Source organism: Cinclus cinclus, chromosome 13 (assembly GCF_963662255.1).
Source record: "Cinclus cinclus chromosome 13, bCinCin1.1, whole genome shotgun sequence".
Classification (NCBI taxonomy): domain Eukaryota; kingdom Metazoa; phylum Chordata; class Aves; order Passeriformes; family Cinclidae; genus Cinclus; species Cinclus cinclus.
In genome coordinates this window covers 386845-458933 of record NC_085058.1, presented here as the reverse complement: position 1 = coordinate 458933, position 72089 = coordinate 386845, and positions in this window count along the sequence as shown.

Sequence of the window (72089 nt, the reverse complement as noted above, 5' to 3'; positions counted from 1 at the left end):
CAAGTAAAACCTGGTACAATTATGCCACCACGGAGGCCAAGAATCAAATGATTCATTCTGACATCAAGTGGCCTAAAAGGGCATGGGATGCATTGTGACACCACAGTGGTTAAGAGAAGCAAGGAACCATTGTGACCCAATGCAGGCTAACAATCTAATGATCCTTTGTGGAACCAGGGGTTATAAAAAGGGCCAGGGATGGATTGTTACAGCACGGGGACCAATAGAAGCAAGGATCTATTATGCCACCATGGAGGCCAAGAATCAAATGATTCATTGTGACATCAAGTGGCCTAAAAGGGCATGGGATGCATTGTGACAGCACAGGGGTTAAGAGAAGCAAGGATCCATTGTGACCCAATGGAGGCTAATAATCCCAGGATCCCATTTGACACCAGGGGGCGTAAAAAGGCCAGGGATGAATTGTGAAAGCATGGGGCCCAAGTAAAACCTGGTACAATTATGCCACCATGGAGGCCAAGAATCAAATGATTCATTGTGACATCAAGTGGCCTAAAAGGGCATGGGATGCATTGTGACACCACAGAGGTTAAGAGAAGCAAGGAACCATTGTGACCCAATGCAGGCTAACAATCTAATGATCCCTGGTGGCACCAGGGGTTATAAAAAGGGCCAGGGATGGATTGTTACAGCACGGGGACCAATATAAGCAAGGATCTATTATGCCACCGTGGAGGCCAAGAATCAAATGATTCATTGTGACATCAAGTGGCCTAAAAGGGCATGGGATGCCTTGTGACAGCACAGAGGTTAAGAGAAGCAAGGAACCATTGTGACCCAATGGAGGCTAATAATCCCAGGATCCCATTTGACACCAGGGGGCGTAAAAGGGCCAGGGATGTATTGTGACAGCATGGGGCCCAATAGAAACAAGGATCCATAATGACACCATGGAGGCCAAGAATCAAATGATTCATTGTGACACCAAGTGGCCTAAAAGGGCATGGGATGCATTGTGACACCACAGAGGTTAAGAGAAGCAAGGAACCATTGTGACCCAATGCAGGCTAACAATCTAATGATCCCTTGTGACAGCAATGGGCCTAAAAGGGGCAGGGATGAATTGTGAAACCATGGGGCCCAAGTAAAACCTGGTACAATTATGCCACCATGGAGGCCAAGAATCAAATGATTCATTGTGACATCAAGTGGCCTAAAAGGGCATGGGATGCATTGTGACACCACAGAGGTTAAGAGAAGCAAGGAACCATTGTGATCCAATGCAGGCTAACAATCTAATGATCCCTTTTGACACCAGGGGGCGCAAAAGGACCACGGATGAACTCTGACAGCATGGGGACCTATAGAAGAGAGGAACCATTATGACACCATGGAGGCCAAGAATCAAATGATTCATTGCGACATCAAGTGGCCTAAAAGGTCATGGGATGCATTGTGACACCACAGGGGTTAAGAGAAGCAAGGAACCATTGTGACCCAATGCAGGCTAACAATCTAATGATCCCTTGTGGCACCAGGGGGTATAAAAAGTGCCAGGGATGGATTGTTACAGCACGGGGACCAATAGAAGCAAGGATCTATTATGCCACCGTGGAGGCCAGAATCAAATGATTCATTGTGACATCAAGTGGCCTAAAAGGGCATGGGATGCATTGTGACAGCACAGGGGTTAAGAGAAGCAAGGATCCATTGTGACCCAATGGAGGATAATAATCCCAGGATCCCATTTGACACCAGGGGGCGTAAAAGGGCCAGGGATGAATTGTGACAGCATGGGGCCCAATAGAAACAAGGAACCATTATGACACCATGGAGGCCAAGAATCAAATGATTCATTGTGACATCAAGTGGCCTAAAAGGGCATGGGATGCATTGTGACACCACAGAGGTTAAGAGAAGCAAGGAACCATTGTGACCCAATGCAGGCTAACAATCCAATGATCCCTTTTGACACCAATGGGCCTATAAGGGGCAGGGATGAATTGTGAAAGCATGGGGCCCAAGTAAAACCTGGTACAATTATGCCACCATGGAGGCCAAGAATCAAATGATTCATTGTGACATCAAGTTGCCTAAAAGGGCATGGAATGCATTGTGACACCACAGAGGTTAAGAGAAGCAAGGAACCATTGTGATCCAATGCCGGCTAACAATCTAATGATCCCTTTTGACACCAGGGGGCGAAAAAGGACCACGGATGAACTCTGACAGCATGGGGACCTATAGAAGAGAGGAACAATTATGGCACCATGAAGGCCAAGAATCAAATGGTTCATTGTAAGACCAAGTGGCCTAAAAGGGCTTGGAATGCATTGTGACACCACAGAGGTTAAGAGAAGCAAGGAACCATTGTGACCCAATGCAGGCTAACAATCTAAGGATCCCTTGTGGCACCTGCGGGAATAAAAAGTGCCAGGGATGGATTGTTACAGCACGGGCACCAATATAAGCAAGGATCTATTATGCCACCGTGGAGGCCAAGAATCAAATGATTCATTGTGACATCAAGTGGCCTAAAAGGGCATGGGATGCATTGTGACACCACAGGGGTTGAGAGAAGCAAGGATCCATTGTGACCCAATGGAGGCTAATAATCCCAGGATCCCATTTGACACCAGGGGGCGTAAAAGGGCCAGGGATGAATTGTGACAGCATGGGGCCCAATAGAAACAAGGAACAATTATGACACCATGGAGGCCAAGAATCAAATGATTCATTGTGACATCAAGTGGCCTAAAAGGGCATGGGATGCATTGTGACACCACAGAGGTTAAGAGAAGCAAGGAACCATTGTGACCCAATGCAGGCTGACAATCTAATGATCCCTTGTGACACCAATGGGCCTAAAAGGGCCAGGGATGAATTTTTACAGTACGGGTACCAATAGAAGCAAGGATCTATTATGCCACCATGGAGGCTAAGATTTTAATGTTTCATTGTGACATCAAGTGGCCAAAAAGGGCATGGGATGCATTGTGACAGCACAGGGGTTAAGAGAAGCAAGGATCCATTGTGACCCAATGGAGGCTAACAATCTAATGATCCCTTTTGACACCAATGGGCCTAAAAGGGGCAGGGATGTATTGTGAAAGCATGGGGCCCAATTAAAACCTGGTACAATTACGCCACCATGGAGGCCAAGAATCAAATGATTCATTGTGACATCAAGTGGCCTAAAAGGGCATGGCATGCATTATGACAGCACAGGGGTTAAGAGAAGCAAGGAACCATTGTGACCCAATGCAGGCTAACAATCTAATGATCCCTTGTGGCACCAGGGGGTATAAAAAGTGCCAGGGATGGATTGTTACAGCACGGGGACCAATAGAAACAAGGATCTATTATGCCACCGTGGAGGCCAAGAATCAAATGATTCATTGTGACATCAAGTGGCCTAAAAGGGCATGGGATGCATTGTGACAGCACAGGGGTTAAGAGAAGCAAGGATCCATTGTGACCCAATGGAGGCTAATAATCCCAGGATCCCATTTGACACCAGGGGGCGTAAAAGGGCCAGGGATGAATTGTGACAGCATGGGGCCCAATAGAAACAAGGATCCATAATGACACCATGGAGGCCAAGAATCAAATGATTCATTGTGACATCAAGTGGCCTAAAAGGGCATGGGATGCATTGTGACACCACAGAGGTTAAGAGAAGCAAGGAACCATTGCGACCCAATGCAGGCTAACAATCTAATGATCCCTTGTGACACCAATGGGCCTATAAGGGGCAGGGACGAATTGTGAAAGCATGGGGCCCAAGTAAAACCTGGTACAATTATGCCACCTTGGAGGCCAAGAATCAAATGATTGATTCTGACATCAAGTGGCCTAAAAGGGCATGGGATGCATTGTGACACCACAGAGGATAAGAGAAGCAAGGAACCATTGTGACCCAATGCAGGCTTACAATCTAATGATCCTTTGTGGCACCAAGGGGTATAAAAAGGGCCAGGGATGGATTGTTACAGCACGGGGACCAATTGAAGCAAGGATCTATTATGCCACCATGGAGGCCAAGAATCAAATGATTCATTGTGACATCAAGTGGCCTAAAAGGGCATGGGATGCATTGTGACACCACAGGGGTTAAGAGAAGCAAGGATCCATTGTGACCCAATGGAGGCTAATACTCCCAGGATCCCATTTGACACCAGGGGGCGTAAAAGGGCCAGGGATGAATTGTGACAGCATGGGGCCCAATAGAAACAAGGATCCATAATGACACCATGGAGGCCAAGAATCAAATGATTCATTGTGACACCAAGTGGCCTAAAAGGGCATGGGATGCATTGTGACACCACAGAGGTTAAGAGAAGCAAGGAACCATTGTGACCCAATGCAGGCTAACAATCTAATGATCCCTTGTGACACCAATGGGCCTAAAAGGGGCAGGGATGAATTGTGAAAGCATGGGGCCCAAGTAAAACCTGGTACAATTATGCCACCATGGAGGCCAAGAATCAAATGATTCATTGTGACATCAAGTGGCCTAAAAGGGCATGGGATGCATTGTGACAGCACAGGGGTTGAGAGAAGCAAGGATCCATTGTGACCCAATGGAGGCTAATAATCCCAGGATCCCATTTGACACCAGGGGGCGTAAAAGGGCCAGGGATGTATTGTGACAGCATGGGGCCCAATAGAAACAAGGAACCATTATGACACCATGGAGGCCAAGAATCAAATGATTCATTGTGACATCAAGTGGCCTAAAAGGGCATGGGATGCATTGTGACACCACAGAGGTTAAGAGAAGCAAGGAACCATTGTGACCCAATGGAGGCTAATAATCCCAGGATCCCATTTGACACCAGGGGGCGTAAAAGGGCCAGGGATGTATTGTGACAGCATGGGGCCCAATAGAAACAAGGAACCACTATGACACCATGGAGGCCAAGAATCCAATGATTCATTGCGACATCAAGTGGCCTAAAAGGGCATGGGATGCATTGTGACAGCACAGGGGTTAAGAGAAGCAAGGAACCATTGTGACCCAATGCAGGCTAACAATCTAATGATCCCTTGTGGCACCAGGGGGTATAAAAAGGGCCAGGGATGGATTGTTACAGCACGGGGACCAATAGAAACAAGGATCTATTATGCCACCGTGGAGGCCAAGAATCAAATGATTCATTGTGACATCAAGTGGCCTAAAAGGGCATGGGATCCATTGTGACAGCACAGGGGTTAAGAGAAGCAAGGATCCATTGTGACCCAATGGAGGCTAATACTCCCAGGATCCCATTTGACACCAGGGGGCGTAAAAGGGCCAGGGATGAATTGTGACAGCATGGGGCCCAATAGAAACAAGGATCCATAATGACACCATGGAGGCCAAGAATCAAATGATTCATTGTGACATCAAGTGGCCTAAAAGGGCATGGGATGCATTGTGACACCACAGAGGTTAAGAGAAGCAAGGAACCATTGTGACCCAATGCAGGCTAACAATCTAATGATCCCTTGTGACACCAATGGGCCTATAAGGGGCAGGGGCGAATTGTGAAAGCTTGGGGCCCAAGTAAAACCTGGTACAATTATGCCACCTTGGAGGCCAAGAATCAAATGATTGATTCTGACATCAAGTGGCCTAAAAGGGCATGGGATGCATTGTGACACCACAGAGGATAAGAGAAGCAAGGAACCATGGTGACCCAATGCAGGATAACAATCTAATGATCCTTTGTGGCACCAAGGGGTATAAAAAGGGCCAGGGATGGATTGTTACATTACGGGGACCAATAGAAGCAAGGATCTATTATGCCACCATGGAGGCCAAGAATCAAATGATTCATTGTGACATCAAGTGGCCTAAAAGGGCATGGGATGCATTGTGACATCACAGGGGTTAAGAGAAGCAAGGATCCATTGTGACCCAATGGAGGCTAATACTCCCAGGATCCCATTTGACACCAGGGGGCGTAAAAGGGCCAGGGATGAATTGTGACGGCATGGGGCCCAATAGAAACAAGGATCCATAATGACACCATGGAGGCCAAGAATCAAATGATTCATTGTGACACCAAGTGGCCTAAAAGGGCATGGGATGCATTGTGACACCACAGAGGTTAAGAGAAGCAAGGAACCATTGTGACCCAATGCAGGCTAACAATCTAATGATCCCTTGTGACACCAATGGGCCTAAAAGGGGCAGGGATGAATTGTGAAAGCATGGGGCCCAAGTAAAACCTGGTACAATTATGCCACCATGGAGGCCAAGAATCAAATGATTCATTGTGACATCAAGTGGCCTAAAAGGGCATGGGATGCATTGTGACAGCACAGGGGTTGAGAGAAGCAAGGATCCATTGTGACCCAATGGAGGCTAATAATCCCAGGATCCCATTTGACACCAGGGGGCGTAAAAGGGCCAGGGATGTATTGTGACAGCATGGGGCCCAATAGAAACAAGGAACCATTATGACACCATGGAGGCCAAGAATCAAATGATTCATTGTGACATCAAGTGGCCTAAAAGGGCATGGGATGCATTGTGACACCACAGAGGTTAAGAGAAGCAAGGAACCATTGTGACCCAATGGAGGCTAATAATCCCAGGATCCCATTTGACACCAGGGGGCGTAAAAGGGCCAGGGATGAATTGTGACAGCATGGGGCCCAATAGAAACAAGGAACCACTATGACACCATGGAGGCCAAGAATCAAATGATTCATTGCGACATCAAGTGGCCTAAAAGGGCATGGGATGCATTGTGACAGCACAGGGGTTAAGAGAAGCAAGGAACCATTGTGACCCAATGCAGGCTAACAATCTAATGATCCCTTGTGGCACCAGGGGGTATAAAAAGGGCCAGGGATGGATTGTTACAGCACGGGGACCAATAGAAGCAAGGATCTATTATGCCACCGTGGAGGCCAAGAATCAAATGATTCATTGTGACATCAAGTGGCCTAAAAGGGCATGGGATGCATTGTGACAGCACAGGGGTTAAGAGAAGCAAGGATCCATTGTGACCCAATGGAGGCTAATAATCCCAGGATCCCATTTGACACCAGGGGGCGTAAAAGGGCCAGGGATGAATTGTGACAGCATGGGGCCCAATAGAAACAAGGAACCATTATGACACCATGGAGGCCAAGAGTCAAATGATTCATTGTGACATTAAGTGGCCTAAAAGGGCATGGGATGCATTGTGACACCACAGAGGTTAAGAGAAGCAAGGAACCATTGTGACCCAATGCAGGCAAACAATCTAATGATCCCTTGTGACACCAATGGGCCTAAAAGGGGCAGGGATGAATTGTGAAAGCATGGGGCCCAAGTAAAACCTGGTACAATTATGCCACCATGGAGGCCAAGAATCAAATGATTCATTGTGACATCAAGTGGCCTAAAAGGGCATGGGATGCATTGTGACACCACAGGGGTTAAGAGAAGCAAGGAACCATTGTGACCCAATGCAGGCTAACAATCTAAGAATCCCTTTTGACACCAGGGGGCGCAAAAGGACCACGGATGAACTCTGAGAGCATGGGGACCTATAGAAGCAAGGAACCATTATGACACCATGAAGGCCAAGAATCAAATGGTTCATTGTGACATCAAGTGGCCTAAAAGGGCTTGGAATGCATTGTGACACCACAGAGGTTAAGAGAAGCAAGGAACCATTGTGACCCAATGCAGGCTAAAAATCTAATGATCCCTGGTGGCACCAGGGGTTATAAAAAGGGCCAGGGATGGATTGTTACAGCACGGGGACCAATAGAAGCAAGGATCTATTATGCCACCGTGGAGGCCAAGAATCAAATGATTCATTGTGACATCAAGTGGCCTAAAAGGGCATGGGATGCATTGTGACAGCACAGGGGTTAAGAGAAGCAAGGATCCATTGTGACCCAATGGAGGCTAATAATCCCAGGATCCCATTTGACACCAGGGGGCGTAAAAGGGCCAGGGATGAATTGTGACTGCATGGGGCCCAATAGAAACAAGGAACCATAATGACACCATGGAGGCCAAGAATCAAATGATTCATTGTGACATCAAGTGGCCTAAAAGGGCATGGGATGCATTGTGACACCACAGAGGTTAAGAGAAGCAAGGAACCATTGTGACCCAATGCAGGCTAACAATCCAATGATCCCTTTTGACACCAATGGGCCTATAAGGGGCAGGGATGAATTGTGAAAGCATGGGGCCCAAGTAAATCCTGGTACAATTATGCCACCATGAAGGCCAAGAATCAAATGATTCATTGTGACATCAAGTGGCCTAAAAGGGCATGGGATGCATTGTGACAGCACAGGGGTTAAGAGAAGCAAGGAACCATTGTGACCCAATGCAGGCTAACAATCGAATGGTCCCTTTTGACACCAAGGGGCGCAAAAGGACCACGGATGAACTCTGACAGCATGGGGACCTTTAGAAGCAAGGAACCATTATGACACCATGAAGGTCAAGAATCAAATGGTTCATTGTAAGACCAAGTGGCCTAAAAGGGCTTGGAATGCATTGTGACACCACAGAGGTTAAGAGAAGCAAGGAACCATTGTGACCCAATGCAGGCTAACAATCTAATGATCCCTTGTGGCACCAGGGGGTATAAAAAGTGCCAGGGATGGATTGTTACAGCACGGGGACCAATAGAAGCAAGGATCTATTATGCCACCGTGGAGGCCAGAATCAAATGATTCATTGTGACATCAAGTGGCCTAAAAGGGCATGGGATGCATTGTGACAGCACAGGGGTTAAGAGAAGCAAGGATCCATTGTGACCCAATGGAGGATAATAATCCCAGGATCCCATTTGACACCAGGGGGCGTAAAAGGGCCAGGGATGAATTGTGACAGCATGGGGCCCAATAGAAACAAGGAACCATTATGACACCATGGAGGCCAAGAATCAAATGATTCATTGTGACATCAAGTGGTCTAAAAGGGCATGGGATGCATTGTGACAGCACAGGGGTTAAGAGAAGCAAGGAACCATTGTGACCCAATGCAGGCTAACAATCTAAGAATCCCTTTTGACACCAGGGGGCGCAAAAGGACCACGCATGAACTCTGACATCATGTGGACCAATAGAAGCAAGGAACCATTATGACACCATGAAGGCCAAGAATCAAATGGTTCATTGTGACATCAAGTGGCCTAAAAGGGCTTGGAATGCATTGTGACACCACAGAGGCTAAGAGGAACAAGGAACAATTGTGACCCAATGCAGGCTAACAATCTAATGATCCCTTGTGGCACCAGGGGGTATAAAAAGGGCCAGGGATGGATTGTTACAGCACGGGGACCAATAGAAGCAAGGGTCTATTATGCCACCGTGGAGGCCAAGAATCAAATGATTCATTTTGACATCAAGTAGCCTAAAAGGGCATGGGATGCATTGTGACAGCACAGAGGTTAAGACAAGCAAGTAACCATTGTGACCCAATGCAGGCTAATAATCCCAGGATCCCATTTGACACCAGGGGGCGTAAAAGGTCCAGGGATGAATTGTGACAGCATGGGGCCCAATAGAAGCAAGGATCCATAATGACACCATGGAGGCCAAGAATCAAATGATTCATTGTGACATCAAGTGGCCTAAAAGGGCATGGGATGCATTGTGACACCACAGAGGTTAAGAGAAGCAAGGAACCATTGTGACCCAATGCAGGCTAACAATCTAATGATCCCTTGTGACACCAATGGGCCTATAAGGGGCAGGGACGAATTGTGAAAGCATGGGGCCCAAGTAAATCCTGGTACAATTATGCCACCACGGAGGCCAAGAATCAAATGATTCATTCTGACATCAAGTGGCCTAAAAGGGCATGGGATGCATTGTGACACCACAGTGGTTAAGAGAAGCAAGGAACCATTGTGACCCAATGCAGGCTAACAATCTAATGATCCTTTGTGGCACCAGGGGATATAAAAAGGGCCAGGGATGGATTGTTACAGCACGGGGACAAATAGAAGCAAGGATCTATTATGCCACCATGGAGGCCAAGAATCAAATGATTCATTGTGACATCAAGTGGCCTAAAAGGGCATGGGATGCATTGTGACACCACAGAGGTTAAGAGAAGCAAGGAACCATAGTGACCCAATGCAGGCTAACAATCTAAGAACCCCTTTTGACACCAGGGGGCGAAAAAGGACCACGGATGAACCTTGACAGCATGGGGACCTATAGAAGCAAGGAACCATTATGAGACCATGAAGGCCAAGAATCAAATGGTTCATTGTAAGACCAAGTGGCCTAAAAGGGCTTGGAATGCATTGTGACACCACAGAGGTTAAGAGAAGCAAGGAACCATTGTGACCCAATGCATGCTAAAAATCTAATGATCCCTTGTGGCACCAGGGGATATAAAAAGGGCCAGGGATGGATTGTTACAGCACGGGGACCAATAGAAGCAAGGATCTATTATGCCACCATGGAGGCCAAGAATCAAATGATTCATTGTGACATCAAGTGGCCTAAAAGGGCATGGGATGCATTGTGACACCACAGAGGTTAAGAGAAGCAAGGAAACATTGTGACCCAATGCAGGCTAACAATCTAATGATCCCTTGTGACACCAATGGGCCTAAAAGGGGCAGGGATGAATTGTGAAAGCATGGGGCCCAAGTAAAACCTGGTACAATTATGCCACCATGGAGGCCAAGAATCAAATGATTCATTGTGACATCAAGTGGCCTAAAAGGGCATGGAATGAATTGTGACACCACAGAGGTTAAGAGAAGCAAGGAACCATTGTGACCCAATGCAGGCTAACAATCTAATGATCCCTTTTGACACCAGGGGGCGCAAAAGGACCACGGATGAACTCTGACAGCATGGGGATCTAGAGAAGAGAGGAACCATTATGACACCATGAAGGCCAAGAATCAAATGGTTCATTGTAAGACCAAGTGGCCCAAAAGGGCTTGGAATGCATTGTGACACCACAGAGGTTAAGAGAAGCAAGGAACCATTGTGACCCAATGCAGGCTAACAATCTATGATCCCTTGTGGCACCAGGGGGTATAAAAAGGGCCAGGGATGAATTGTTACAGCACGGGGACCAATAGAAGCAAGGATCTATTATGCCACCGTGGAGGCCAAGAATCAAATGATTCATTGTGACATCAAGTGGCCTAAAAGGGCATGGGATGCATTGTGACACCACAGGGGTTGAGAGAAGCAAGGATCCATTGTGACCCAATGGAGGCTAATAATCCCAGGATCCCATTTGACACCAGGGGGCGTAAAAGGGCCAGGGATGAATTGTGACAGCATGGGGCCCAATAGAAACAAGGAACCATTATGACACCATGGAGGCCAAGAATCAAATGATTCATTGTGACATCAAGTGGCCTAAAAGGGCATGGGATGCATTGTGACACCACAGAGGTTAAGAGAAGCAAGGAACCATTGTGACCCAATGCAGGCTAACAATCTAATGATCCCTTTTGACACCAGGGGGCGCAAAAGGACCTCGGATGAACTCTGACAGCATGGGGACCTATAGAAGCAAGGAACAATTATGACACCATGAAGGCCAAGAATCAAATGGTTCATTGTGACATCAAGTGGACTAAAAGGGCTTGGAATGCATTGTGACACCACAGAGGTTAAGAGAAGCAAGGAACAATTGTGACCCAATGCATGCAAAAATTCTAATGATCCCTGGTGGCACCAGGGGGTATAAAAAGGACCAGGGATGGATTGTTACAGCACGGGGACCCATAGAAGCAAGGATCTATTATGCCACCGTGGAGGCCAAGAATCAAATGATTCATTATGACATCAAGTGGCCTAAAAGGGCATGGGATGCATTGTGACACCACAGAGGTTAAGAGAAGCAAGGAACCATTGTGACCCAATGCAGGCTAACAATCTAATGATCCCTTGTGGCACCAGGGGGTATAAAAAGGACCAGGGATGGATTGTTACAGCACGGGGACCAATAGAAGCAAGGATCTATTATGCCACCGTGGAGGCCAAGAATCAAATGATTCATTATGACATCAAGTGGCCTAAAAGGGCATGGGATGCATTGTGACACCACAGAGGTTAAGAGAAGCAAGGATCCATTGTGACCCAATGGAGGGTAATAATCCCAGGATCCCATTTGACACCAGGGGGCGTAAAAGGTCCAGGGATGAATTGTGACAGCATGGGGCCCAATAGAAACAAGGAACCATTATGACACCATGAAGGCCAAGAATCAAATGGTTCATTGTAAGACCAAGTGGCTTAATAGGGCTTGGAATGCATTGTGACATCACAGAGGTTAAGAGAAGCAAGGAACCATTGTGACCCAATGCAGGCTAACAATCTAATGATCCCTTGTGGCACCATAGGATATAAAAAGTGCCAGGAATGGATTGTTACAGCACGGGGACCAATAGAAGCAAGGATCTATTATGCCACCGTGGAGGCCAAGAATCAAATGATTCATTGTGACATCAAGTGGCCTAAAAGGGCATGGGATGCATTGTGACAGCACAGGGGTTAAGAGAAGCAAGGAACCATTGTGACCCAATGCAGGCTAACAATCTAATGATCCCTTTTGACACCAAGGGGCGCAAAAGGACCACGGATGAACTCTGACAGCATGGGGACCTATAGAAGCAGGGAACCATTATGACACCATGAAGGCCAAGAATCAAATGGTTCATTGTAAGACCAAGTGGCCTAAAAGGGCTTGGAATGCATTGTGACACCACAGAGGTTAAGAGAAGCAAGGAACCATTGTGACCCAATGCAGGCTAACAATCTAATGATCCCTTGTGACACCAATGGGCCTAAAAGGGCCAGGGATGAATTGTTACAGCACGGGGACATATAGAAGCAAGGATCTATTATTCCACCATGGAGGCAAAGATTTAAATGATTCATTGTGACATCAAGTGGCCTAAAAGTGCATGGGATGCATTGTGACAGCACAGGGGTTAAGAGAAGCAAGGATCCATTGTGACCCAATGGAGGCTAACAATCTAATGATCCCTTGTGACACCAATGGGCCTAAAAGGGGCAGGGAGGAATTGTGAAAGCATGGGGCCCAATTAAAACCTGGTACAATTACGACACCATGGAGGCCAAGAATCAAATGATTCATTGTGACATCAAGTGGCCTAAAAGGGCATGGGATGCATTATGACAGCACAGGGGTTAAGAGAAGCAAGGAAACATTGTGACCCAATGCAGGCTAACAATCTAAGAATCCCTTTTGACACCAGGGGTCGCAAAAGGACCACGGATGAACCCTGACGTCATGGGGACCAATAGAAGCAAGGATCCATTATGACACCATGAAGGCCAAGAATCAAATGGTTCATTGTGACATCAAGTGGCCTAAAAGGGCTTGGAATGCATTGTGACACCACAGAGGTTAAGAGGAACAAGGAACCATTGTGACCCAATGCAGGCTAACAATCTAATGATCCCTTGTGTCACCAGGGGGTATAAAAAGCGCCAGGGATGGATTGTTACAGCACGGGGACCAATAGAAGCAAGGATCTATTATGCCACCGTGGAGGCCAAGAATCAAATGATTCATTGTGACATCAAGTGGCCTAAAAGGGCATGGGATGCATTGTGACAGCACAGGGGTTAAGAGAAGCAAGGATCCATTGTGACCCAGTGGAGGCTAATAATCCCAGGATCCCATTTGACACCACGGGGCGTAAAAGGGCCAGGGATGAATTGTTACAGCACGGGGACATATAGAAGCAAGGATCTATTATTCCACCATGGAGGCAAAGATTTAAATGATTCATTGTGACATCAAGTGGCCTAAAAGGGCATGGGATGCACTGTGACACCACAGAGGTTAAGAGAAGCAAGGAACCATTGGGACCCAATGCAGGCTAACAATCTAATGATCCCTTGTGACACCAATGGGCCTAAAAGGGGCAGGGTTGAATTGTGAAAGCATGGGGCCCAAGTAAAACCTGGTACAATTATTCCACCATGGAGGCCAAGAATGGAATAATTCATTGTGACATCATGTGGCCTAAAAGGGCATGGGATGCATTGTGACAGCACAGGGGTTAAGAGAAGCAAGGAACCATTGTGACCCAATGCAGGCTAACAATCTAAGAATCCCTTTTGACACCAGGGGGCGCAAAAGGACCACGGATGAACTCTGACAGCATGGGGACCTATAGAAGCAAGGAAACATTATGACACCATGAAGGCCAAGAATCAAATGGTTCATTGTAAGACCAAGTGGCCTAAAAGGGCTTGGAATGCATTGTGACACCACAGAGGTTAAGAGAAGCAAGGAACCATTGTGACCCAATGCAGGCTAACAATCCAATGATCCCTTTTGACACCAATGGGCCTAAAAGGGGCAGGGATGAATTGTGAAAGCATGGGGCCCAAGTAAAACCTGGTACAATTATGCCACCATGGAGGCCAAGAATCAAATGATTCATTGTGACATCAAGTGGCCTAAAATGGCATGGGATGCATTGTGACACCACAGAGGTTAAGAGAAGCAAGGAACCATTGTGACCCAATGCAGGCTAACAATCTAATGATCTCTTGTGACACCAATGGGCCTAAAAGTGGCAGGGATGAATTGTGAAAGCATGGGGCCCAAGTAAAACCTGGTACAATTATGCCACCATGGAGGCCAAGAATCAAATGATTCATTGTGACATCAAGTGGCCTAAAAGGGCATGGGATGCATTGTGACAGCACAGAGGTTAAGAGAAGCAAGGAACCATTGTGACCCAATGCAGGCTAAAAATCTAATGATCCCTGGTGGCACTAGGGGTTATAAAAAGGGCTAGGGATGGATTGTTACAGCACGGGGACCAATAGAAGCAAGGATCTATTATGCCACCGTGGAGGCCAAGAATCAAATGATTCATTGTGACATCAAGTGGCCTAAAAGGGCATGGGATGCATTGTGACAGCACAGGGGTTAAGAGAAGCAAGGATCCATTGTGACCCAATGGAGGCTAACCATCCCAGGATACCATTTGACACCAGGGGGCGTAAAAGGGCCAGGGATGAATTGTGACAGCATGGGGCCCAATAGAAACAAGGAACCATTATGACACCATGGAGGCCAAGAATCAAATGATTCATTGTGACATCAAGTGGTCTAAAAGGGCATGGGATGCATTGTGACAGCACAGGGGTTAAGAGAAGCAAGGAACCATTGTGACCCAATGCAGGCTAACAATCTAAGAATCCCTTTTGACACCAGGGGGCGCAAAAGGACCACGGATGAACTCTGACATCATGTGGACCAATAGAAGCAAGGAACCATTATGACACCATGAAGGCCAAGAATCAAATGGTTCATTGTGTCATCAAGTGGCCTAAAAGGGCTTGGAATGCATTGTGACACCACAGAGGTTAAGAGAAGCAAGGAACCATTGTGACCCAATGCAGGCTAAAAATCTAATGATCCCTGGTGGCACCAGGGTTTATAAAAAGGGCCAGGGATGGATTGTTACAGCACGGGGACCAATAGAAGCAAGGGTCTATTATGCCACCGTGGAGGCCAAGAATCAAATGATTCATTGTGACATCAAGTGGCCTAAAAGGGCATGGGATGCATTGTGACACCACAGGGGTTAAGAGAAGCAAGGATCCATTGTGACCCAATGGAGGCTAATAATCCCAGGATCCCATTTGACACCAGGGGGCGTAAAAGGGCCAGGGATGAATTGTGACAGCATGGGGCCCAATAGAAACAAGGAACCATTATGACACCATGGAGGCCAAGAATCAAATGATTCATTGTGACATCAAGTGGCCTAAAAGGGCATGGGATGCCTTGTGACACCACAGAGGTTAAGAGAAGCAAGGAACCATTGTGACCCAATGCAGGCTAACAATCTAATGATCCCTTGTGACACCAATGGGCCTATAAGGGGCAGGGACGAATTGTGAAAGCATGGGGCCCAAGTAAATCCTGGTACAAGTATGCCACCACGGAGGCCAAGAATCAAATGATTCATTCTGACATCAAGTGGCCTAAAAGGGCATGGGATGCATTGTGACACCACAGTGGTTAAGAGAAGCAAGGAACCACTGTGACCCAATGCAGGCTAACAATCTAATGATCCTTAGTGGCACCAGGGGTTATAAAAAGGGCCAGGGATGGATTGTTACAGCACGGGGACAAATAGAAGCAAGGATCTATTATGCCACCATGGAGGCCAAGAATCAAATGATTCATTGTGACATCAAGTGGCCTAAAAGGGCATGGGATGCATTGTGACACCACAGAGGTTAAGAGAAGCAAGGAACCATAGTGACCCAATGCAGGCTAACAATCTAAGAACCCCTTTTGACACCAGGGGGCGCAAAAGGACCACGGATGAACCTTGACAGCATGGGGACCTATAGAAGCAAGGAACCATTATGAGACCATGAAGGCCAAGAATCAAATGGTTCATTGTAAGACCAAGTGGCCTAAAAGGGCTTGGAATGCATTGTGACACCACAGAGGTTAAGAGAAGCAAGGAACCATTGTGACCCAATGCATGCTAAAAATCTAATGATCCGTTGTGGCACCAGGGGATATAAAAAGGGCCAGGGATGGATTGTTACAGCACGGGGAGCAATAGAAGCAAGGATCTATTATGCCACCATGGAGGCCAAGAATCAAATGATTCATTGTGACATCAAGTGGCCTAAAAGGGCATGGGATGCATTGTGACACCACAGAGGTTAAGAGAAGCAAGGAAACATTGTGACCCAATGCAGGCTAACAATCTAATGATCCCTTGTGACACCAATGGGCCTAAAAGGGGCAGGGATGAATTGTGAAAGCATGGGGCCCAAGTAAAACCTGGTACAATTATGCCACCATGGAGGCCAAGAATCAAATGATTCATTGTGACATCAAGTGGCCTAAAAGGGCATGGGATGCATTGTGACACCACAGAGGTTAAGAGAAGCAAGGAACCATTGTGACCCAATGCAGGCTAACAATCTAATGATCCCTTTTGACACCAGGGGGCGCAAAAGGACCACGGATGAACTCTGACAGCATGGGGATCTATAGAAGAGAGGAACCATTATGACACCATGAAGGCCAAGAATCAAATGGTTCATTGTAAGACCAAGTGGCCCAAAAGGGCTTGGAATGCATTGTGACACCACAGAGGTTAAGAGAAGCAAGGAACCATTGTGACCCAATGCAGGCTAACAATCTATGATCCCTTGTGGCACCAGGGGGTATAAAAAGTGCCAGGAATGGATTGTTACAGCACGGGGACCAATAGAAGCAAGGATCTTTTATGCCACCGTGGAGGCCAAGAATCAAATGATTCATTGTGACATCAAGTGGCCTAAAAGGGCATGGGATGCATTGTGACACCACAGGGGTTGAGAGAAGCAAGGATCCATTGTGACCCAATGGAGGCTAATAATCCCAGGATCCCATTTGACACCAGGGGGCGTAAAAGGGCCAGGGATGAATTGTGACAGCATGGGGCCCAATAGAAACAAGGAACCATTATGACACCATGGAGGCCAAGAATCAAATGATTCATTGTGACATCAAGTGGCCTAAAAGGGCATGGGATGCATTGTGACACCACAGAGGTTAAGAGAAGCAAGGAACCATTGTGACCCAATGCAGGCTAACAATCCAATGATCCCTTTTGACACCAATGGGCCTAAAAGGGGCAGGGATGAATTGTGAAAGCATGGGGCCCAAGTAAAACCTGGTACAATTATGCCACCATGGAGGCCAAGAATCAAATGATTCATTGTGACATCAAGTGGCCTAAAAGGGCATGGAATGCATTGTGACACCACAAAGGTTAAGAGAAGCAAGGAACCATTGTGACCCAATGCAGGCTAACAATCTAATGATCCCTTATGACACCAGGGGGCGCAAAAGGACCACGGATGAACTCTGAGAACATGGGGACCTATAGAAGAAAGGAACCATTATGACACCATGAAGGCCAAGAATCAAATGGTTCATTGTAAGACCAAGTGGCCTAAAAGGGCTTGGAATGCATTGTGACACCACAGAGGTTAAGAGAAGCAAGGAACCATTGTGACCCAATGCAGGCTAACAATCTAATGATCCCTTGTGTCAACAGGGCGCATAAAAAGTGCCAGGGATGGATTGTTACAGCACGGGGACCAATAGAATTAAGGATCTATTATGCCACCGTGAAGGCCAAGAATCAAATGATTCATTGTGACATCAAGTGGCCTAAAATGTCATGGGATGCATTGTGACACCACAGGGGTTAAGAGAAGCAAGGAACCATTGTGACCCAATGCAGGCTAACAATCTAATGATCCCTTTTGACACCAGGGGGCGCAAAAGGACCTCGGATGAACTCTGACAGCATGGGGACCTATAGAAGCAAGGAACCATTATGACACCATGAAGGCCAAGAATCAAATGGTTCATTGTGACATCAAGTGGCCTAAAAGGGCTTGGAATGCATTGTGACACCACAGAGGTTAAGAGAAGCAAGGAACCATTGTGACCCAATGCATGCAAAAATTCTAATGATCCCTGGTGGCACCAGGGGGTATAAAAAGGATCAGGGATGGATTGTTACAGCACGGGGACCAATAGAAGCAAGGATCTATTATGCCACGGTGGAGGCCAAGAATCAAATGATTCATTATGACATCAAGTGGCCTAAAAGGGCATGGGATGCATTGTGACACCACAGAGGTTAAGAGAAGCAAGGAACCATTGTGACCCAATGCAGGCTAACAATCTAATGATCCCTTGTGGCACCAGGGGGTATAAAAAGGACCAGGGATGGATTGTTACAGCACGGGGACCAATAGAAGCAAGGATCTATTATGCCACCGTGGAGGCCAAGAATCAAATGATTCATTATGACATCAAGTGGCCTAAAAGGGCATGGGATGCATTGTGACACCACAGAGGTTAAGAGAAGCAAGGATCCATTGTGACCCAATGGAGGGTAATAATCCCAGGATCCCATTTGACACCAGGGGGCGTAAAAGGTCCAGGGATGAATTGTGACAGCATGGGGCCCAATAGAAACAAGGAACCATTATGACACCATGAAGGCCAAGAATCAAATGGTTCATTGTAAGACCAAGTGGCCTAATAGGGCTTGGAATGCATTGTGACACCACAGAGGTTAAGAGAAGCAAGGAACCATTGTGACCCAATGCAGGCTAACAATCTAATGATCCCTTGTGGCACCATAGGATATAAAAAGTGACAGGGATGGATTGTTACAGCACGGGTACCAATAGAAGCAAGGATCTATTATGCCACCGTGGAGGCCAAGAATCAAATGATTCATTGTGACATCAAGTGGCCTAAAAGGGCATGGGATGCATTGTGACAGCACAGAGGTTAAGAGAAGCAAGGAACCATTGTGACCCAATGCAGGCTAATAATCCCAGGATCCCATTTGACACCAGGGGGCGTAAAAGGGCCAGGGATGAATTGTGACAGCATGGGGCCCAATAGAAGCAAGGATCCATAATGACACCATGGAGGCCAAGAATCAAATGATTCATTGTGACATCAAGTGGCCTAAAAGGGCATGGGATGCATTGTGACACCACAGAGGTTAAGAGAAGCAAGGAACCATTGTGACCCAATGCAGGCTAACAATGTAATGATCCCTTGTGACACCAATGGGCCTATAAGGGGCAGGGACGAATTGTGAAAGCATGGGGCCCAAGTAAATCCTGGTACAATTATGCCACCACGGAGGCCAAGAATCAAATGATTCATTCTGACATCAAGTGGCCTAAAAGGGCATGGGATGCATTGTGACACCACAGTGGTTAAGAGAAGCAAGGAACCACTGTGACCCAATGCAGGCTAACAATCTAATGATCCTTAGTGGCACCAGGGGTTATAAAAAGGGCCAGGGATGGATTGTTACAGCACGGGGACAAATAGAAGCAAGGATCTATTATGCCACCATGGAGGCCAAGAATCAAATGATTCATTGTGACATCAAGTGGCCTAAAAGGGCATGGGATGCATTGTGACACCACAGAGGTTAAGAGAAGCAAGGAACCATAGTGACCCAATGCAGGCTAACAATCTAAGAACCCCTTTTGACACCAGGGGGCGCAAAAGGACCACGGATGAACCTTGACAGCATGGGGACCTATAGAAGCAAGGAACCATTATGAGACCATGAAGGCCAAGAATCAAATGGTTCATTGTAAGACCAAGTGGCCTAAAAGGGCTTGGAATGCATTGTGACACCACAGAGGTTAAGAGAAGCAAGGAACCATTGTGACCCAATGCATGCTAAAAATCTAATGATCCGTTGTGGCACCAGGGGATATAAAAAGGGCCAGGGATGGATTGTTACAGCACGGGGACCAATAGAAGCAAGGATCTATTATGCCACCATGGAGGCCAAGAATCAAATGATTCATTGTGACATCAAGTGGCCTAAAAGGGCATGGGATGCATTGTGACACCACAGAGGTTAAGAGAAGCAAGGAAACATTGTGACCCAATGCAGGCTAACAATCTAATGATCCCTTGTGACACCAATGGGCCTAAAAGGGGCAGGGATGAATTGTGAAAGCATGGGGCCCAAGTAAAACCTGGTACAATTATGCCACCATGGAGGCCAAGAATCAAATGATTCATTGTGACATCAAGTGGCCTAAAAGGGCATGGGATGCATTGTGACACCACAGAGGTTAAGAGAAGCAAGGAACCATTGTGACCCAATGCAGGCTAACAATCTAATGATCCCTTTTGACACCAGGGGGCGCAAAAGGACCACGGATGAACTCTGACAGCATGGGGATCTATAGAAGAGAGGAACCATTATGACACCATGAAGGCCAAGAATCAAATGGTTCATTGTAAGACCAAGTGGCCCAAAAGGGCTTGGAATGCATTGTGACACCACAGAGGTTAAGAGAAGCAAGGAACCATTGTGACCCAATGCAGGCTAACAATCTATGATCCCTTGTGGCACCAGGGGGTATAAAAAGTGCCAGGAATGGATTGTTACAGCACGGGGACCAATAGAAGCAAGGATCTTTTATGCCACCGTGGAGGCCAAGAATCAAATGATTCATTGTGACATCAAGTGGCCTAAAAGGGCATGGGATGCATTGTGACACCACAGGGGTTGAGAGAAGCAAGGATCCATTGTGACCCAATGGAGGCTAATAATCCCAGGATCCCATTTGACACCAGGGGGCGTAAAAGGGCCAGGGATGAATTGTGACAGCATGGGGCCCAATAGAAACAAGGAACCATTATGACACCATGGAGGCCAAGAATCAAATGATTCATTGTGACATCAAGTGGCCTAAAAGGGCATGGGATGCATTGTGACACCACAGAGGTTAAGAGAAGCAAGGAACCATTGTGACCCAATGCAGGCTAACAATCCAATGATCCCTTTTGACACCAATGGGCCTAAAAGGGGCAGGGATGAATTGTGAAAGCATGGGGCCCAAGTAAAACCTGGTACAATTATGCCACCATGGAGGCCAAGAATCAAATGATTCATTGTGACATCAAGTGGCCTAAAAGGGCATGGAATGCATTGTGACACCACAAAGGTTAAGAGAAGCAAGGAACCATTGTGACCCAATGCAGGCTAACAATCTAATGATCCCTTATGACACCAGGGGGCGCAAAAGGACCACGGATGAACTCTGAGAACATGGGGACCTATAGAAGAAAGGAACCATTATGACACCATGAAGGCCAAGAATCAAATGGTTCATTGTAAGACCAAGTGGCCTAAAAGGGCTTAGAATGCATTGTGACACCACAGAGGTTAAGAGAAGCAAGGAACCATTGTGACCCAATGCAGGCTAACAATCTAATGATCCCTTGTGTCAACAGGGCGCATAAAAAGTGCCAGGGATGGATTGTTACAGCACGGGGACCAATAGAATTAAGGATCTATTATGCCACCGTGAAGGCCAAGAATCAAATGATTCATTGTGACATCAAGTGGCCTAAAATGTCATGGGATGCATTGTGACACCACAGGGGTTAAGAGAAGCAAGGAACCATTGTGACCCAATGGAGGCTAACAATCTAATGATCCCTTTTGACACCAGGGGGCGCAAAAGGACCTCGGATGAACTCTGACAGCATGGGGACCTATAGAAGCAAGGAACCATTATGACACCATGAAGGCCAAGAATCAAATGGTTCATTGTGACATCAAGTGGCCTAAAAGGGCTTGGAATGCATTGTGACACCACAGAGGTTAAGAGAAGCAAGGAACCATTGTGACCCAATGCATGCAAAAATTCTAATGATCCCTGGTGGCACCAGGGGGTATAAAAAGGATCAGGGATGGATTGTTACAGCACGGGGACCAATAGAAGCAAGGATCTATTATGCCACGGTGGAGGCCAAGAATCAAATGATTCATTATGACATCAAGTGGCCTAAAAGGGCATGGGATGCATTGTGACACCACAGAGGTTAAGAGAAGCAAGGAACCATTGTGACCCAATGCAGGCTAACAATCTAATGATCCCTTGTGGCACCAGGGGGTATAAAAAGGACCAGGGATGGATTGTTACAGCACGGGGACCAATAGAAGCAAGGATCTATTATGCCACCGTGGAGGCCAAGAATCAAATGATTCATTATGACATCAAGTGGCCTAAAAGGGCATGGGATGCATTGTGACACCACAGAGGTTAAGAGAAGCAAGGATCCATTGTGACCCAATGGAGGCTAATAATCCCAGGATCCCATTTGACACCAGGGGGCGTAAAAGGTCCAGGGATGAATTGTGACAGCATGGGGCCCAATAGAAACAAGGAACCATTATGACACCATGAAGGCCAAGAATCAAATGGTTCATTGTAAGACCAAGTGGCCTAATAGGGCTTGGAATGCATTGTGACACCACAGAGGTTAAGAGAAGCAAGGAACCATTGTGACCCAATGCAGGCTAACAATCTAATGATCCCTTGTGGCACCATAGGATATAAAAAGTGACAGGGATGGATTGTTACAGCACGGGTACCAATAGAAGCAAGGATCTATTATGCCACCGTGGAGGCCAAGAATCAAATGATTCATTGTGACATCAAGTGGCCTAAAAGGGCATGGGATGCATTGTGACAGCACAGGGGTTAAGAGAAGCAAGGAACCATTGTGACCCAATGCAGGCTAACAATCTAATGATCCCTTTTGACACCAAGGGGCGCAAAAGGACCACGGATGAACTCTGACAGCATGGGGACCTATAGAAGCAAGGAACCATTATGACACCATGAAGGCCAAGAATCAAATGGTTCATTGTAAGACCAAGTGGCCTAAAAGGGCTTGGAATGCATTGTGACACCACAGAGGTTAAGAGAAGCAAGGAACCATTGTGACCCAATGCAGGCTAACAATCTAATGATCCCTTGTGACACCAATGGGCCTAAAAGGGCCAGGGATGAATTGTTACAGCACGGGGACCAATAGAAGCAAGGATCTATTATTCCACCATGGAGGCAAAGATTTAAATGATTCATTGTGACATCAAGTGGCCTAAAAGTGCATGGGATGCATTGTGACAGCACAGGGGTTAAGAGAAGCAAGGATCCATTGTGACCCAATGGAGGCTAACAATCTAATGATCCCTTGTGACACCAATGGGCCAAAAAGGGGCAGGGAGGAATTGTGAAAGCATGGGGCCCAATTAAAACCTGGTACAATTACGACACCATGGAGGCCAAGAATCAAATGATTCATTGTGACATCAAGTGGCCTAAAAGGGCATGGGATGCATTATGACAGCACAGGGGTTAAGAGAAGCAAGGAAACATTGTGACCCAATGCAGGCTAACAATCTAAGAATCCCTTTTGACACCAGGGGTCGCAAAAGGACCACGGATGAACCCTGACGTCATGGGGACCAATAGAAGCAAGGATCCATTATGACACCATGAAGGCCAAGAATCAAATGGTTCATTGTGACATCAAGTGGCCTAAAAGGGCTTGGAATGCATTGTGACACCACAGAGGTTAAGAGGAACAAGGAACCATTGTGACCCAATGCAGGCTAACAATCTAATGATCCCTTGTGTCACCAGGGGGTATAAAAAGCGCCAGGGATGGATTGTTACAGCACGGGGACCAATAGAAGCAAGGATCTATTATGCCACCGTGGAGGCCAAGAATCAAATGATTCATTGTGACATCAAGTGGCCTAAAAGGGCATGGGATGCATTGTGACAGCACAGGGGTTAAGAGAAGCAAGGATCCATTGTGACCCAGTGGAGGCTAATAATCCCAGGATCCCATTTGACACCACGGGGCGTAAAAGGGCCAGGGATGAATTGTTACAGCACGGGGACATATAGAAGCAAGGATCTATTATTCCACCATGGAGGCAAAGATTTAAGTGATTCATTGTGACATCAAGTGGCCTAAAAGGGCATGGGATGCACTGTGACACCACAGAGGTTAAGAGAAGCAAGGAACCATTGGGACCCAATGCAGGCTAACAATCTAATGATCCCTTGTGACACCAATGGGCCTAAAAGGGGCAGGGTTGAATTGTGAAAGCATGGGGCCCAAGTAAAACCTGGTACAATTATTCCACCATGGAGGCCAAGAATCGAATAATTCATTGTGACATCATGTGGCCTAAAAGGGCATGGGATGCATTGTGACAGCACAGGGGTTAAGAGAAGCAAGGAACCATTGTGACCCAATGCAGGCTAACAATCTAAGAATCCCTTTTGACACCAGGGGGCGCAAAAGGACCACGGATGAACTCTGACAGCATGGGGACCTATAGAAGCAAGGAAACATTATGACACCATGAAGGCCAAGAATCAAATGGTTCATTGTAAGACCAAGTGGCCTAAAAGGGCTTGGAATGCATTGTGACACCACAGAGGTTAAGAGAAGCAAGGAACCATTGTGACCCAATGCAGGCTAACAATCCAATGATCCCTTTTGACACCAATGGGCCTAAAAGGGGCAGGGATGAATTGTGAAAGCATGGGGCCCAAGTAAAACCTGGTACAATTATGCCACCATGGAGGCCAAGAATCAAATGATTCATTGTGACATCAAGTGGCCTAAAATGGCATGGGATGCATTGTGACACCACAGAGGTTAAGAGAAGCAAGGAACCATTGTGACCCAATGCAGGCTAACAATCTAATGATCTCTTGTGACACCAATGGGCCTAAAAGTGGCAGGGATGAATTGTGAAAGCATGGGGCCCAAGTAAAACCTGGTACAATTATGCCACCATGGAGGCCAAGAATCAAATGATTCATTGTGACATCAAGTGGCCTAAAAGGGCATGGGATGCATTGTGACAGCACAGAGGTTAAGAGAAGCAAGGAACCATTGTGACCCAATGCAGGCTAAAAATCTAATGATCCCTGGTGGCACTAGGGGTTATAAAAAGGGCTAGGGATGGATTGTTACAGCACGGGGACCAATAGAAGCAAGGATCTATTATGCCACCGTGGAGGCCAAGAATCAAATGATTCATTGTGACATCAAGTGGCCTAAAAGGGCATGGGATGCATTGTGACAGCACAGGGGTTAAGAGAAGCAAGGATCCATTGTGACCCAATGGAGGCTAACCATCCCAGGATACCATTTGACACCAGGGGGCGTAAAAGGGCCAGGGATGAATTGTGACAGCATGGGGCCCAATAGAAACAAGGAACCATTATGACACCATGGAGGCCAAGAATCAAATGATTCATTGTGACATCAAGTGGTCTAAAAGGGCATGGGATGCATTGTGACAGCACAGGGGTTAAGAGAAGCAAGGAACCATTGTGACCCAATGCAGGCTAACAATCTAAGAATCCCTTTTGACACCAGGGGGCGCAAAAGGACCACGGATGAACTCTGACATCATGTGGACCAATAGAAGCAAGGAACCATTATGACACCATGAAGGCCAAGAATCAAATGGTTCATTGTGACATCAAGTGGCCTAAAAGGGCTTGGAATGCATTGTGACACCACAGAGGTTAAGAGGAACAAGGAACAATTGTGACCCAATGCAGGCTAACAATCTAATGATCCCTTGTGGCACCAGGGGGTATAAAAAGGGCCAGGGATGGATTGTTACAGCACGGGGACCAATAGAAGCAAGGGTCTATTATGCCACCGTGGAGGCCAAGAATCAAATGATTCATTGTGACATCAAGTGGCCTAAAAGGGCATGGGATGCATTGTGACAGCACAGGGGTTAAGAGAAGCAAGGAACCATTGTGACCCAATGCAGGCTAACAATCTAATGATCCCTTTTGACACCAAGGGGCGCAAAAGGACCACGGATGAACTCTGACAGCATGGGGACCTATAGAAGCAGGGAACCATTAAGACACCATGAAGGCCAAGAATCAAATGGTTCATTGTAAGACCAAGTGGCCTAAAAGGGCTTGGAATGCATTGTGACACCACAGAGGTTAAGAGAAGCAAGGAACCATTGTGACCCAATGCAGGCTAACAATCTAATGATCCCTTGTGACACCAATGGGCCTAAAAGGGCCAGGGATGAATTGTTACAGCACGGGGACATATAGAAGCAAGGATCTATTATTCCACCATGGAGGCAAAGATTTAAATGATTCATTGTGACATCAAGTGGCCTAAAAGTGCATGGGATGCATTGTGACAGCACAGGGGTTAAGAGAAGCAAGGATCCATTGTGACCCAATGGAGGCTAACAATCTAATGATCCCTTGTGACACCAATGGGCCTAAAAGGGGCAGGGAGGAATTGTGAAAGCATGGGGCCCAATTAAAACCTGGTACAATTACGACACCATGGAGGCCAAGAATCAAATGATTCATTGTGACATCAAGTGGCCTAAAAGGGCATGGGATGCATTATGACAGCACAGGGGTTAAGAGAAGCAAGGAAACATTGTGACCCAATGCAGGCTAACAATCTAAGAATCCCTTTTGACACCAGGGGTCGCAAAAGGACCACGGATGAACCCTGACGTCATGGGGACCAATAGAAGCAAGGATCCATTATGACACCATGAAGGCCAAGAATCAAATGGTTCATTGTGACATCAAGTGGCCTAAAAGGGCTTGGAATGCATTGTGACACCACAGAGGTTAAGAGGAACAAGGAACCATTGTGACCCAATGCAGGCTAACAATCTAATGATCCCTTGTGTCACCAGGGGGTATAAAAAGCGCCAGGGATGGATTGTTACAGCACGGGGACCAATAGAAGCAAGGATCTATTATGCCACCGTGGAGGCCAAGAATCAAATGATTCATTGTGACATCAAGTGGCCTAAAAGGGCATGGGATGCATTGTGACAGCACAGGGGTTAAGAGAAGCAAGGATCCATTGTGACCCAGTGGAGGCTAATAATCCCAGGATCCCATTTGACACCACGGGGCGTAAAAGGGCCAGGGATGAATTGTTACAGCACGGGGACATATAGAAGCAAGGATCTATTATTCCACCATGGAGGCAAAGATTTAAGTGATTCATTGTGACATCAAGTGGCCTAAAAGGGCATGGGATGCACTGTGACACCACAGAGGTTAAGAGAAGCAAGGAACCATTGGGACCCAATGCAGGCTAACAATCTAATGATCCCTTGTGACACCAATGGGCCTAAAAGGGGCAGGGTTGAATTGTGAAAGCATGGGGCCCAAGTAAAACCTGGTACAATTATTCCACCATGGAGGCCAAGAATCGAATAATTCATTGTGACATCATGTGGCCTAAAAGGGCATGGGATGCATTGTGACAGCACAGGGGTTAAGAGAAGCAAGGAACCATTGTGACCCAATGCAGGCTAACAATCTAAGAATCCCTTTTGACACCAGGGGGCGCAAAAGGACCACGGATGAACTCTGACAGCATGGGGACCTATAGAAGCAAGGAAACATTATGACACCATGAAGGCCAAGAATCAAATGGTTCATTGTAAGACCAAGTGGCCTAAAAGGGCTTGGAATGCATTGTGACACCACAGAGGTTAAGAGAAGCAAGGAACCATTGTGACCCAATGCAGGCTAACAATCCAATGATCCCTTTTGACACCAATGGGCCTAAAAGGGGCAGGGATGAATTGTGAAAGCATGGGGCCCAAGTAAAACCTGGTACAATTATGCCACCATGGAGGCCAAGAATCAAATGATTCATTGTGACATCAAGTGGCCTAAAATGGCATGGGATGCATTGTGACACCACAGAGGTTAAGAGAAGCAAGGAACCATTGTGACCCAATGCAGGCTAACAATCTAATGATCTCTTGTGACACCAATGGGCCTAAAAGTGGCAGGGATGAATTGTGAAAGCATGGGGCCCAAGTAAAACCTGGTACAATTATGCCACCATGGAGGCCAAGAATCAAATGATTCATTGTGACATCAAGTGGCCTAAAAGGGCATGGGATGCATTGTGACAGCACAGAGGTTAAGAGAAGCAAGGAACCATTGTGACCCAATGCAGGCTAAAAATCTAATGATCCCTGGTGGCACTAGGGGTTATAAAAAGGGCTAGGGATGGATTGTTACAGCACGGGGACCAATAGAAGCAAGGATCTATTATGCCACCGTGGAGGCCAAGAATCAAATGATTCATTGTGACATCAAGTGGCCTAAAAGGGCATGGGATGCATTGTGACAGCACAGGGGTTAAGAGAAGCAAGGATCCATTGTGACCCAATGGAGGCTAACCATCCCAGGATACCATTTGACACCAGGGGGCGTAAAAGGGCCAGGGATGAATTGTGACAGCATGGGGCCCAATAGAAACAAGGAACCATTATGACACCATGGAGGCCAAGAATCAAATGATTCATTGTGACATCAAGTGGTCTAAAAGGGCATGGGATGCATTGTGACAGCACAGGGGTTAAGAGAAGCAAGGAACCATTGTGACCCAATGCAGGCTAACAATCTAAGAATCCCTTTTGACACCAGGGGGCGCAAAAGGACCACGGATGAACTCTGACATCATGTGGACCAATAGAAGCAAGGAACCATTATGACACCATGAAGGCCAAGAATCAAATGGTTCATTGTGACATCAAGTGGCCTAAAAGGGCTTGGAATGCATTGTGACACCACAGAGGTTAAGAGGAACAAGGAACAATTGTGACCCAATGCAGGCTAACAATCTAATGATCCCTTGTGGCACCAGGGGGTATAAAAAGGGCCAGGGATGGATTGTTACAGCACGGGGACCAATAGAAGCAAGGGTCTATTATGCCACCGTGGAGGCCAAGAATCAAATGATTCATTGTGACATCAAGTGGCCTAAAAGGGCATGGGATGCATTGTGACAGCACAGGGGTTAAGAGAAGCAAGGAACCATTGTGACCCAATGCAGGCTAACAATCTAATGATCCCTTTTGACACCAAGGGGCGCAAAAGGACCACGGATGAACTCTGACAGCATGGGGACCTATAGAAGCAGGGAACCATTAAGACACCATGAAGGCCAAGAATCAAATGGTTCATTGTAAGACCAAGTGGCCTAAAAGGGCTTGGAATGCATTGTGACACCACAGAGGTTAAGAGAAGCAAGGAACCATTGTGACCCAATGCAGGCTAACAATCTAATGATCCCTTGTGACACCAATGGGCCTAAAAGGGCCAGGGATGAATTGTTACAGCACGGGGACATATAGAAGCAAGGATCTATTATTCCACCATGGAGGCAAAGATTTAAATGATTCATTGTGACATCAAGTGGCCTAAAAGTGCATGGGATGCATTGTGACAGCACAGGGGTTAAGAGAAGCAAGGATCCATTGTGACCCAATGGAGGCTAACAATCTAATGATCCCTTGTGACACCAATGGGCCTAAAAGGGGCAGGGAGGAATTGTGAAAGCATGGGGCCCAATTAAAACCTGGTACAATTACGACACCATGGAGGCCAAGAATCAAATGATTCATTGTGACATCAAGTGGCCTAAAAGGGCATGGGATGCATTATGACAGCACAGGGGTTAAGAGAAGCAAGGAAACATTGTGACCCAATGCAGGCTAACAATCTAAGAATCCCTTTTGACACCAGGGGTCGCAAAAGGACCACGGATGAACCCTGACGTCATGGGGACCAATAGAAGCAAGGATCCATTATGACACCATGAAGGCCAAGAATCAAATGGTTCATTGTGACATCAAGTGGCCTAAAAGGGCTTGGAATGCATTGTGACACCACAGAGGTTAAGAGGAACAAGGAACCATTGTGACCCAATGCAGGCTAACAATCTAATGATCCCTTGTGTCACCAGGGGGTATAAAAAGCGCCAGGGATGGATTGTTACAGCACGGGGACCAATAGAAGCAAGGATCTATTATGCCACCGTGGAGGCCAAGAATCAAATGATTCATTGTGACATCAAGTGGCCTAAAAGGGCATGGGATGCATTGTGACAGCACAGGGGTTAAGAGAAGCAAGGATCCATTGTGACCCAGTGGAGGCTAATAATCCCAGGATCCCATTTGACACCACGGGGCGTAAAAGGTCCAGGGATGAATTGTTACAGCACGGGGACATATAGAAGCAAGGAGCTATTATTCCACCATGGAGGCAAAGATTTAAATGATTCATTGTGACATCAAGTGGCCTAAAAGGGCATGGGATGCACTGTGACACCACAGAGGTTAAGAGAAGCAAGGAACCATTGGGACCCAATGCAGGCTAACAATCTAATGATCCCTTGTGACACCAATGGGCCTATAAGGGGCAGGGACGAATTGTGAAAGCATGGGGCCCAAGTAAATCCTGGTACAATTATGCCACCACGGAGGCCAAGAATCAAATGATTCATTCTGACATCAAGTGGCCTAAAAGGGCATGGGATGCATTGTGACACCACAGTGGTTAAGAGAAGCAAGGAACCACTGTGACCCAATGCAGGCTAACAATCTAATGATCCTTAGTGGCACCAGGGGTTATAAAAAGGGCCAGGGATGGATTGTTACAGCACGGGGACAAATAGAAGCAAGGATCTATTATGCCACCATGGAGGCCAAGAATCAAATGATTCATTGTGACATCAAGTGGCCTAAAAGGGCATGGGATGCATTGTGACACCACAGAGGTTAAGAGAAGCAAGGAACCATTGTGACCCAATGCAGGCTAACAATCTAATGATCCCTTGTGACACCAATGGGCCTAAAAGGGGCAGGGATGAATTGTGAAAGCATGGGGCCCAAGTAAAACCTGGTACAATTATGCCACCATGGAGGCCAAGAATCAAATGATTCATTGTGACATCAAGTGGCCTAAAAGGGCATGGGATGCATTGTGACACCACAGAGGTTAAGAGAAGCAAGGAACCATTGTGACCCAATGCAGGCTAACAATCTAATGATCCCTTTTGACACCAGGGGGCGCAAAAGGACCACGGATGAACTCTGACAGCATGGGGATCTATAGAAGAGAGGAACCATTATGACACCATGAAGGCCAAGAATCAAATGGTTCATTGTAAGACCAAGTGGCCCAAAAGGGCTTGGAATGCATTGTGACACCACAGAGGTTAAGAGAAGCAAGGAACCATTGTGACCCAATGCAGGCTAACAATCTATGATCCCTTGTGGCACCAGGGGGTATAAAAAGTGCCAGGAATGGATTGTTACAGCACGGGGACCAATAGAAGCAAGGATCTTTTATGCCACCGTGGAGGCCAAGAATCAAATGATTCATTGTGACATCAAGTGGCCTAAAAGGGCATGGGATGCATTGTGACACCACAGGGGTTGAGAGAAGCAAGGATCCATTGTGACCCAATGGAGGCTAATAATCCCAGGATCCCATTTGACACCAGGGGGCGTAAAAGGGCCAGGGATGAATTGTGACAGCATGGGGCCCAATAGAAACAAGGAACCATTATGACACCATGGAGGCCAAGAATCAAATGATTCATTGTGACATCAAGTGGCCTAAAAGGGCATGGGATGCATTGTGACACCACAGAGGTTAAGAGAAGCAAGGAACCATTGTGACCCAATGCAGGCTAACAATCCAATGATCCCTTTTGACACCAATGGGCCTAAAAGGGGCAGGGATGAATTGTGAAAGCATGGGGCCCAAGTAAAACCTGGTACAATTATGCCACCATGGAGGCCAAGAATCAAATGATTCATTGTGACATCAAGTGGCCTAAAAGGGCATGGAATGCATTGTGACACCACAAAGGTTAAGAGAAGCAAGGAACCATTGTGACCCAATGCAGGCTAACAATCTAATGATCCCTTATGACACCAGGGGGCGCAAAAGGACCACGGATGAACTCTGAGAACATGGGGACCTATAGAAGAAAGGAACCATTATGACACCATGAAGGCCAAGAATCAAATGGTTCATTGTAAGACCAAGTGGCCTAAAAGGGCTTAGAATGCATTGTGACACCACAGAGGTTAAGAGAAGCAAGGAACCATTGTGACCCAATGCAGGCTAACAATCTAATGATCCCTTGTGTCAACAGGGCGCATAAAAAGTGCAAGGGATGGATTGTTACAGCACGGGGACCAATAGAATTAAGGATCTATTATGCCACCGTGAAGGCCAAGAATCAAATGATTCATTGTGACATCAAGTGGCCTAAAATGTCATGGGATGCATTGTGACACCACAGGGGTTAAGAGAAGCAAGGAACCATTGTGACCCAATGCAGGCTAACAATCTAATGATCCCTTTTGACACCAGGGGGCGCAAAAGGACCTCGGATGAACTCTGACAGCATGGGGACCTATAGAAGCAAGGAACCATTATGACACCATGAAGGCCAAGAATCAAATGGTTCATTGTGACATCAAGTGGCCTAAAAGGGCTTGGAATGCATTGTGACACCACAGAGGTTAAGAGAAGCAAGGAACCATTGTGACCCAATGCATGCTAAAATTCTAATGATCCCTGGTGGCACCAGGGGGTATAAAAAGGATCAGGGATGGATTGTTACAGCACGGGGACCAATAGAAGCAAGGATCTATTATGCCACCGTGGAGGCCAAGAATCAAATGATTCATTATGACATCAAGTGGAATAAAAGGGCATGGGATGCATTGTGACACCACAGAGGTTAAGAGAAGCAAGGAACCATTGTGACCCAATGCAGGCTAACAATCTAATGATCCCTTGTGGCACCAGGGGGTATAAAAAGGACCAGGGATGGATTGTTACAGCACGGGGACCAATAGAAGCAAGGATCTATTATGCCACCGTGGAGGCCATGAATCAAATGATTCATTATGACATCAAGTGGCCTAAAAGGGCATGGGATGCATTGTGACACCACAGAGGTTAAGAGAAGCAAGGATCCATTGTGACCCAATGGAGGGTAATAATCCCAGGATCCCATTTGACACCAGGGGGCGTAAAAGGTCCAGGGATGAATTGTGACAGCATGGGGCCCAATAGAAACAAGGAACCATTATGACACCATGAAGGCCAAGAATCAAATGGTTCATTGTAAGACCAAGTGGCCTAATAGGGCTTGGAATGCATTGTGACACCACAGAGGTTAAGAGAAGCAAGGAACCATTGTGACCCAATGCAGGCTAACAATCTAATGATCCCTTGTGGCACCATAGGATATAAAAAGTGACAGGGATGGATTGTTACAGCACGGGTACCAATAGAAGCAAGGATCTATTATGCCACCGTGGAGGCCAAGAATCAAATGATTCATTGTGACATCAAGTGGCCTAAAAGGGCATGGGATGCATTGTGACAGCACAGGGGTTAAGAGAAGCAAGGAACCATTGTGACCCAATGCAGGCTAACAATCTAATGATCCCTTTTGACACCAAGGGGCGCAAAAGGACCACGGATGAACTCTGACAGCATGGGGACCTATAGAAGCAAGGAACCATTATGACACCATGAAGGCCAAGAATCAAATGGTTCATTGTAAGACCAAGTGGCCTAAAAGGGCTTGGAATGCATTGTGACACCACAGAGGTTAAGAGAAGCAAGGAACCATTGTGACCCAATGCAGGCTAACAATCTAATGATCCCTTGTGACACCAATGGGCCTAAAAGGGCCAGGGATGAATTGTTACAGCACGGGGACCAATAGAAGCAAGGATCTATTATTCCACCATGGAGGCAAAGATTTAAATGATTCATTGTGACATCAAGTGGCCTAAAAGTGCATGGGATGCATTGTGACAGCACAGGGGTTAAGAGAAGCAAGGATCCATTGTGACCCATTGGAGGCTAACAATCTAATGATCCCTTGTGACACCAATGGGCCTAAAAGGGGCAGGGAGGAATTGTGAAAGCATGGGGCCCAATTAAAACCTGGTACAATTACGACACCATGGAGGCCAAGAATCAAATGATTCATTGTGACATCAAGTGGCCTAAAAGGGCATGGGATGCATTATGACAGCACAGGGGTTAAGAGAAGCAAGGAAACATTGTGACCCAATGCAGGCTAACAATCTAAGAATCCCTTTTGACACCAGGGGTCGCAAAAGGACCACGGATGAACCCTGACGTCATGGGGACCAATAGAAGCAAGGATCCATTATGACACCATGAAGGCCAAGAATCAAATGGTTCATTGTGACATCAAGTGGCCTAAAAGGGCATGGGATGCATTGTGACACCACAGAGGTTAAGAGAAGCAAGGATCCATTGTGACCCAATGGAGGGTAATAATCCCAGGATCCCATTTGACACCAGGGGGCGTAAAAGGTCCAGGGATGAATTGTGACAGCATGGGGCCCAATAGAAACAAGGAACCATTATGACACCATGAAGGCCAAGAATCAAATGGTTCATTGTAAGACCAAGTGGCCTAATAGGGCTTGGAATGCATTGTGACACCACAGAGGTTAAGAGAAGCAAGGAACCATTGTGACCCAATGCAGGCTAACAATCTAATGATCCCTTGTGGCACCATAGGATATAAAAAGTGACAGGGATGGATTGTTACAGCACGGGTACCAATAGAAGCAAGGATCTATTATGCCACCGTGGAGGCCAAGAATCAAATGATTCATTGTGACATCAAGTGGCCTAAAAGGGCATGGGATGCATTGTGACAGCACAGGGGTTAAGAGAAGCAAGGAACCATTGTGACCCAATGCAGGCTAACAATCTAATGATCCCTTTTGACACCAAGGGGCGCAAAAGGACCACGGATGAACTCTGACAGCATGGGGACCTATAGAAGCAAGGAACCATTATGACACCATGAAGGCCAAGAATCAAATGGTTCATTGTAAGACCAAGTGGCCTAAAAGGGCTTGGAATGCATTGTGACACCACAGAGGTTAAGAGAAGCAAGGAACCATTGTGACCCAATGCAGGCTAACAATCTAATGATCCCTTGTGACACCAATGGGCCTAAAAGGGCCAGGGATGAATTGTTACAGCACGGGGACCAATAGAAGCAAGGATCTATTATTCCACCATGGAGGCAAAGATTTAAATGATTCATTGTGACATCAAGTGGCCTAAAAGTGCATGGGATGCATTGTGACAGCACAGGGGTTAAGAGAAGCAAGGATCCATTGTGACCCAATGGAGGCTAACAATCTAATGATCCCTTGTGACACCAATGGGCCTAAAAGGGGCAGGGAGGAATTGTGAAAGCATGGGGCCCAATTAAAACCTGGTACAATTACGACACCATGGAGGCCAAGAATCAAATGATTCATTGTGACATCAAGTGGCCTAAAAGGGCATGGGATGCATTATGACAGCACAGGGGTTAAGAGAAGCAAGGAAACATTGTGACCCAATGCAGGCTAACAATCTAAGAATCCCTTTTGACACCAGGGGTCGCAAAAGGACCACGGATGAACCCTGACGTCATGGGGACCAATAGAAGCAAGGATCCATTATGACACCATGAAGGCCAAGAATCAAATGGTTCATTGTGACATCAAGTGGCCTAAAAGGGCATGGGATGCATTGTGACACCACAGAGGTTAAGAGAAGCAAGGAACCATTGTGACCCAATGCAGGCTAACAATCCAATGATCCCTTTTGACACCAGGGGGCGCAAAAGGACCACGGATGAACTCTGACAGCGGGGGACCTATAGAAGCAAGGAACCATTATGACACCATGAAGGCCAAGAATCAAATGGTTCATTGTAAGACCAAGTGGCCTAAAAGGGCTTGGAATGCATTGTGACACCACAGAGGTTAAGAGAAGCAAGGAACCATTGTGACCCAATGCAGGCTAACAATCCAATGATCCCTTTTGACACCAATGGGCCTAAAAGGGGCAGGGATGAATTGTGAAAGCATGGGGCCCAAGTAAAACCTGGTACAATTATGCCACCATGGAGGCCAAGAATCAAATGATTCATTGTGACATCAAGTGGCCTAAAAGGGCATGGGATGCATTGTGACACCACAGAGGTTAAGAGAAGCAAGGAACCATTGTGACCCAATGCAGGCTAACAATCTAATGATCCCTTGTGACACCAATGGGCCTAAAAGTGGCAGGGATGAATTGTGAAAGCATGGGGCCCAAGTAAAACCTGGTACAATTATGCCACCATGGAGGCCAAGAATCAAATGATTCATTGTGACATCAAGTGGCCTAAAAGGGCATGGGATGCATTGTGACACCACAGAGGTTAAGAGAAGCAAGGAACCATTGTGACCCAATGCATGCTAAAAATCTAATGATCCCTGGTGGCACTAGGGGTTATAAAAAGGGCCAGGGATGGATTGTTACAGCACGGGGACCTATAGAAGCAAGGATCTATTATGCCACCGTGGAGGCCAAGAATCAAATGATTCATTGTGACATCAAGTGGCCTAAAAGGGCATGGGATGCATTGTGACAGCACAGGGGTTAAGAGAAGCAAGGATCCATTGTGACCCAATGGAGGCTAACAATCCCAGGATACCATTTGACACCAGGGGGCGTAAAAGGGCCAGGGATGGATTGTTACAGCACGGGGACCAATAGAAGCAAGGATCTATTATGCCACCGTGGAGGCCAAGAATCAAATGATTCATTGTGACATCGAGTGGCCTAAAAGGGCATGGGATGCATTGTGACAGCACAGGGGTTAAGAGAAGCAAGGATCCATTGTGACCCAGTGGAGGCTAATAATCCCAGGATCCCATTTGACACCACGGGGCGTAAAAGGGCCAGGGATGAATTGTGACAGCATGGGGCCCAATAGAAACAAGGAACCATTATGACACCATGGAGGCCAAGAATCAAATGGTTCATTATGACATCAAGTGGCCTAAAAGGGCATGGGATGCATTGTGACACCACAGAGGTTAAGAGAAGCAAGGAACCATTGTGACCCAATGCAGGCTAACAATCCAATGATCCCTTTTGACACCAGGGGGCGCAAAAGGACCACGGATGAACTCTGACAGCGGGGGACCTATAGAAGCAAGGAACCATTATGACACCATGAAGGCCAAGAATCAAATGGTTCATTGTAAGACCAAGTGGCCTAAAAGGGCTTGGAATGCATTGTGACACCACAGAGGTTAAGAGAAGCAAGGAACCATTGTGACCCAATGCAGGCTAACAATCCAATGATCCCTTTTGACACCAATGGGCCTAAAAGGGGCAGGGATGAATTGTGAAAGCATGGGGCCCAAGTAAAACCTGGTACAATTATGCCACCATGGAGGCCAAGAATCAAATGATTCATTGTGACATCAAGTGGCCTAAAAGGGCATGGGATGCATTGTGACACCACAGAGGTTAAGAGAAGCAAGGAACCATTGTCACCCAATGCAGGCTAACAATCTAATGATCCCTTGTGACACCAATGGGCCTAAAAGTGGCAGGGATGAATTGTGAAAGCATGGGGCCCAAGTAAAACCTGGTACAATTATGCCACCATGGAGGCCAAGAATCAAATGATTCATTGTGACATCAAGTGGCCTAAAAGGGCATGGGATGCATTGTGACACCACAGAGGTTAAGAGAAGCAAGGAACCATTGTGACCCAATGCATGCTAAAAATCTAATGATCCCTTGTGACACCAGGGAGTATAAAAAGCGCCAGGGATGGATTGTTACAGCACGGGGACCAATAGAAGCAAGGATCGATTATGCCACCGTGGAGGCCAAGAATGAAATGATTCATTGTGACATCAAGTGGCCTAAAAGGGCATGGGATGCATTGTGACAGCACAGGGGTTAAGAGAAGCAAGGATCCATTGTGACCCAATGGAGGCTAACAATCCCAGGATACCATTTGACACCAGGGGGCGTAAAAGGGCCAGGGATGAATTGTGACAGCATGGGGCCCAATACAAACAAGGAACCATTATGACACCATGGAGGCCAAGAATCAAATGATTCATTGTGACATCAAGTGGCCTAAAAGGGCGTGGGATGCATTGTGACACCACAGAGGTTAAGAGAAGCAAGGAACCATTGTGACCCAATGCAGGCTAACAATCCAATGATCCCTTTTGACACCAATGGGCCTAAAAGGGGCAGGGATGAATTGTGAAAGCATGGGGCCCAAGTAAAACCTGGTACAATTTTGCCACCATGGAGGCCAAGAATCAAATGATTCATTGTGACATCAAGTGGCCTAAAAGGGCATGGAATGCATTGTGACACCACAGAGGTTAAGAGAAGCAAGGAACCATTGTGACCCAATTCAGGCTAACAATCTAATGATCCCTTGTGGCACCAGGGGGTATAAAAAGTGCCAGGGATGGATTGTTACAGCACGGGGACCAATAGAAGCAAGGATCTATTATGCCACCGTGGAGGCCAAGAATCAAATGATTCATTGTGACATCAAGTGGCCTAGAAGGGCATGGGATCCATTGTGACAGCACAGGGGTTAAGAGAAGCAAGGATCCATTGTGACCCAATGGAGGCTAATAATCCCAGGATCCCATTTGACACCAGGGGGCGTCAAAGGGCCAGGGATGAATTGTGACAGCATGGGGCCCAATAGAAACAAGGAACCATTATGACACCATGGAGGCCTAGAATTAAATGATTCATTGTGACATCAAGTGGCCTAAAAGGCCATGGGATGCATTGTGACACCACAGAGGTTAAGAGAAGCAAGGAACCATTGTGACCCAATGCAGGCTAACAATCTAAGAATCCCTTTTGACACCAGGGGGCGCAAAAGGACCACGGATGAACCTTGACAGCATGGGGACCTATAGAAGCAAGGAACCATTATGACACCATGAAGGCCAAGAATCAAATGGTTCATTGTAAGACCAAGTGGCCTAAAAGGGCTTGGAATGCATTGTGACACCACAGAGGTTAAGAGAAGCAAGGAACCATTGTGACCCAATGCAGGCTAACAATCTAATGATCCCTTGTGACACCAGGGAGTATAAAAAGCGCCAGGGATGGATTGTTACAGCACGGGGACCAATAGAAGCAAGGATCGATTATGCCACCGTGGAGGCCAAGAATGAAATGATTCATTGTGACATCAAGTGGCCTAAAAGGGCATGGGATGCATTGTGACAGCACAGGGGTTAAGAGAAGCAAGGAACCATTGTGACCCAATGCAGGCTAACAATCCAATGATCCCTATTGACACCAATGGGCCTAAAAGGGGCAGGGATGAATTGTGAAAGCATGGGGCCCAAGTAAAACCTGGTACAATTATGCCACCATGGAGGCCAAGAATCAAATGATTCATTGTGACATCAAGTGGCCTAAAAGGGCATGGGATGCATTGTGACAGCACAGGGGTTAAGAGAAGCAAGGATCCATTGTGACCCAATGGAGGCTAATAATCCCAGGATCCCATCTGACACCAGGGGGCGTAAAAGGGCCATGGATGTATTGTGACTGCATGGGGCCCAATAGAAACAAGGAACAGTTATGACACCATGGAGGCCAAGAATCAAATGATTCATTGTGACATCAAGTGGCCTAAAAGGGCATGGGATGCATTGTGACACCACAGGGGTTAAGAGAAGCAAGGATCCATTGTGTCCCAATGGAGGCTAATAATCCCAGGATCCCATTTGACACCAGGGGGCGTAAAAGGGCCAGGGATGAATTGTGACAGCATGGGGCCCAATGGAAACAAGGATCCATTATGACACCATGGAGGCCAAGAATCAAATGATTCATTGTGACATCAAGTGGCCTAAAAGGGCATGGGATGCATTGTGACACCACAGAGGTTAAGAGAAGCAAGGAACCATTGTGACACAATGCAGGCTAACAATCTAATGATCCCTTGTGACACCAATGGGCCTAAAAGGGCCAGGGATTAATTGTTACAGGACGGGGACCAATAGAAGCAAGGATCTATTATGCCACCATGGAGGCCAAGATTTAAATGATTCATTGTGACATCAAGTGGCCTAAAAGTGCATGGGATGCATTGTGACAGTAGAGGCGTTAAGAGAATCAAGGATCCATTGTGACCCAATGGAGGCTAACAATCTAATGATCCCTTGTGGCACCAGGGTGTATAAAAAGGGCCAGGGATGGATTGTTACAGCACGGGGCCCAATAGAAGCAAGGATCTATTATGCCTCCGTGGAGGCCAAGAATCAAATGATTCATTGTGACATCAAGTGGCCTAAAAGGGCATGGGATGCATTGTGACACCACAGGGGTTAAGAGAAGCAAGGAACCATTGTGACCCAATGCAGGCTAACAATCTAAGAGTCCCATTTGACACCAGGCGGCGCAAAAGGACCACGGATGAACTCTGACAGCATGGGGACCTATAGAAGCAAGGAACCATTATGACACCATGGAGGCCAAGAATCAAATGGTTCATTGTAAGACCAAGTGGCCTAAAAGGGCTTGGAATGCATTGTGACACCACAGAGGTTAAGAGAAGCAAGGAACCATTGTGACCCAATGCAGGCTAACAATCTAATGATCCCTTGTGGCACCAGGGGGCCTAAAAGGGGCAGGGATGAATTGTGAAAGCATGGGGCCCAAGTAAAACCTGGTACAATTATGCCACCATGGAGGCCAAGAATCAAATGATTCATTGTGACATCAAGTGGCCTAAAAGGGCATGGGATGCATTGTGACACCACAGAGGTTAAGAGAAGCAAGGAACCATTGTGACCCAATGCATGCTAAAAATCTAATGATCCGTTGTGGCACCAAGGGTTATAAAAAGGGCCAGGGATGGATTGTTACAGCACGGGGACCAATAGAAGCAAGGATCGATTATGCCACCGTGGAGGCCAAGAATCAAATGATTCATTGTGACATCAAGTGGCCTAAAAGGGCATGGGATGCATTGTGACAGCACAGGGGTTAAGAGAAGCAAGGATCCATTGTGACCCAATGGAGGCTAATAATCCCAGGATCCCATTTGACACCAGGGGGCGTAAAAGGGCCAGGGATGAATTGTGACAGCATGGGGCCCAATAGAAACAAGGAACCATTATGCCACCATGGAGGCCAAGAATCAAATGATTCATTGGGACATCAAGTGGCCTAAAAGGGCATGGGATGCATTGTGACACCACAGAGGTTAAGAGAAGCAAGGAACCATTGTGACCCCATGCAGGCTAACAATCTAATGATCCCTTGTGACACCAATGGGCCTAAAAGGGGCAGGGATGAATTGTGAAAGCATGGGGCCCAAGTAAAACCTGGTACAATTTCGCCACCATGGAGGCCAAGAATCAAATGATTCATTGTGACATCAAGTGGCCTAAAATGGCTTGGAATGCATTGTGACACCACAGAGGTTAAGAGAAGCAAGGAACCATTGTGACCCAATGCAGGCTAACAACCTAATGATCCCTTGTGGCACCAGGGGGTATAAAAACGCCAGGGATGGATTGTTACAGCACGGGGACCAATAGAAGCAAGGATCTATTATGCCACCGTGGAAGCCAAGAATCAAATGATTCATTGTGACATCAAGTGGCCTAAAAGGGCATGGGATGCATTGTGACACCACAGAGGTTAAGAGAAACAAGGAGCCATTGTGACCCAATGCAGCCTAACAATCTAATGATCCCTTGTGACACCAATGGGCCTAAAAGGGGCAGGGATGAATTGTGAAAGCATGGGGCCCAATAGAAACAAGGAACCATTATGCCACCAAGGAGGCTAAGAATCAAATGATTCATTGTGACATCAAGTGGCCTAAAAGGGCATGGGATGCATTGTGACACCACAGAGGTTAAGAGAAGCAAGGAACCATTGTGACCCAATGCATGCTAAAAATCTAATGATCCGTTGTGGCACCAAGGGTTATAAAAAGGGCCAGGGATGGATTGTTACAGCACGGGGACCAATAGAAGCCAGGATCGATTATGCCACCGTGGAGGCCACGAATGAAATGATTCATTGTGACATCAAGTGGCCTAAAAGGGCATGGGATGCATTGTGACACCACAGAGGTTAAGAGAAGCAAGGAGCCATTGTGACCCAATGCAGCCTAACAATCTAATGATCCCTTGTGACACCAATGGGCCTAAAAGGGGCAGGGATGAATTGTGAAAGCATGGGGCCCAATAGAAACAAGGAACCATTATGCCACCATGGAGGCCAAGAATCAAATGATTCATTGTGACATCAAGTGGCCTAAAAGGGCATGGGATGCATTGTGACACCACAGAGGTTAAGAGAAGCACGGAACCATTGTGACCCAATGCAAGCTAAAAATCTAATGATCCGTTGTGGCACCAAGGGTTATAAAAAGGGCCAGGGATGGATTGTTACAGCACGGGGACCAATAGAAGCCATAATCGATTATGCCACCGTGGAGGCCAAGAATGAAATGATTCATTGTGACATCAAGTGGCCTAAAAGGGCATGGGATGCATTGTGACAGCACAGGGGTTAAGAGAAGCAAGGATCCATTGTGACCCAATGGAGGCTAATAATCCCAGGATCCCATTTGACACCAGGGGGCGTAAAAGGGCCAGGGATGAATTGTGACAGCATGGGGACCTATAGAAGCAAGGAGCCATTATGACACCATGAAGGCCAAGAATCAAATTGTTCATTGTGACATCAAGTGGCCTAAAAGGGCATGGGATGCATTGTGACACCACAGAGGTTAAGAGAAGCAAGGAACCATTGTGACCCAATGCATGCTAAAAATCTAATGATCCGTTGTGGCACCAAGGGTTATAAAAAGGGCCAGGGATGGATTGTTACAGCACGGGGACCAATAGAAGCCATAATCGATTATGCCACCGTGGAGGCCAAGAATGAAATGATTCATTGTGACATCAAGTGGCCTAAAAGGGCATGGGATGCATTGTGACAGCACAGGGGTTAAGAGAAGCAAGGATCCATTGTGTCCCAATGCAGGCTAACAATCTAAGAATCCCTTTTGACACCAGGGGGCGCAAAAGGACCACGGATGAACTCTGACAGCATGGGGACCTATAGAAGCAAGGAACCATTATGACACCATGAAGGCCAAGAATCAAATGGTTCATTGTGACATCAATGGCCTAAAAGGGCTTGGAATGCATTGTGACACCACAGAGGTTAAGAGAAGCAAGGAACCATTGTGACCCAATGCAGGCTAACAATCTAATGATCCCTTGTGGCACCAGGGGGTATAAAAAGGGCCAGGGATGGATTGTTACAGCACGGGGACCAATAGAAGCAAGGATCGATTATGCCACCGTGGAGGCCAGGAATCAAATGATTCATTGTGACATCAAGTGGCCTAAAAGGGTATGGGATGCATTGTGACACGACAGGGGTTAAGAGAAGCAAGGAACCATTATGTCCCAATGGAGGCTAATAATCCCAGGATCCCATTTGACACCAGGGGGCGTAAAAGGGCCAGGGATGAATTGTGACAGCATGGGGCCCAATAGAAACAAGGAACCATTATGCCACCATGGAGGCCAAGAATCAAATGATTCATTGTGACATCAAGTGGCCTAAAAGGGCATGGGATGCATTGTGACACCACAGAGGTTAAGAGAAGCAAGGAACCATTGTGACCCAATGCATGCTAAAAATCTAATGATCCGTTGTGGCACCAGGGGGCGAAAAAGGGCCAGGGATGGATTGTTACAGCACGGGGACCAATAGAAGCAAGGATCGATTATGCCACCGTGGAGGCCAAGAATCAAATGATTCATTGTGACATCAAGTGGCCTAAAAGGGCATGGGATGCATTGTGACAGCACAGGGGTTAAGAGAAGCAAGGATCCATTGTGACCCAATGGAGGCTAATAATCCCAGGATCCCATTTGACACCAGGGGGCGTAAAAGGGCCAGGGTTGAACTCTGACAGCATGGGGACCAATAGAAGCAAGGATCTATTATGCCACCGTGGAGGCCAAGAATCAAATGATTCATTGTGACATCAAGTGGCCTAAAAGGGCATGGGATGCATTGTGACAGCACAGGGGTTAAGAGAAGCAAGGATCCATTGTGACCCAATGGAGGCTAATAATCCCAGGATCCCATTTGACACCAGGGGGCGTAAAAGGGCCAGGGATGAATTGTGACAGCATGGGGACCAATAGAAGCAAGGATCTATTATGCCACCGTGGAGGCCAAGAATCAAATGATTCATTGTGACATCAAGTGGCCTAAAAGGGCATGGGATGCCTTGTGACACCACAGAGGTTAAGAGAAGCAAGGAACCATTGTGACCCAATGCAGGCTAACAATCTAATGATCCCGTGTGACACCAATGGGCCTAAAAGGGGCAGGGAAGAATTGTGAAAGCATGGGGCCCAAGTAAAACCTGGTACAATTATGCCAGCATGGAGGCCAAGAATCAAATGATTCATTGTGACATCAAGTGGCCTAAAAGGGCATGGGATGCATTGTGACAGCACAGGGGTTAAGAGAAGCAAGGATCCATTGTGACCCAATGGAGGCTAATAATCCCAGGATCCCATTTGACACCAGGGGGCGTAAAAGGGCCAGGGATGAATTGTGACAGCATGGGGACCTACAGAAGCAAGGAGCCATTATGACACCATGAAGGCCAAGAATCAAATTGTTCATTGTGACATCAAGTGGCCTAAAAGGGCATGGGATGCATTGTGACACCACAGGGGTTAAGAGAAACAAGGAACCATTGTGACCCAATGGAGGCTAACAATCCAATGATCCCTTGTGACACCAATGGGCCTATAAGGGGCAGGGATGAATTGTGAAAGCATGGGGCCCAAGTAAAACCTGGTACAATTATGCCACCATGGAGGCCAAGAATCAAATGATTCATTGTGACATCAAGTGGCCTTAAAGGTCATGGGATGCATTGTGACAGCACAGGGGTTAAGAGAAGTAAGGAACCATTGTGACCCAATGCAAGCTAACAATCTAATGATCCCTTGTGGCACCAGGGGGTATAAAAAGGGCCAGGGATGGATTGTTACAGCACGGGGACCAATAGAAGCAAGGATCGATTATGGCACCGTGGAGGCCAAGAATCAAATGATTCATTGTGACATCAAGTGGCCTAAAAGGGTGTGGGATGCATTGTGACACGACAGGGGTTAAGAGAAACAAGGAACCATTATGTCCCAATGGAGGCTAATAATCCCAGGATCCCATTTGACACCAGGGGGCGTAAAAGGGCCAGGGATGAATTGTGACAGCATGGGGCCCAATAGAAACAAGGAACCATTATGCCACCATGGAGGCCAAGAATCAAATGATTCATTGTGACATCAAGTGGCCTAAAAGGGCATGGGATGCATTGTGACAGCACAGGGGTTAAGAGAAGCAAGGAACCATTGTGACCCAATGCAGGCTAACAATCTAAGAATCCCTTTTGACACCAGGGGGCGGAAAAGGACCACGGATGAACTCTGACAGCATGGGGACCTATAGAAGCAAGGAACCATTATGACACCATGAAGGCCAAGAATCAAATGGTTCATTGTGACATCAAGTGGCCTAAAAGGGCTTGGAATGCATTGTGACACCACAGAGGTTAAGAGAAGCAAGGAACCATTGTGACCCAATGCAGGCTAACAATCTAAGAATCCCTTTTGACACCAGGGGGCGCAAAAGGACCACGGATGAACTCTGACAGCATGGGGACCTATAGAAGCAAGGAACCATTATGACACCATGAAGGCCAAGAATCAAATGGTTCATTGTGGCATCAATGGCCTAAAAGGGCTTGGAATGCATTGTGACACCACAGAGGTTAAGAGAAGCAAGGAACCATTGTGACCCAATGCAGGCTAACAATCTAATGATCCCTTGTGGCACCAGGGGGTATAAAAAGGGCCAGGGATGGATTGTTACAGCACGGGGACCAATAGAAGCAAGGATCGATTATGCCACCGTGGAGGCCAGGAATCAAATGATTCATTGTGACATCAAGTGGCCTAAAAGGGTATGGGATGCATTGTGACACGACAGGGGTTAAGAGAAGCAAGGAACCATTATGTCCCAATGGAGGCTAATAATCCCAGGATCCCATTTGACACCAGGGGGCGTAAAAGGGCCAGGGATGAATTGTGACAGCATGGGGCCCAATAGATCAAGGAACCATTATGCCACCATGGAGGCCAAGAATCAAATGATTCATTGTGACATCAAGTGGCCTAAAAGGGCATGGGATGCATTGTGACAGCACAGGGGTTAAGAGAAGCAAGGATCCATTGTGACCCAATGGAGGCTAATAATCCCAGGATCCCATTTGACACCAGGGGGCGTAAAAGGGCCAGGGATGAATTGTGACAGCATGGGGACCTATAGAAGCAAGGAGCCATTATGACACCATGAAGGCCAAGAATCAAATTGTTCATTGTGACATCAAGTGGCCTAAAAGGGCATGGGATGCATTGTGACACCACAGGGGTTAAGAGAAACAAGGAACCATTGTGACCCAATGGAGGCTAACAATCCAATGATCCCTTGTGACACCAATGGGCCTATAAGGGGCAGGGATGAATTGTGAAAGCATGGGGCCCAAGTAAAACCTGGTACAATTATGCCACCATGGAGGCCAAGAATCAAATGATTCATTGTGACATCAAGTGGCCTAAAAGGGCATGGGATGCATTGTGACAGCACAGGGGTTAAGAGAAGTAAGGAACCATTGTGACCCAATGCAAGCTAACAATCTAATGATCCCTTGTGGCACCAGGGGGTATAAAAAGGGCCAGGGATGGATTGTTACAGCACGGGGACCAATAGAAGCAAGGATCGATTATGCCACCGTGGAGGCCAGGATTCAAATGATTCATTGTGACATCAAGTGGCCTAAAAGGGTATGGGATGCATTGTGACACGACAGGGGTTAAGAGAAGCAAGGAACCACTATGTCCCAATGGAGGCTAATAATCCCAGGATCCCATTTGACACCAGGGGGCGTAAAAGGGCCAGGGATGAATTGTGACAGCATGGGGCCCAATAGAAACAAGGAACCATTATGCCACCATGGAGGCCAAGAATCAAATGATTCATTGTGACATCAAGTGGCCTAAAAGGGCATGGGATGCATTGTGACAGCACAGGGGTTAAGAGAAGCAAGGAACCATTGTGACCCAATGCAGGCTAACAATCTAAGAATCCCTTTTGACACCAGGGGGCGGAAAAGGACCACGGATGAACTCTGACAGCATGGGGACCTATAGAAGCAAGGAACCATTATGACACCATGAAGGCCAAGAATCAAATGGTTCATTGTGACATCAAGTGGCCTAAAAGGGCTTGGAATGCATTGTGACACCACAGAGGTTAAGAGAAGCAAGGAACCATTGTGACCCAATGCAGGCTAACAACCTAAGAATCCCTTTTGACACCAGGGGGCGCAAAAGGACCACGGATGAACTCTGACAACATGGGGACCTATAGAAGCAAGGAACCATTATGACACCATGAAGGCCAAGAATCAAATGGTTCATTGTGACATCAATGGCCTAAAAGGGCTTGGAATGCATTGTGACACCACAGAGGTTAAGAGAAGCAAGGAACCATTGTGACCCAATGCAGGCTAACAATCTAATGATCCCTTGTGGCACCAGGGGGTATAAAAAGGGCCAGGGATGGATTGTTACAGCACGGGGACCAATAGAAGCAAGGATCGATTATGCCACCGTGGAGGCCAGGAATCAAATGATTCATTGTGACATCAAGTGGCCTAAAAGGGTATGGGATGCATTGTGACACGACAGGGGTTAAGAGAAGCAAGGAACCATTATGTCCCAATGGAGGCTAATAATCCCAGGATCCCATTTGACACCAGGGGGCGTAAAAGGGCCAGGGATGAATTGTGACAGCATGGGGCCCAATAGAAACAAGGAACCATTATGCCACCATGGAGGCCAAGAATCAAATGATTCATTGTGACATCAAGTGGCCTAAAAGGGCATGGGATGCATTGTGACACCACAGAGGTTAAGAGAAGCAAGGAACCATTGTGACCCAATGCAAGCTAACAATCTAATGATCCGTTGTGGCACCAGGGGGCGAAAAAGGGCCAGGGATGGATTGTTACAGCACGGGGACCAATAGAAGCAAGGATCGATTATGCCACCGTGGAGGCCAAGAATCAAATGATTCATTGTGACATCAAGTGGCCTAAAAGGGCATGGGATGCATTGTGACAGCACAGGGGTTAAGAGAAGCAAGGATCCATTGTGACCCAATGGAGGCTAATAATCCCAGGATCCCATTTGACACCAGGGGGCGTAAAAGGCCAGGGATGAACTCTGACAGCATGGGGACCAATAGAAGCAAGGATCTATTATGCCACCGTGGAGGCCAAGAATCAAATGATTCATTGTGACATCAAGTGGCCTAAAAGGGCATGGGATGCATTGTGACAGCACAGGGGTTAAGAGAAGCATGGATCCATTGTGACCCAATGGAGGCTAACAATCTAATGATCCCGTGTGACACCAATGGGCCTAAAAGGGGCAGGGAAGAATTGTGAAAGCATGGGGCCCAAGTAAAACCTGGTACAATTATGCCAGCATGGAGGCCAAGAATCAAATGATTCATTGTGACATCAAGTGGCCTAAAAGGGCATGGGATGCATTGTGACAGCACAGGGGTTAAGAGAAGCAAGGATCCATTGTGACCCAATGGAGGCTAATAATCCCAGGATCCCATTTGACACCAGGGGGCGTAAAAGGGCCAGGGATGAATTGTGACAGCATGGGGACCTATAGAAGCAAGGAGCCATTATGACACCATGAAGGCCAAGAATCAAATTGTTCATTGTGACATCAAGTGGCCTAAAAGGGCATGGGATGCATTGTGACACCACAGGGGTTAAGAGAAACAAGGAACCATTGTGACCCAATGGAGGCTAACAATCCAATGATCCCTTGTGACAACAATGGGCCTATAAGGGGCAGGGATGAATTGTGAAAGCATGCGGCCCAAGTAAAACCTGGTACAATTATGCCACCATGGAGGCCAAGAATCAAATGATTCATTGTGACATCAAGTGGCCTAAAAGGCCATGGGATGCATTGTGACAGCACAGGGGTTAAGAGAAGTAAGGAACCATTGTGACCCAATGCAAGCTAACAATCTAATGATCCCTTGTGGCACCAGGGGGTATAAAAAGGGCCAGGGATGGATTGTTACAGCACGGGGACCAATAGAAGCAAGGATCGATTATGCCACCGTGGAGGCCAAGAATCAAATGATTCATTGTGACATCAAGTGGCCTAAAAGGGTATGGGATGCATTGTGACACGACAGGGGTTAAGAGAAGCAAGGAACCATTATGTCCCAATGGAGGCTAATAATCCCAGGATCCCATTTGACACCAGGGGGCGTAAAAGGGCCAGGGATGAATTGTGACAGCATGGGGCCCAATAGAAACAAGGAACCATTATGCCACCATGGAGGCCAAGAATCAAATGATTCATTGTGACATCAAGTGGCCTAAAAGGGCATGGGATGCATTGTGACACCACAGAGGTTAAGAGAAGCAAGGAACCATTGTGACCCAATGCAAGCTAACAATCTAATGATCCCTTGTGGCACCAGGGGGTATAAAAAGGGCCAGGGATGGATTGTTACAGCACGGGGACCAATAGAAGCAAGGATCTATTATGCCACCGTGGAGGCCAAGAATCAAATGATTCATTGTGACATCAAGTGGCCTAAAAGGGCATGGGATGCATTGTGACAGCACAGGGGTTAAGAGAAGCAAGGATCCATTGTGCCCCATTGGAGGCTAATAATCCCAGGATCCCATTTGACACCAGGGGGCGTAAAAGGGCCAGGGATGAATTGTGACAGCATGGGGCCCAATAGAAACAAGGAACCATTATGCCACCATGGAGGCCAAGAATCAAATGATTCATTGTGACATCAAGTGGCCTAAAAGGGCATGGGATGCATTGTGACACCACAGAGGTTAAGAGAAGCAAGGAACCATTGTGACCCAATGCAGGCTAACAATCTAATGATCCCTTGTGACACCAATGGGCCTAAAAGGGGCAGGGATGAATTGTGAAAGCATGGGGCCCAAGTAAAACCTGGTACAATTATGCCACCATGGAGGCCAAGAATCAAATGATTCATTGTGACATCAAGTGGCCTAAAAGGGCATGGGATGCATTGTGACAGCACAGGGGTTAAGAGAAGCAACGATCCATTGTGACCCAATGGAGGCTAATAATCCCAGGATCCCATTTGACACCAGGGGGCGAAAAAGGGCCAGGGATGAACTCTGACAGCATGGGGACCAATAGAAGCAAGGATCTATTATGCCACCGTGGAGGCCAAGAATCAACTGATTCATTGTGACATCAAGTGGCCTAAAAGGGCATGGGATGCATTGTGACAGCACAGGGGTTAAGAGAAGCAAGGATCCATTGTGACCCAATGGAGGCTAATAATCCCAGGATCCCATTTGACACCAGGGGGCGTAAAAGGGCCAGGGATGAATTGTGACAGCATGGGGACTTATAGAAGCAAGGAGCCATTATGACACCATGGAGGCCAAGAATCAAATGATTCATTGGGACATCAAGTGGCCTAAAAGGGCATGGGATGCATTGTGACACCACAGAGGTTAAGAGAAGCAAGGAACCATTGTGACCCAATGCAGGCTAACAATCTAATGATCCCTTGTGACACCAATGGGCCTAAAAGGGCCAGGGATGAATTGTGAAAGCATGGGGCCCAAGTAAAACCTGGTACAATTATGCCACCATGGAGGCCAAGAATCAAATGATTCATTGTGACATCAAGTGGCCTAAAAGGGCATGGGATGCATTGTGACAGCACAGGGGTTAAGAGAAGCAAGGATCCATTGTGACCCAATGCAGGCTAACAATCTAAGAATCCCTTTTGACACCAGGGGGCGCAAAAGGACCACGGATGAACTCTGACAGCATGGGGACCTATAGAAGCAAGGAACCATTATGACACCATGAAGGCCAAGAATCAAATGGTTCATTGTGACATCAAGTGGCCTAAAAGGGCTTGGAATGCATTGTGACACCACAGAGGTTAAGAGAAGCAAGGAACCATTGTGACACAATGCAGGCTAACAATCTAATGATCCCTGGTGGCACCAGGGGTTATAAAAAGGGGCAGGGATGGATTGTTACAGCACGGGGACCAATAGAAGCAAGGATCTATTATGCCACCGTGGAGGCCAAGAATCAAATGATTCATTGTGACATCAAGTGGCCTAAAAGGGCATGGGATGCATTGTGACAGCACAGGGGTTAAGAGAAGCAAGGATCCATTGTGACCCAATGGAGGCTAATAATCCCAGGATCCCATTTGACACCAGGGGGCATAAAAGGGCCAGGGATGAATTGTGACAGCACGGGGCCCAATAGAAACAAGGAACCATTATGACACCATGGAGGCCAAGAATCAAATGATTCATTGTGACATCAAGTGGCCTAAAAGGGCATGGGATGCATTGTGACAGCACAGGGGTTAAGAGAAACAAGGAACCATTGTGACCCAATGGAGGCTAACAATCCAATGATCCCTTGTGACACCAATGGGCCTAAAAGGGGCAGGGATGAATTGTGAAAGCATGGGGCCCAAGTAAAACCTGGTACAATTATGCCACCATGGAGGCCAAGAATCAAATGATTCATTGTGACATCAAGTGGACTAAAAGGGCATGGGATGCATTGTGACACCACAGGGGTTAAGAGAAGCAAGGAACCATTGTGACCCAATGCAGGCTAACAATCTAATGATCCCTTGTGGCACCAGGGGGTATAAAAAGGGCCAGGGATGGATTGTTACAGCACGGGGACCAATAGAAGCAAGGATCTATTATGACTCCGTGGAGGCCAAGAATCAAATGATTCATTGTGACATCAAGTGGCCTAAAAGGCCATGGGATGCATTGTGACAGCACAGGGGTTAAGAGAAGCAAGGATCCATTGTGACCCAATGGAGGCTAATAATCCCAGGATCCCATTTGACACCAGGGGGCATAAAAGGGCCAGGGATGAATTGTGACAGCACGGGGCCCAATAGAAACAAGGAACCATTATGCCACCATGGAGGCCAAGAATCAAATGATTCATTGGGACATCAAGTGGCCTAAAAGGGCATGGGATGCATTGTGACACCACAGAGGTTAAGAGAAGCAAGGAACCATTGTGACCCAATGCAGGCTAACAATCTAATGATCCCTTGTGAGACCAATGGGCCTAAAAGGGCCAGGGATGAATTGTCACAGCACGGGGTCCAATAGAAGCAAGGATCTATTATGCCACCGTGGAGGCCAAGAATCAAATGATTCATTGTGACATCAAGTAGCCTAAAAGGGCATGGGATGCATTGTGACAGCACAGGGGTTAAGAGAAGGAAGGATCCATTGTGTCCCAATGGAGGCTAATAATCCCAGGATCCCATTTGACACCAGGGGGCGTAAAAGGGCCAGGGATGAATTGTGACAGCATGGGGCTCAATAGAAACAAGGAACCATTATGACACCATGGAGGCCAAGAATCAAATGATTCATTGTGACATCAAGTGTCCTAAAAGGGCATGGGATGCATTGTGACAGCACAGGGGTTAAGAGAAGCAAGGAACCATTGTGACCCAATGGAGGCTACCAATCTAATGATCCCTTGTGACACCAATGGGCCTAAAAGGGGCAGGGATGAATTGTGAAAGCATGGGGCCCAAGTAAAACCTGGTACAATTCTGCCACCATGGAGGCCAAGAATCAAATGATTCATTGTGACATCGAGTGGCCTAAAAGGGCATGGGATGCATTGTGACACCACAGAGGTTAAGAGAAGCATGGAACCATTGTGACCCAATGCAGGATAACAATCTAATGATCCCTTGTGGCACCAGGGGGTATAAAAAGGGCCAGGGATGGATTGTTACAGCACGGGGACCAATAGAAGCAAGGATCTATTATGCCACCGTGGAGGCCAAGAATCAAATGATTCATTGTGACATCAAGTGGCCTAAAAGGGCATGGGATGCATTGTGACAGCACAGGGGTTAAGAGAAGCAAGGAACCATTGTGACCCAATGCAGGCTAACAATCTCATGATCCCTTTTGACACCAATGGGCCTAAAAGGGGCAGGGATGTATTGTGAAAGCATGGGGCCCAATTAAAACCTGGTACAACTACGCCACCATGGAGGCCAAGAATCAAATGATTCATTGTGACATCAAGTGGCCTAAAAGGGCTTGGAATGCATTGTGACACCACAGAGGTTAAGAGGAAGAAGGAAACATTGTGACCCAATGCAGGCTAACCATCTAATGATCCCTTGTGGCACCAGGGGGTATAAAAAGGGCCAGGGATGGATTGTTACAGCACGGGGACCAATAGAACAAGGATCTATTATGACACCCTGGAGGCCAAGAATCAAATGATTCATTGTGACATCAAGTGGCCTAAAAGGGCATGGGATGCATTGTGACAGCACAGGGGTTAAGAGAAGCAAGGATCCATTGTGACCCAATGGAGGCTAATAATCCCAGGATCCCATTTGACACCAGGGGGCGTAAAAGGGCCAGGGATGAACTCTGACAGCATGGGGACCAATAGAAGCAAGGATATATTATGCCACCGTGGAGGCCAAGAATCAAATGATTCATTGTGACATCAAGTGGCCTAAAAGGGCATGGGATGCATTGTGACAGCACAGGGGTTAAGAGAAGCAAGGATCCATTGTGACCCAATGGAGGATAACAATCTAATGATCCCGTGTGACACCAATGGGCCTAAAAGGGGCAGGGAAGAATTGTGAAAGCATGGGGCCCAAGTAAAACCTGGTACAATTATGCCAGCATGGAGGCCAAGAATCAAATGATTCATTGTGACATCAAGTGGCCTAAAAGGGCATGGGATGCATTGTGACAGCACAGGGGTTAAGAGAAGCAAGGATCCATTGTGACCCAATGGAGGCTAATAATCCCAGGATCCCATTTGACACCAGGGGGCGTAAAAGGGCCAGGGATGAATTGTGACAGCATGGGGACCTATAGAAGCAAGGAGCCATTATGACACCATGAAGGCCAAGAATCAAATTGTTCATTGTGACATCAAGTGGCCTAAAAGGGCATGGGATGCATTGTGACACCACAGGGGTTAAGAGAAACAAGGAACCATTGTGACCCAATGGAGGCTAACAATCCAATGATCCCTTGTGACACCAATGGGCCTATAAGGGGCAGGGATGAATTGTGAAAGCATGGGGCCCAAGTAAAACCTGGTACAATTATGCCACCATGGAGGCCAAGAATCAAATGATTCATTGTGACATCAATTGGCCTAAAAGGCCATGGGATGCATTGTGACAGCACAGGGGTTAAGAGAAGTAAGGAACCATTGTGACCCAATGCAAGCTAACAATCTAATGATCCCTTGTGGCACCAGGGGGTATAAAAAGGGCCAGGGATGGATTGTTACAGCACGGGGACCAATAGAAGCAAGGATCGATTATGCCACCGTGGAGGCCAAGAATCAAATGATTCATTGTGACATCAAGTGGCCTAAAAGGGTATGGGATGCATTGTGACAGCACAGGGGTTAAGAGAAGCAAGGAACCATTATGTCCCAATGGAGGCTAATAATCCCAGGATCCCATTTGACACCAGGGGGCGTAAAAGGGCCAGGGATGAATTGTGACAGCATGGGGCCCAATAGAAACAAGGAACCATTATGCCACCATGGAGGCCAAGAATCAAATGATTCATTGTGACATCAAGTGGCCTAAAAGGGCATGGGATGCATTGTGACAGCACAGGGGTTAAGAGAAGCAAGGAACCATTGTGACCCAATGGAGGCTAACAATCCAATGATCCCTTGTGACACCAATGGGCCTAAAAGGGGCAGGGATGAATTGTGAAAGCATGGGGCCCAAGTAAAACCTGGTACAATTATGCCACCATGGAGGCCAAGAATCAAATGATTCATTGTGACATCAAGTGGCCTAAAAGGGCATGGGATGCATTGTGACAGCACAGGGGTTAAGAGAAGCAAGGAACCATTGTGACCCAATGCAAGCTAACAATCTAATGATCCCTTGTGGCACCAGGGGGTATAAAAAGGGCCAGGGATGGATTGTTACAGCACGGGGTCCAATAGAAGCAAGGATGTATTATGCCACCGTGGAGGCCAAGAATCAAATGATTCATTGTGACATCAAGTAGCCTAAAAGGGCATGGGATGCATTGTGACAGCACAGGGGTTAAGAGAAGGAAGGATCCATTGTGTCCCAATGGAGGCTAATAATCCCAGGATCCCATTTGACACCAGGGGGCGTAAAAGGGCCAGGGATGAATTGTGACAGCATGGGGCTCAATAGAAACAAGGAACCATTATGACACCATGGAGGCCAAGAATCAAATGATTCATTGTGACATCAAGTGTCCTAAAAGGGCATGGGATGCATTGTGACAGCACAGGGGTTAAGAGAAGCAAGGAACCATTGTGACCCAATGGAGGCTACCAATCTAATGATCCCTTGTGACACCAATGGGCCTAAAAGGGGCAGGGATGAATTGTGAAAGCATGGGGCCCAAGTAAAACCTGGTACAATTCTGCCACCATGGAGGCCAAGAATCAAATGATTCATTGTGACATCGAGTGGCCTAAAAGGGCATGGGATGCATTGTGACACCACAGAGGTTAAGAGAAGCAAGGAACCATTGTGACCCAATGCAAGCTAACAATCTAATGATCCCTTGTGGCACCAGGGGGTATAAAAAGGGCCAGGGATGGATTGTTACAGCACGGGGACCAATAGAAGCAAGGATCTATTATGCCACCGTGGAGGCCAAGAATCAAATGATTCATTGTGACATCAAGTGGCCTAAAAGGGCATGGGATGCATTGTGACAGCACAGGGGTTAAGAGAAGCAAGGAACCATTGTGACCCAATGCAGGCTAACAATCTCATGATCCCTTTTGACACCAATGGGCCTAAAAGGGGCAGGGATGTATTGTGAAAGCATGGGGCCCAATTAAAACCTGGTACAACTACGCCACCATGGAGGCCAAGAATCAAATGATTCATTGTGACATCAAGTGGCCTAAAAGGGCTTGGAATGCATTGTGACACCACAGAGGTTAAGAGGAAGAAGGAAACATTGTGACCCAATGCAGGCTAACCATCTAATGATCCCTTGTGGCACCAGGGGGTATAAAAAGGGCCAGGGATGGATTGTTACAGCACGGGGACCAATAGAACAAGGATCTATTATGACACCGTGGAGGCCAAGAATCAAATGATTCATTGTGACATCAAGTGGCCTAAAAGGGCATGGGATGCATTGTGACAGCACAGGGGTTAAGAGAAGCAAGGATCCATTGTGACCCAATGGAGGCTAATAATCCCAGGATCCCATTTGACACCAGGGGGCGTAAAAGGGCCAGGGATGAACTCTGACAGCATGGGGACCAATAGAAGCAAGGATATATTATGCCACCGTGGAGGCCAAGAATCAAATGATTCATTGTGACATCAAGTGGCCTAAAAGGGCATGGGATGCATTGTGACAGCACAGGGGTTAAGAGAAGCAAGGAACCATTGTGACCCAATGGAGGCTAACAATCCAATGATCCCTTGTGACACCAATGGGCCTAAAAGGGGCAGGGATGAATTGTGAAAGCATGGGGCCCAAGTAAAACCTGGTACAATTATGCCACCATGGAGGCCAAGAATCAAATGATTCATTGTGACATCAAGTGGACTAAAAGGGCATGGGATGCATTGTGACAGCACAGGGGTTAAGAGAAGCAAGGAACCATTGTGACCCAATGCAGGCTAACAATCTAATGATCCCTTGTGGCACCAGGGGGTATAAAAAGGGCCAGGGATGGATTGTTACAGCACGGGGACCAATAGAAGCAAGGATCTATTATGACTCCGTGGAGGCCAAGAATCAAATGATTCATTGTGACATCAAGTGGCCTAAAAGGCCATGGGATGCATTGTGACAGCACAGGGGTTAAGAGAAGCAAGGATCCATTGTGACCCAATGGAGGCTAATAATCCCAGGATCCCATTTGACACCAGGGGGCATAAAAGGGCCAGGGATGAATTGTGACAGCATGGGGCCCAATAGAAACAAGGAACCATTATGCCACCATGGAGGCCAAGAATCAAATGATTCATTGTGACATCAAGTGGCCTAAAAGGGCATGGGATGCATTGTGACAGCACAGGGGTTAAGAGAAGCAAGGATCCATTGTGACCCAATGCAGGCTAACAATCTAAGAATCCCTTTTGACACCAGGGGGCGCAAAAGGACCACGGATGAACTCTGACAGCATGGGGACCTATAGAAGCAAGGAACCATTATGACACCATGAAGGCCAAGAATCAAATGGTTCATTGTGACATCAAGTGGCCTAAAAGGGCTTGGAATGCATTGTGACACCACAGAGGTTAAGAGAAGCAAGGAACCATTGTGACACAATGCAGGCTAACAATCTAATGATCCCTGGTGGCACCAGGGGTTATAAAAAGGGGCAGGGATGGATTGTTACAGCACGGGGACCAATAGAAGCAAGGATCTATTATGCCACCGTGGAGGCCAAGAATCAAATGATTCATTGTGACATCAAGTGGCCTAAAAGGGCATGGGATGCATTGTGACAGCACAGGGGTTAAGAGAAGCAAGGATCCATTGTGACCCAATGGAGGCTAATAATCCCAGGATCCCATTTGACACCAGGGGGCATAAAAGGGCCAGGGATGAATTGTGACAGCACGGGGCCCAATAGAAACAAGGAACCATTATGACACCATGGAGGCCAAGAATCAAATGATTCATTGTGACATCAAGTGGCCTAAAAGGGCATGGGATGCATTGTGACAGCACAGGGGTTAAGAGAAACAAGGAACCATTGTGACCCAATGGAGGCTAACAATCCAATGATCCCTTGTGACACCAATGGGCCTAAAAGGGGCAGGGATGAATTGTGAAAGCATGGGGCCCAAGTAAAACCTGGTACAATTATGCCACCATGGAGGCCAAGAATCAAATGATTCATTGTGACATCAAGTGGACTAAAAGGGCATGGGATGCATTGTGACACCACAGGGGTTAAGAGAAGCAAGGAACCATTGTGACCCAATGCAGGCTAACAATCTAATGATCCCTTGTGGCACCAGGGGGTATAAAAAGGGCCAGGGATGGATTGTTACAGCACGGGGACCAATAGAAGCAAGGATCTATTATGACTCCGTGGAGGCCAAGAATCAAATGATTCATTGTGACATCAAGTGGCCTAAAAGGCCATGGGATGCATTGTGACAGCACAGGGGTTAAGAGAAGCAAGGATCCATTGTGACCCAATGGAGGCTAATAATCCCAGGATCCCATTTGACACCAGGGGGCATAAAAGGGCCAGGGATGAATTGTGACAGCACGGGGCCCAATAGAAACAAGGAACCATTATGCCACCATGGAGGCCAAGAATCAAATGATTCATTGGGACATCAAGTGGCCTAAAAGGGCATGGGATGCATTGTGACACCACAGAGGTTAAGAGAAGCAAGGAACCATTGTGACCCAATGCAGGCTAACAATCTAATGATCCCTTGTGAGACCAATGGGCCTAAAAGGGCCAGGGATGAATTGTCACAGCACGGGGTCCAATAGAAGCAAGGATCTATTATGCCACCGTGGAGGCCAAGAATCAAATGATTCATTGTGACATCAAGTACCCTAAAAGGGCATGGGATGCATTGTGACAGCACAGGGGTTAAGAGAAGGAAGGATCCATTGTGTCCCAATGGAGGCTAATAATCCCAGGATCCCATTTGACACCAGGGGGCGTAAAAGGGCCAGGGATGAATTGTGACAGCATGGGGCTCAATAGAAACAAGGAACCATTATGACACCATGGAGGCCAAGAATCAAATGATTCATTGTGACATCAAGTGTCCTAAAAGGGCATGGGATGCATTGTGACAGCACAGGGGTTAAGAGAAGCAAGGAACCATTGTGACCCAATGGAGGCTACCAATCTAATGATCCCTTGTGACACCAATGGGCCTAAAAGGGGCAGGGATGAATTGTGAAAGCATGGGGCCCAAGTAAAACCTGGTACAATTCTGCCACCATGGAGGCCAAGAATCAAATGATTCATTGTGACATCGAGTGGCCTAAAAGGGCATGGGATGCATTGTGACACCACAGAGGTTAAGAGAAGCATGGAACCATTGTGACCCAATGCAGGATAACAATCTAATGATCCCTTGTGGCACCAGGGGGTATAAAAAGGGCCAGGGATGGATTGTTACAGCACGGGGACCAATAGAAGCAAGGATCTATTATGCCACCGTGGAGGCCAAGAATCAAATGATTCATTGTGACATCAAGTGGCCTAAAAGGGCATGGGATGCATTGTGACAGCACAGGGGTTAAGAGAAGCAAGGAACCATTGTGACCCAATGCAGGCTAACAATCTCATGATCCCTTTTGACACCAATGGGCCTAAAAGGGGCAGGGATGTATTGTGAAAGCATGGGGCCCAATTAAAACCTGGTACAACTACGCCACCATGGAGGCCAAGAATCAAATGATTCATTGTGACATCAAGTGGCCTAAAAGGGCTTGGAATGCATTGTGACACCACAGAGGTTAAGAGGAAGAAGGAAACATTGTGACCCAATGCAGGCTAACCATCTAATGATCCCTTGTGGCACCAGGGGGTATAAAAAGGGCCAGGGATGGATTGTTACAGCACGGGGACCAATAGAACAAGGATCTATTATGACACCCTGGAGGCCAAGAATCAAATGATTCATTGTGACATCAAGTGGCCTAAAAGGGCATGGGATGCATTGTGACAGCACAGGGGTTAAGAGAAGCAAGGATCCATTGTGACCCAATGGAGGCTAATAATCCCAGGATCCCATTTGACACCAGGGGGCGTAAAAGGGCCAGGGATGAACTCTGACAGCATGGGGACCAATAGAAGCAAGGATATATTATGCCACCGTGGAGGCCAAGAATCAAATGATTCATTGTGACATCAAGTGGCCTAAAAGGGCATGGGATGCATTGTGACAGCACAGGGGTTAAGAGAAGCAAGGATCCATTGTGACCCAATGGAGGCTAACAATCTAATGATCCCGTGTGACACCAATGGGCCTAAAAGGGGCAGGGAAGAATTGTGAAAGCATGGGGCCCAAGTAAAACCTGGTACAATTATGCCAGCATGGAGGCCAAGAATCAAATGATTCATTGTGACATCAAGTGGCCTAAAAGGGCATGGGATGCATTGTGACAGCACAGGGGTTAAGAGAAGCAAGGATCCATTGTGACCCAATGGAGGCTAATAATCCCAGGATCCCATTTGACACCAGGGGGCGTAAAAGGGCCAGGGATGAATTGTGACAGCATGGGGACCTATAGAAGCAAGGAGCCATTATGACACCATGAAGGCCAAGAATCAAATTGTTCATTGTGACATCAAGTGGCCTAAAAGGGCATGGGATGCATTGTGACACCACAGGGGTTAAGAGAAACAAGGAACCATTGTGACCCAATGGAGGCTAACAATCCAATGATCCCTTGTGACACCAATGGGCCTATAAGGGGCAGGGATGAATTGTGAAAGCATGGGGCCCAAGTAAAACCTGGTACAATTATGCCACCATGGAGGCCAAGAATCAAATGATTCATTGTGACATCAATTGGCCTAAAAGGCCATGGGATGCATTGTGACAGCACAGGGGTTAAGAGAAGTAAGGAACCATTGTGACCCAATGCAAGCTAACAATCTAATGATCCCTTGTGGCACCAGGGGGTATAAAAAGGGCCAGGGATGGATTGTTACAGCACGGGGACCAATAGAAGCAAGGATCGATTATGCCACCGTGGAGGCCAAGAATCAAATGATTCATTGTGACATCAAGTGGCCTAAAAGGGTATGGGATGCATTGTGACAGCACAGGGGTTAAGAGAAGCAAGGAACCATTATGTCCCAATGGAGGCTAATAATCCCAGGATCCCATTTGACACCAGGGGGCGTAAAAGGGCCAGGGATGAATTGTGACAGCATGGGGCCCAATAGAAACAAGGAACCATTATGCCACCATGGAGGCCAAGAATCAAATGATTCATTGTGACATCAAGTGGCCTAAAAGGGCATGGGATGCATTGTGACAGCACAGGGGTTAAGAGAAGCAAGGAACCATTGTGACCCAATGGAGGCTAACAATCCAATGATCCCTTGTGACACCAATGGGCCTAAAAGGGGCAGGGATGAATTGTGAAAGCATGGGGCCCAAGTAAAACCTGGTACAATTATGCCACCATGGAGGCCAAGAATCAAATGATTCATTGTGACATCAAGTGGCCTAAAAGGGCATGGGATGCATTGTGACAGCACAGGGGTTAAGAGAAGCAAGGAACCATTGTGACCCAATGCAGGCTAACAATCTAATGATCCCTTGTGGCACCAGGGGGTATAAAAAGGGCCAGGGATGGATTGTTACAGCACGGGGTCCAATAGAAGCAAGGATGTATTATGCCACCGTGGAGGCCAAGAATCAAATGATTCATTGTGACATCAAGTAGCCTAAAAGGGCATGGGATGCATTGTGACAGCACAGGGGTTAAGAGAAGGAAGGATCCATTGTGTCCCAATGGAGGCTAATAATCCCAGGATCCCATTTGACACCAGGGGGCGTAAAAGGGCCAGGGATGAATTGTGACAGCATGGGGCTCAATAGAAACAAGGAACCATTATGACACCATGGAGGCCAAGAATCAAATGATTCATTGTGACATCAAGTGGCCTAAAAGGGCATGGGATGCATTGTGACAGCACAGGGGTTAAGAGAAGCAAGGAACCATTGTGACCCAATGGAGGCTACCAATCTAATGATCCCTTGTGGCACCAGGGGGTATAAAAAGGGCCAGGGATGGATTGTTACAGCACGGGGACCAATAGAAGCAAGGATCTATTATGCCACCGTGGAGGCCAAGAATCAAATGATTCATTGTGACATCAAGTGGCCTAAAAGGGCATGGGATGCATTGTGACAGCACAGGGGTTAAGAGAAGCAAGGAACCATTGTGACCCAATGCAGGCTAACAATCTCATGATCCCTTTTGACACCAATGGGCCTAAAAGGGGCAGGGATGTATTGTGAAAGCATGGGGCCCAATTAAAACCTGGTACAACTACGCCACCATGGAGGCCAAGAATCAAATGATTCATTGTGACATCAAGTGGCCTAAAAGGGCTTGGAATGCATTGTGACACCACAGAGGTTAAGAGGAAGAAGGAAACATTGTGACCCAATGCAGGCTAACCATCTAATGATCCCTTGTGGCACCAGGGGGTATAAAAAGGGCCAGGGATGGATTGTTACAGCACGGGGACCAATAGAACAAGGATCTATTATGACACCGTGGAGGCCAAGAATCAAATGATTCATTGTGACATCAAGTGGCCTAAAAGGGCATGGGATGCATTGTGACAGCACAGGGGTTAAGAGAAGCAAGGATCCATTGTGACCCAATGGAGGCTAATAATCCCAGGATCCCATTTGACACCAGGGGGCGTAAAAGGGCCAGGGATGAACTCTGACAGCATGGGGACCAATAGAAGCAAGGATATATTATGCCACCGTGGAGGCCAAGAATCAAATGATTCATTGTGACATCAAGTGGCCTAAAAGGGCATGGGATGCATTGTGACAGCACAGGGGTTAAGAGAAGCAAGGAACCATTGTGACCCAATGGAGGCTCACAATCCAATGATCCCTTGTGACACCAATGGGCCTAAAAGGGGCAGGGATGAATTGTGAAAGCATGGGGCCCAAGTAAAACCTGGTACAATTATGCCACCATGGAGGCCAAGAATCAAATGATTCATTGTGACATCAAGTGGACTAAAAGGGCATGGGATGCATTGTGACAGCACAGGGGTTAAGAGAAGCAAGGAACCATTGTGACCCAATGCAGGCTAACAATCTAATGATCCCTTGTGGCACCAGGGGGTATAAAAAGGGCCAGGGATGGATTGTTACAGCACGGGGACCAATAGAAGCAAGGATCTATTATGACTCCGTGGAGGCCAAGAATCAAATGATTCATTGTGACATCAAGTGGCCTAAAAGGCCATGGGATGCATTGTGACAGCACAGGGGTTAAGAGAAGCACGGATCCATTGTGACCCAATGGAGGCTAATAATCCCAGGATCCCATTTGACACCAGGGGGCATAAAAGGGCCAGGGATGAATTGTGACAGCATGGGGCCCAATAGAAACAAGGAACCATTATGCCACCATGGAGGCCAAGAATCAAATGATTCATTGTGACATCAAGTGGCCTAAAAGGGCATGGGATGCATTGTGACACCACAGAGGTTAAGAGAAGCAAGGAACCATTGCGACCCAATGCAGGCTAACAATCTAATGATCCCTTGTGAGACCAATGGGCCTAAAAGGGCCAGGGATGAATTGTCACAGCACGGGGTCCAATAGAAGCAAGGATCTATTATGCCACCGTGGAGGCCAAGAATCAAATGATTCATTGTGACATCAAGTAGCCTAAAAGGGCATGGGATGCCTTGTGACAGCACAGGGGTTAAGAGAAGGAAGGATCCATTGTGTCCCAATGGAGGCTAATAATCCCAGGATCCCATTTGACACCAGGGGGCGTAAAAGGGCCAGGGATGAATTGTGACAGCATGGGGCTCAATAGAAACAAGGAACCATTATGACACCATGGAGGCCAAGAATCAAATGATTCATTGTGACATCAAGTGTCCTAAAAGGGCATGGGATGCATTGTGACAGCACAGGGGTTAAGAGAAGCAAGGAACCATTGTGACCCAATGGAGGCTACCAATCTAATGATCCCTTGTGACACCAATGGGCCTAAAAGGGCCAGGGATGAATTGTGAAAGCATGGGGCCCAAGTAAAACCTGGTACAATTCTGCCACCATGGAGGCCAAGAATCAAATGATTCATTGTGACATCGAGTGGCCTAAAAGGGCATGGGATGCATTGTGACACCACAGAGGTTAAGAGAAGCAAGGAACCATTGTGACCCAATGCAGGATAACAATCTAATGATCCCTTGTGGCACCAGGGGGTATAAAAAGGGCCAGGGATGGATTGTTACAGCACGGGGACCAATAGAAGCAAGGATCTATTATGCCACCGTGGAGGCCAAGAATCAAATGATTCATTGTGACATCAAGTGGCCTAAAAGGGCATGGGATGCATTGTGACAGCACAGGGGTTAAGAGAAGCAAGGAACCATTGTGACCCAATGAAGGCTAACAATCTCATGATCCCTTTTGACACCAATGGGCCTAAAAGGGGCAGGGATGCATTGTGAAAGCATGGGGCCCAATTAAAACCTGGTACAACTACGCCACCATGGAGGCCAAGAATCAAATGATTCATTGAGACATCAAGTGGCCTAAAAGGGCTTGGAATGCATTGTGACACCACAGAGGTTAAGAGGAAGAAGGAAACATTGTGACCCAATGCAGGCTAACCATCTAATGATCCCTTGTGGCACCAGGGGGTATAAAAAGGGCCAGGGATGGATTGTTACAGCACGGGGACCAATAGAACAAGGATCTATTATGACACCGTGGAGGCCAAGAATCAAATGATTCATTGTGACATCAAGTGGCCTAAAAGGGCATGGGATGCATTGGACAGCACAGGGGTTAAGAGAAGCAAGGAACCATTGTGACCCAATGCAGGCTAACAATCTAAGAATCCCTTTTGACACCAGGGGGCGCAAAAGGACCACGGATGAACTGTGACATCATGGGGACCAATAGAAGCAAAGAACCATTATGACACCATGAAGGCCAAGAATCAAATGATTCATTGTGACATCAAGTGGCCTAAAAGGGCTTGGAATGCATTGTGACACCACAGAGGTTAAGAGGAACAAGGAACCATTGTGACCCAATGCAGGCTAACCATCTAATGATCCCTTGTGGCACCAGGGGATATAAAAAGGGCCAGGGATGGATTGTTACAGCACGGGGACCAATAGAAGCAAGGATCTATTATGACACCGTGGAGGCCAAGAATGAAATGATTCATTGTGACATCAAGTGGCCTAAAAGGGCATGGGATGCATTGTGACACGACAGGGGTTAAGAGAAGCAAGGAACCATTGTGACCCAATGGAGGCTAATAATCCCAGGATCCCATTTGACACCAGGGGGTGTAAAAGGGCCAGGGATGAATTGTGACAGCATGGGGCCCAATAGAAACAAGGAACCATTATGAAACCATGGAGGCCAAGAATCAAATGATTCATTGTGACATCAAGTGACCTAAAAGGGCTTGGAATGCATTGTGACACCACAGAGGTTAAGAGAAGCAAGGAACCATTGTGACCCAATGCAGGCTAACAATCTAATGATCCCTTGTGACACCAATGGGCCTAAAAGGGGCAGGGATGAATTGTGAAAGCATGGGGCCCAAGTAAAACCTGGTACAATTATGCCACCATGGAGGCCAAGAATCAAATGATTCATTGTGACATCAAGTGGCCTAAAAGGGCATGGGATGCATTGTGACAGCACAGGGGTTAAGAGAAGCAACGATCCATTGTGACCCAATGGAGGCTAATAATCCCAGGATCCCATTTGACACCAGGGGGCGAAAAAGGGCCAGGGATGAACTCTGACAGCATGGGGACCAATAGAAGCAAGGATCTATTATGCCACCGTGGAGGCCAAGAATCAAATGATTCATTGTGACATCAAGTGGCCTAAAAGGGCATGGGATGCATTGTGACAGCACAGGGGTTAAGAGAAGCAAGGATCCATTGTGACCCAATGGAGGCTAATAATCCCAGGATCCCATTTGACACCAGGGGGCGTAAAAGGGCCAGGGATGAATTGTGACAGCATGGGGACTTATAGAAGCAAGGAGCCATTATGACACCATGGAGGCCAAGAATCAAATGATTCATTGGGACATCAAGTGGCCTAAAAGGGCATGGGATGCATTGTGACACCACAGAGGTTAAGAGAAGCAAGGATCCATTGTGACCCAATGCAGGCTAACAATCTAATGATACCTTGTGACACCAATGGGCATAAAAGGGCCAGGGATGAATTGTGAAAGCATGGGGACCAAGTAAAACCTGGTACAATTATGCCACCATGGAGGCCAAGAATCAAATGATTCATTGTGACATCAAGTGGCCTAAAAGGGCATGGGATGCATTGTGACAGCACAGGGGTTAAGAGAAGCAAGGATCCATTGTGACCCAATGCAGGCTAACAATCTAAGAATCCCTTTTGACACCAGGGGGCGCAAAAGGACCACGGATGAACTCTGACAGCATGGGGACCTATAGAAGCAAGGAACCATTATGACACCATGAAGGCCAAGAATCAAATGGTTCATTGTGACATCAAGTGGCCTAAAAGGGCTTGGAATGCATTGTGACACCACAGAGGTTAAGAGAAGCAAGGAACCATTGTGACACAATGCAGGCTAACAATCTAATGATCCCTGGTGGCACCAGGGGTTATAAAAAGGGGCAGGGATGGATTGTTACAGCACGGGGACCAATAGAAGCAAGGATCTATTATGCCACCGTGGAGGCCAAGAATGAAATGATTCATTGTGACATCAAGTGGCCTAAAAGGGCATGGGATGCATTGTGACAGCACAGGGGTTAAGAGAAGCAAGGATCCATTGTGACCCAATGGAGGCTAATAATCCCAGGATCCCATTTGACACCAGGGGGCATAAAAGGGCCAGGGATGAATTGTGACAGCACGGGGCCCAATAGAAACAAGGAACCATTATGACACCATGGAGGCCAAGAATCAAATGATTCATTGTGACATCAAGTGGCCTAAAAGGGCATGGGATGCATTGTGACAGCACAGGGGTTAAGAGAAGCAAGGAACCATTGTGACCCAATGGAGGCTAACAATCCAATGATCCCTTGTGACACCAATGGGCCTAAAAGGGGCAGGGATGAATTGTGAAAGCATGGGGCCCAAGTAAAACCTGGTACAATTATGCCACCATGGAGGCCAAGAATCAAATGATTCATTGTGACATCAAGTGGCCTAAAAGGGCATGGGATGCATTGTGACATCACAGGGGTTAAGAGAAGCAAGGAACCATTGTGACCCAATGCAGGCTAACAATCTAAGAATCCCTTTTGACACCAGGGGCGCAGAAGGACCAGGGATGAACTCTGACAACATGGGGACCAATAGAACCAAGGAACCATTATGACACCATGAAGGCCAAGAATCAAATGGTTCATTGTGACATCAAGTGGCCAAAAGGGCTTGGAATGCATTGTGACACCACAGAGGTTAAGAGAAGCAAGGAACCATTGTGACCCAATGCAGGCTAACAATCTAATGATCCCTTGTGGCACCAGGGGGTATAAAAAGGGCCAGGGATGGATTGTTACAGCACGGGGACCAATAGAAGCAAGGATCTATTATGACTCCGTGGAGGCCAAGAATCAAATGATTCATTGTGACATCAAGTGGCCTAAAAGGCCATGGGATGCATTGTGACAGCACAGGGGTTAAGAGAAGCAAGGATCCATTGTGACCCAATGGAGGCTAATAATCCCAGGATCCCATTTGACACCAGGGGGCATAAAAGGGCCAGGGATGAATTGTGACAGCATGGGGCCCAATAGAAACAAGGAACCATTATGCCACCATGGAGGCCAAGAATCAAATGATTCATTGTGACATCAAGTGGCCTAAAAGGGCATGGGATGCATTGTGACACCACAGAGGTTAAGAGAAGCAAGGAACCATTGCGACCCAATGCAGGCTAACAATCTAATGATCCCTTGTGAGACCAATGGGCCTAAAAGGGCCAGGGATGAATTGTCACAGCACGGGGTCCAATAGAAGCAAGGATCTATTATGCCACCGTGGAGGCCAAGAATCAAATGATTCATTGTGACATCAAGTAGCCTAAAAGGGCATGGGATGCCTTGTGACAGCACAGGGGTTAAGAGAAGGAAGGATCCATTGTGTCCCAATGGAGGCTAATAATCCCAGGATCCCATTTGACACCAGGGGGCGTAAAAGGGCCAGGGATGAATTGTGACAGCATGGGGCTCAATAGAAACAAGGAACCATTATGACACCATGGAGGCCAAGAATCAAATGATTCATTGTGACATCAAGTGTCCTAAAAGGGCATGGGATGCATTGTGACAGCACAGGGGTTAAGAGAAGCAAGGAACCATTGTGACCCAATGGAGGCTACCAATCTAATGATCCCTTGTGACACCAATGGGCCTAAAAGGGGCAGGGATGAATTGTGAAAGCATGGGGCCCAAGTAAAACCTGGTACAATTCTGCCACCATGGAGGCCAAGAATCAAATGATTCATTGTGACATCGAGTGGCCTAAAAGGGCATGGGATGCATTGTGACACCACAGAGGTTAAGAGAAGCAAGGAACCATTGTGACCCAATGCAGGATAACAATCTAATGATCCCTTGTGGCACCAGGGGGTATAAAAAGGGCCAGGGATGGATTGTTACAGCACGGGGACCAATAGAAGCAAGGATCTATTATGCCACCGTGGAGGCCAAGAATCAAATGATTCATTGTGACATCAAGTGGCCTAAAAGGGCATGGGATGCATTGTGACAGCACAGGGGTTAAGAGAAGCAAGGAACCATTGTGACCCAATGCAGGCTAACAATCTCATGATCCCTTTTGACACCAATGGGCCTAAAAGGGGCAGGGATGTATTGTGAAAGCATGGGGCCCAATTAAAACCTGGTACAACTACGCCACCATGGAGGCCAAGAATCAAATGATTCATTGTGACATCAAGTGGCCTAAAAGGGCTTGGAATGCATTGTGACACCACAGAGGTTAAGAGGAAGAAGGAAACATTGTGACCCAATGCAGGCTAACCATCTAATGATCCCTTGTGGCACCAGGGGGTATAAAAAGGGCCAGGGATGGATTGTTACAGCACGGGGACCAATATAACAAGGATCTATTATGACACTGTGGAGGCCAAGAATCAAATGATTCATTGTGACATCAAGTGGCCTAAAAGGGCATGGGATGCATTGGACAGCACAGGGGTTAAGAGAAGCAAGGAACCATTGTGACCCAATGGAGGCTAACAATCTAAGAATCCCTTTTGACACCAGGGGGCGCAAAAGGAGCACGGATGAACTGTGACATCATGGGGACCAATAGAAGCAAAGAACCATTATGACACCATGAAGGCCAAGAATCAAATGGTTCATTGTGACATCAAGTGGCCTAAAAGGGCTTGGAATGCATTGTGACACCACAGAGGTTAAGAGGAACAAGGAACCATTGTGACCCAATGCAGGCTAACCATCTAATGATCCCTTGTGGCACCAGGGGATATAAAAAGGGACAGGGATGGATTGTTGCAGCACGGGGACCAATAGAAGCAAGGATCTATTATGACACCGTGGAGGCCAAGAATGAAATGATTCATTGTGACATCAAGTGGCCTAAAAGGGCATGGGATGCATTGTGACACGACAGGGGTTAAGAGAAGCAAGGAACCATTGTGACCCAATGGAGGCTAATAATCCCAGGATCCCATTTGACACCAGGGGGTGTAAAAGGGCCAGGGATGAATTGTGACAGCATGGGGCCCAATAGAAACAAGGAACCATTATGAAACCATGGAGGCCAAGAATCAAATGATTCATTGGTACATCAAGTGACCTAAAAGGGCTTGGAATGCATTGTGACACCACAGAGGTTAAGAGAAGCAAGGAACCATTGTGACCCAATGCAGGCTAACAATCTACTGATCCCTTGTGACACCAATGGGCCTAAAAGGGGCAGGGATGAATTGTGAAAGCATGGGGCCAAAGTAAAACCTGGTACAATTATGCCACCATGGAGGCCAAGAATCAAATGATTCATTGTGACATCAAGTGGCCTAAAAGGGCATGGGATGCATTGTGACAGCACAGGGGTTAAGAGAAGCAAGGATCCATTGTGACCCAATGCAGGCTAACAATTTAATGATCCCTTTTGACACCAATGGGCCTAAAAGGGGCAGGGATGTATTGTGAAAGCATGGGGCCCAAATAAAACCTGGTACAATTACGCCACCATGGAGTCCAAGATTTAAATGATTCATTGTGACATCAAGTGGCCTAAAAGGGCATGGGATGCATTGTGACAGCACAGGGGTTAAGAGAAGCAAGGAACCATTGTGACCCAATGCAGGCTAACAATCTAAGAATCCCTTTTGACACCAGGGGGCGCAAAAGGACCACGGATGGACTCTGACAGCATGGGGACCTATAGAAGCAAGGAACCATTATGAGACCATGAAGGCCAAGAATCAAATGGTTCATTGTAAGACCAAGTGGCCTAAAAGGGCTTGGAATGCATTGTGACACCACAGAGGTTAAGAGAAGCAAGGAACCATTGTGACCCAATGCAGGCTAACAATCTAATGATCCCTTGTGGCACCAGGGGATATAAAAAGGGCCAGGGATGGAATGTTACAGCAAGGGGACCAATAGAAGCAAGGATCTATTATGCCACCGTGGAGGCCAAGAATCAAACGATTCATTGTGACATCAAGTGGCCTAAAAGGGCATGGGATGCATTGTGACAGCACAGGGGTTAAGAGAAGCAAGCATACATTGTGACCCAATGGAGGCTAACAATCTAAGAATCCCATTTGACAAAAGGGGGCGCAAAAGGGCCACGGATGAACTCTGACAGCATGGGGTCCTATAGAAGCAAGGAACCATTATGACACCATGGAGGCCAAGAATCAAATGGTTCATTGTAAGACCAAGTGGCCTAAAAGGGCTTGGAATGCATTGTGACACCACAGAGGTTAAGAGAAGCAAGGAACCATTGTGACCCAATGCAGGCTAACAATCTAATGATCCCTTGTGGCACCAGGGGGCATAAAAAGGGCCAGGGATGGATTGTTACAGCACGGGGACCAATAGAAGCAAGGATCTATTATGCCACCATGGAGGCCAAGAATGAAATGATTCATTGTGACATCAAGTGGCCTAAAAGGGCATGGGATGCATTGTGACAGCACAGGGGTTAAGAGAAGCAAGGATCCATTGTGACCCAATGGAGGCTAATAATCCCGGGATCCCATTTGACACCAGGGGGCGTTAAAGGGCCATGGATTAATTGTGACAGCATGGGGCCCAATAGAAACAAGGAACCATTATGACACCATGGAGGCCAAGAATCAAATGATTCATTGTGACATCAAGTGGCCTAAAAGGGCATGGGATGCATTGTGACACCACAGAGGTTAAGAGAAGCAAGGATCCATTGTGACCCAATGCAGGCAAAAAATCTAATGATCCCTTGTGACACCAATGGGCCTAAAAGGGGCAGGGATGAATTGTGAAAGCATGGGGCCCAAGTAAAACCTGGTACAATTATGCCACCATGGAGGCCAAGAATCAAATGATTCATTGTGACATCAAGTGGCCTAAAAGGGCATGGGATGCATTGTGACACCACAGGGGTTAAGAGAAGCAAGGAACCATTGTGACCCAATGTAGGCTAACAATCTAATGATACTTTGTGGCACCAGGGGATATAAAAAGGGCCAGGGATGGATTGTTACAGCACGGGGACCAATAGAAGCAAGGATCTATTATGCCACCGTGAAGGCCAAGAATCAAACGATTCATTGTGACATCAAGTGGCCTAAAAGGGCATGGGATGCATTGTGACAGCACAGGGGTTAAGAGAAGCAAGGAACCATTGTGACCCAATGCAGGCTAACAATCTAATGATGCCTTTTGACACCAATGGCCTAAAAGGGGCAGGGATGAATTGTGAAATCATGGGGACCAATAGAAGCAAGGATCTATTATGCCACGGTGGAGGCCAAGAATCAAATGATTCATTGTGACATCATGTGGCCTAAAAG